The 64,282-nt window shown below is 46.9% G+C and overlaps 2 protein-coding genes and 1 pseudogene across 5 annotated transcripts; 1 reads left to right on the forward strand and 2 right to left on the reverse strand.

Annotated features, from left to right (window-relative positions):
• Nucleotides 1–634: 634 nt before the first annotated feature.
• LOC149856089 (uncharacterized) lies at nt 635–1,658 on the reverse strand (annotated as a pseudogene).
• Nucleotides 1,659–2,832: 1,174 nt separating this feature from the next.
• Nucleotides 2,833–45,464, reverse strand: ITK (IL2 inducible T cell kinase). 3 transcript variants are annotated; one of them, XM_090064474.1, is made up of 17 exons: nt 45,254–45,464; nt 26,687–26,791; nt 22,796–22,877; nt 21,264–21,392; nt 20,489–20,529; nt 19,565–19,716; nt 19,167–19,232; nt 17,949–18,003; nt 16,159–16,238; nt 14,809–14,945; nt 12,324–12,386; nt 11,588–11,759; nt 10,692–10,908; nt 8,787–8,851; nt 8,576–8,694; nt 5,106–5,263; nt 2,833–4,496 (listed from the first exon to the last, which is right to left on the reverse strand). In XM_090064474.1, the coding sequence occupies exons 1-17, from the start codon at nt 45,389–45,391 to the stop codon at nt 4,425–4,427; spliced, it is 1,851 nt and encodes a 616-aa protein (XP_089920600.1). In that variant the 5' UTR covers nt 45,392–45,464; the 3' UTR covers nt 2,833–4,424. The 3 variants fall into 3 exon arrangements, with proteins under 3 accessions (XP_089920600.1, XP_089920599.1, XP_089920601.1); XM_090064473.1 differs by having other exon boundaries at nt 12,312–12,386; XM_090064475.1 differs by lacking the exon at nt 5,106–5,263 and having other exon boundaries at nt 12,312–12,386.
• Nucleotides 45,465–56,397: 10,933 nt separating this feature from the next.
• Nucleotides 56,398–59,183, forward strand: MED7 (mediator complex subunit 7). 2 transcript variants are annotated; one of them, XM_090064750.1, is made up of 2 exons: nt 56,398–56,530; nt 58,090–59,183. In XM_090064750.1, exon 2 carries the CDS (start codon nt 58,106–58,108, stop codon nt 58,796–58,798), a length of 693 nt encoding a protein of 230 aa, XP_089920876.1. In that variant the 5' UTR covers nt 56,398–56,530; nt 58,090–58,105; the 3' UTR covers nt 58,799–59,183. The 2 variants fall into 2 exon arrangements, with proteins under 2 accessions (XP_089920876.1, XP_089920875.1); XM_090064749.1 differs by lacking the exon at nt 56,398–56,530 and adding an exon at nt 56,555–56,587.
• The last annotated feature ends 5,099 nt before the right edge of the window (nt 59,184–64,282 follow it).

Below are 64,282 nucleotides of genomic sequence, written 5' to 3' on the forward strand. Positions count from 1 at the left end.
GTCAGCGGTATGCCAATTAGCTTTGTTCCAGTTGTATACCCGATGTAGCAGAGCATTAGCACACAAGTTTGAATCCGTGTAAATCCATAGTTTCCCTTCAGGTGGGTTATGCTGTTCAAGGAGCTCCCTTATGGCTCTCACTTCAGTGGCTTGTGCTGAATACCCCGGTGGCCAGGGCCCCCCTGTCTGCCACACAACCCCACTGGCCAGATCCAGGATCCAGCCTTCCTGGTTGAACAAGGGGGCTCCCCGAATCAACTGTTCAGTGGAGCCATCTTGTTGAACTCCATCTATATTCATCTCTTGGGGTCCCTCTGGGAACCAGATACATGCAGTTACCCCCTTACACACAACCCTGGCTGTTTCCTGCCCTGTGAAGGACCGGAGTAGGAGTCGATTGGTTTCAAACTGCTTCAGGTCCCGTTTTCTTCCGGATACATTTAGTGCAGCTCTGGCATGCAGGAGTGCACTGCTTTGCCCTTGGGTTCCCACTGTAATGGGGACTCTGGATCTCCCTCCTGGATCCCAACTGAGGGTCCCCAACTTTTTCCAAGAGCCTGGGCTTTGTTCACAGGTCCTGCCATGGCTGTCATGTCAGTGCTCGCCAGGGACCAGTGCTGAGGCCGCAATTTTTTTAGATTGGGCAGGCGCTGCTCCTGCTGCGCTCAGCTCTGCCATCCTGATAAGCAGCTTGGCCAGAGGCTTCCCTTTCCACTTGTCTTTGGGTTCCCCGTGCTGCATTAAACGTTTCCACACTGCTGCCTGAATCCCATTGCCCCCCTCTCTTCCCCTTGTTACTCTTGAGTTAACCCAGTGCGGGCTGGGGGCATTGGTTTGGACTCCCACCCCTCCTGTCAGATTTGGGGTATGCGCTCTCATTAGTAAGTAACCACGTACCTCGGTGTGTCATTGGGCTTTTGTTTGAACTGGGTGGCTGCAATCGCCCCCCCTTGTCATCCAACTAATTGCTCTGTGTCCTGAACCCGGGCTAGGACTTCCCCCACAGCATAATTCTGGGCTTCTCAGGGTGGCCCCATGAGCCCAGTTATAGACTGGTGCACGCCCTCCTGCACCTCCTTCCAAAACCCCGGGCGGTAATCTATATCTCTTATATCATGTGTCCGGTTGCCTGCCTTGTTGAAGGGCAGCACTGACCCTGATAGCAGCCCCAGCAGGACTCACCAAATTACATAGTCCCTCAAAGGCTCCCCAGGGGTCTGATGACTTGCCCCAAATTGTCCCTTAAATGTTTTCCTCCCTAGATTAATTCCCAAATCCATTACACTCCAGGGAATAGTGTGTACCCCAAAGCCACTCTCAGGGCTCATTGCTGCCTGAGCCTCCGGGGTGGCACAAGCCCTTCATAGGCAGTGCCGTTCACGGGTACTCAGGGTTTCACACTCTGCTACGTTCAGGGATTTCTGCAACTACTGTCCCAAATTCCTAATGTTAGCAGGTCCCAGGGTCTTACCCAGGGCGGTTCGATCAGGTCCACTAAGGGGAACCGTCACTTGTGTGGTCTCCCTAGGGTTGCCCTGTGTGTCCCGAGTAACTGAGGTCTGCATGATTGAGCTCACCTCAGGTACTGGGGTGCTCTCTTTTTCAGACTTAGGGTCTTTAGAGGAGGGATCTGCTGTGTCCTCTGGGTCTTCCCACATCTCCCCACCCCAAATCTCTCCCAAATTGAAGGGGATGTCTGGATCCAGGCTTGGTCTCCCTGGATGACAGCTGCTACTTGCAGGCTGCGCTCCTGGAGCTCCTTTTTCAAGCAGCTAATGGTATTTAGACAGGGGCCATGGTTTGCCTTGGTTCCCTTCTCCGCTTGGTCTTTAGCCATTGTCTTCACCAATTTTTGCAAGGCTTCTCGGCTTGCTTTTTCTTGGTCCAGTAATTCCAGCTGTCAGGCATTGTCTGGGTCTATCTTTCTCAATTGCTCATTCTCATTTTTCATATTCTGGAACAACCCCTTTAGAGTCTGATTACTGGTTTCCAATTGGACACATTTATCTTTGAGAATTTGGATTTGCTCCTCCTTTTCCTCAACTTCAGAGACGCGCTGAGCTTTTTCCTCAACTGCTGTTTTTGCAGCATGCCACAGTAGCCAGACCAAGGCACCGTGTTGGCGTTGAGCCGGGGGTGTCTCAAAGAGACAGAACTTTTCAAATTGGTCCTCCATGTCCCCTGTGGAGAAGCCTGGGGGGCACACATCCACCCTCTGTGGGCTGGCTCCACCCTGCAGAATCTCCTTATGCAGGGGGAAATCTCCTCCCTCCGTACCACCTAGCCTCTTGGTCTTCCACTTTAGGGGCCTTTATCCTAAACAGGGACATTTTCCTCAACATACTTGAAGCCTTAGCCCCAAACAACAAAACAGAACAAACAACCAAGTCCGAGCCTTCCTGCTCCCCCGGGTTATTTCCAGACAATGACAACAAAATTAAACAATTCCCAAGAGTCCGTTTCCTTGAGCCCTCGTGCTCCCAGGTCTTCACAGGAACTCCCCCACCAATTCCCCCTCCCTCCCGGACGTGGCCCTCCCGTGTCCCGCAGGTCGGACGTGGGCTCTGTCTGTTTCTAAATCCCGAGTCCTGCCCTGCCCTGTCCTGCAGATTGGGCGTATAACCAAAGCCCACCCCCTTGGGTGGCTATAACCCAATGCCCACTCCTCTGCAATCGTGGGCTGTATCAGGAGACACTGTCTCCACAATTACCAATCCCCAATCACCACAATCTGTCAATAATCCCAGAATTTTGCCTGCGTTCTCCATAGGATAATGTTGGCTACAAAGCACCAACTCACAGGATCATCATACAATTCTAGTTTATTGGACGGATGCAAAAGTCAGAGCATAAATCTTGGTGCTGATCCCCTCAAACACACACACACACACACACACACACACACACACACACTCATGTGCCCGCGCACGCACACACACACACACACACACTCACAGTAGCTAGCTCTGAACACTAAGCACTGCTGTCAAGACCGTTGATGGCCAGCTGAGGCTTCTTTCAGTGCGATGTTGCTGCAGAAGGGGGTCGCCGGCTGGTCCTTCTGGCTGGACAGGCAGGGAGCTGGTCAGGTCAAACAGGGCACCATTGGGGGTCATTCTTCGCTGCCTTTTATCCCTCTCTGGCAGACTTTGGTGACTCCCCAATTCTTGGGCTTACCCAATCCCGGGGTCGTTGACCTCGAGGGGCGTCCCTCTTGGTAGCTGCTGGATGGCAGCTGTCAGCCGCAGGGGTCACGTCCACAGGTATGCGCAGTCTCAGGAGTCCGTTGATGAATTTTGATTGATTCACCAGTATAATGAATAGAGCTCTGGAAGTGGTTGATCAGGGGGTATTTCAGCCCCAAGGGTCTGTTTCCAGTGTTGATTAGTTCAAAAGGGGGCTTCGATACCTTTAACAATGAAGTTTCTGGGATTTCCTGGCTCTGTATCAATTCTTTCTTCTCCTTGGTCTCTGTTGTTTAGGTGTTAATTGCCACACATTAACATGCTTATCCAGACTAGCTACTGTGTTACACAATCAACCACGATTCATTCAGGGACCTGCTCCATACAGAGATTCCTGCTCTTGCTAACATTGTTACATGGTACAACTTACTTTTAAACTTAAAGCACATTTGTAAAAGCATCTACAAGCTTTATTTTCACTACAAGTACACTTTATATAAAAATAATAATAATATAATAAAAGAAAAAGAGAGAGGAAGGAAGAAAAGGCAGAAAAGAGAAAACATCCCCAAAAAGGGCAAATACTAAAAGAGGGGCTTTTGCCATATGGAGGAGTTCACATTAGAGGGGGTGGGGGGAGACAAAAGGGTTTCTTGCTACACTTCAGAGGAAATTATGCTAAGAGAAGGCAAAACAGTCTTAATAGTTACACCTAGCCAGGACTCCTGTCCCTTCATCTAGATCTCATTTCAGATCATCCATTTCTCCCTTTCGAGAAGATGAAGCTCCAAGACTGTCTGTGACTTATGGTGAATATGGAAGAACTTGAATGCTTCTCAGTGCAGGAAGACTTGACAGGGCTAGTGGAAGGTTTCCTTTCATTAGAGAGTTTCCAGGGTTGTAGCCAGATACCTTATGTCTGAGAACATGCACCCGTAGTTGTTGTCTTTGTGAAAAACTGAGCAGATAAGCTGTCTCTATAGGATCTCTGCTATTTAGCTGGGCCTGTTTGTGAGATCCATAAGCATATGCTCCCCAACCCAAGCAATTGCATTTGTCTTCGCAACCCCGAGCTCTTGAAGATGGCTGGCTTGGCTAGAAGTACAGATGCCTGCCTCCCCTGTCTGTCATCAGTGCTTCTGGTGGGAGGGCTTGTGCTAATGCTTTATGAAGGGAAAACTTTGTAGTCTGCACTCTCAGGTTTCTTGGTCAGCCCCATTCAATGGGCCAGTGCCCTGATCACAGGTCGAGTTCAGAGATTTCATTCAGCTGGTAGAGCAGGGTGGAGAAGCGGGGCCGGTCTTCTTTCTTCTGCAATGGGAAAAAAAGAAACTGTATTAAACTCTGTCTTGCAAAGCACGGCAGGGATAAGACCAAAATCCTCATGACTGGCCAGCTAGCAAAAATGTTAAGGGAGGGCTCATGAAAACGAAATCAGCTCTCATAGTGGAAAAAAGAAAGCAAAAGTGGGAGCAAAGCTGTTGTAGGAAGCCAGTGCTAGCATCTCTTTATTGCTGAACACAGGTTTGACCCCAAAACGGCCAACTTTCTCAGAAACCACTGGCTGTGACATCCTCTCTCTGCACTGGGATTCAGCTCCTTTGGGATGCAGCTTTGCTGGGAGAAAGGGCAAGTGCCTAATGCAAAATAGTCAAAGCAAGTAAAAATCCCAGGAAAGATGAGGCCATTGGGAGACTCCTTACGGGTTTGCAAGTCATATTAAAGGCTACAGGAAAGACTTAAGTCATAACTCAACCCCCTGACCCATGTGACAATTGCAGACCGCCTGGTTCCTTGGGTGCTACCCGGTAAGAGTGAACTTAGGTTAGCAGCACAGCTCTCTTCCTGGGGAAGATGAAGGAAAAAGGGAGAATATTGGCTGGCTGGTACAAACTAAGGTATGCTCACTGCAGCACTCACCATCTTCCAGCAGCAATTCATCAGTTCATAAATGGCCTTGGAAGCCAGCTTGGGCTTGTATAGCCGGAACCCAGCATTGATTTCCTCCACCACCTCCCCATTGCTCCGGTTCTCGTAAGGGATTTTGCCTTCGCTGAAGACCTCCCACATGAGCACTCCTAAAACCAAGGGGAAGCAGGAGGAGCAATTAACAGCAGCCATGAATTCCCTCATAGCAAGTGTCTAGCATCCTCTCCCCAACCCCCAGATCCTCTGTGTTTTCTTTGCACTCCTCACTCCCTCTAAAGACATAAGACTTGATGTGGTCCGGGCTGGTTAGCCACCCTATTATTAGTCTCTGCTATGGGAACTGTCTACCAGCAGCTTGTGTTGAACTGTAGTGAAGTCATGAGAAACAGCAATGGACTTTTGAAGGGATCACTGTACATATTTTGCCTCTTCATAAGCACCACACTAATTTACTTGGATTCCTGTCCAGAGTATTAAAGATCACTGGACCAGCAGATGCATCAGTCAACATTGGTAATGAGAAGCTAGAAAAAGTAACACACTTCGAATACTTGGAGCAGCCAGGTTGCTCCAAGTATTCAAAGTTTCACAACATCAGAAAAAGAAGTGAAAACAAGAATAGCCATTGGACAACTAGTAAAGCTGAAGAAAATCTGGAGTAGTAGAAACATCACAATGACAATGAAAGTCTACCTAATACGTGTTGTTGTCATTTCAACAATTCTCTATGGCTATGAGACCTGGACCTCATGAAGGTACTGGAAAAGTGAATTGAGACCTTTGAAACACGGTCCTTCAAAAGACTTCTACGCATGCCCTACAATGCACACAGAACAAACGAATCTGCGTAAGATGATATCAGACACAAAGTCAGCAAATTTGACCCCTTACTTGAAATCATAAGAAGAAAGATTCAGTGGTTTGGACATGTAGCAAGAAGGCCCAGCACCTTTGCCAACAGTATCCCGCAGGGTGCTGTGCATGGACGAAGAAGAGGAAGATCTAGGACAAGTTGAACCACCAACATCAAAGAGTGGATGGGATTAAAACAGATCGATTGTGCAAATATTGCAAAAGACTGGGAAGAAGGGAGAAACGTTATTGCTATATTAAAGGTGCACCATATATTCAGTGTGGCTTTGGGACTGACTGAACAGCAGAAATGATCCCTGGCAATGCACTGTCTTGTCATACCTGGAGAAAGACACAAGAATAAGCAAGCCCAGGGCTGCAGCGGCCCAGAAGAGAGAAAAGCATTGACATCTGACTACTGCATCTGCAGCAGTTGGCTACCAGATGGGAGAGCAAACATAATGAAAAATGTGGTTTGATTCTTGGTAGTTTTGATAGGTTTAGTTACCTGATATGGTTATTTTGGCAATACAAGTGTGAGTTTCATTTTATCCTGCCAAGAAAATTATTCAAGCGAGGGATGGCGATAGGCCCTGAAACAAATGCATGTCATTACACATTAAATTCTGCTAAACAAAGTTTAGTTCCCAGCTTCCAGTTCTTACATAGGCCGAAGGTCATTGGTATTTAAACCATTCTAAAGCATCTGGGATGCTGGTCCTGGCCTGTAACATTGGCTTTATTGCAGAATAAACTAAGTCTTTGAACTCCCCTGATGTGCAGATTCCTAGGGCTGGGAAGCCAGTTCCCACAACCAGTTTTTTCTCAGCCTGGTCACAGCAGGATGATTTCAATCCGAGCAGAGCAGACAAATGGGCCACAGCATAGCAGAGCAGAAAGACTCCCTGAGTCATGATGCCATGACAGTGCAGAAGTAATCCTCCTATGCAAACCCCACTGTAGGCAGGGATAATAAGTCAGACGGATGCACAACGCTGTCGTCTGCAGATTTCACAGAGGAGAGCTGAGCAATGCAAACAAGCCCCATAAAACATCTCGTTCTGTCCTGAAACAAGACTAAGTCAACACTACTCGACTGCGCTGTACAAGACGGTGCAGATAATGAAAGGTGATGTACAATTTTGAAGAGCAAATACAGCCATGAAACAGATAATATTATGTAGAAAATGATGTCATACTAATTTCTCAGCTGTGAAGTAGAAATCATAGACTCATGGAAAATGAGGGTTGAACCCCTGCTCAAAGCAGGACCAGCTCCAACTACATCATCCCAGCCAAGGCTTTGTCTACCCAGGTCTTAAACACCTCCAAGAATGGAGACTCTACCACCTCTCTGGGTAACCTGTTCCAGTGCTTCTCCAGCCTCCTAGTGAGAAAGTTTTTCCTAATATCCAACCTCAACTTCCCTTGCTGCAGCTTGAGCCCATTGCTCCTTGTCCTGTCATCTCCCCCACTGAGAACAGTCTAGCTCCATCCTCTTTGCAACCCTCCTGCAGGGAGTCGAAGGATGCTATTAGATCCCACTCAGTCTTCTCTTCTGCAGACTAAATATAGCTACACTCTTCCTTCAGAGCCCATTTCTTTGCAAGTTGCCGCTAGACTATGGCCAGGATGCTGTAGGGCACTGTGGCCAATTCCATGATCAATTGTTCTTCTTTTCTGTGTACTTGCTGAGTGCTAACAGGACGCTCACAGCACTGGCTGGAGAATCTCAGCCTTGGCTTTTCAGAGGAGTCTAAGAAATACAGGTACCGACTGCCTTTGGAGTTGCAATACATCCCTAATCAAGGTGCCTAAGCTAACAGGCTTCAAAGTACCTATCAGGACATTTTAAACTGATATGACAAAATAGTATCAGGCCCAGCACTTGGTGCTGTAAGCCAGCCCACTGAGGGCCGCCACGCACAGCACATTGCATTGATTCATTCAGCTGTGCTGCAACAACCCGGCTGGCTGGGTGTCCACCAAACACTTTCATAGGCAAGAGCAACAGGCCAGGGGATGAGCTCTGTTATGTCTGGGGCCATTGCTGTTGTTTCACTGGTGTGGGGAACTACAGCTGCTTTCCAGTGTGTGAGGGTGCAGATGGGAGAAGAAGGAGCAAATATGGGTCATGCAGCATTACGGAAAACCCGGTGACAGATGAACGTGAAAGGAGAAATGACATTTTCGAGGAACCCCAAATCAGTGGAGTCAGCAATGGGGCAGTGAGCTCTGAATGGCAATATCAGGGCTGCCTCAGCTTCTTGCCTTCCTCCCCTCAGGTACCTTGGTCAGGCACTGCTGCCCTGTTCTTGGATGCTGCTCCCACTGCTGTCTGTGCCTCCCGAGATAAAGACGTGGCCGCAAAGCTGCATGAGGCCTTGCTACAGCAATCAGAGGTGCTGTGTCCACAGCATCTCACCACGCCAGGGGAGTTTGCTGGTAGTTTCCCATGGCTGTGAGGATTAAGTTGCCTCTCTGTGAGCTCTTCTTCAAGCAAAAACCCATGAAACCCCATGAGCAATATGCCACGGGACTGAGCCTGGGAGGGTTTTATCTGAGCCGAAGCATCCTGCATTTCCCACATCCTGATAGGAGGGTCTTACCAAACGACCACACATCAGACTTGGTGCTGTAGTTGGAGTAGGAGAAGACTTCTGGGGCAGACCACTTGACGGGGAATTTGGTGCCGGTGGAGCTGGTGTACTGGTCATCGAGGACATACCTGGAGAAGGCAAACAAGGAAACATGCTCAGTGCCGCAAGCCATTTGGGGCTCCTATGCCACGCGACATGTATGTCCCCCGAGCAGCCTCACCTTGACATCCCAAAATCCGACACTTTGACCACTTGGGATTCTCCTACCAAGCAATTTCGAGCTGCCTGCGAGGGAGGGAGAGAAGAAGGAAGACAATTAACAGTGATGGCCTGGGCCTGCTCACACATTGCCCGCTCTTCTTGTAGGCCAGTCTTGTCCCACATATGGCCTGTGGGCTGCTGTGTGGCCCGCCAAGCCATTTTATCTGGCCCGAGGTGCCATTTATCCCCTCTGGGCCAGGCTCCTCCTGCCTCCCGCCCAGTCCGGCTCCGGCAACCGCGCGCCCCGCGGCACCCCCAGCTCCGCGCGGGAGCTTACGGCTGTCACTTCAGCCCCCTCCTCCCAAACTGCATTTCCCCCGTTGGTACTGCCCCCTCTCAGCAGCGGAGATGGGGCAGAGGGGCAAGCAGGCGTGGGGCTGGAAACAAGGCAGCATCGAGGGGCAGGGGGCTGTTGGGGAGATGCCCCGAATCGGAGGGAAGGAGGCAGTGGTGCTGGGGAAAGAACAGCAGCCAGGGCCGGGAACAGGCAGAGGAAGGGCTAGGATTAAGTGAAAGGCGAGATCCTCTCCCTGCCTGCGGGGAAGGGGGAGGTGGGAGCAGCAGGAGAGGACACACGGCCCACGGGGAATGGAAGAGGTGGAGGGGGCAGTGACTAAAGGGACACCCCCGCCTGCCTGCTCGGCTCCCTCCCTGCTCCCCTCTCGGCCCCTGGGGACCGGGTACTTAGGCGGGGGCTGGGGAAGGGAAGAGGGAAGTGTCCTTGGTGAGGAGGAGGAGACAGGCCGTTGGTTCGAATTTGGAGCCGGCATCTCCTCTAATCGGGAGATAAACTGAGCGCGCCGGACCGACATTACGGGCCGCAGGAACGGGGACACGAGGCGAGGGCCTCTCCCTGCCTCTGGGTGAAGCACTGAGGAACGAGGGCTCCCCGGGCCCCGTCCAGCCTGCGGCCCTGCGGCTGGGCTGGTGGGAGCCGAAACCAGTGACATCATGGTCCCTTCCTGCAACTTCCTGGGTGTCAAAGGTCACATGACATCACTTCCTGATGCGATGCCACTTCCCGTGAGGCCTTGGAATATGGCTTGCTGGCCCGCTGGGCGATAAAAAGTGCGTGATCCGGCCCCACATTCAAAAAGGTTGGACACCCCGGCCCGAGGCAGATGATATTCGGTGAGGGGTGCCCAGCTGAGCCACGTGGAGTGCCAGCACGGTGAGAGGGGGCCAGAATATGGAAACCCTCCCCTTCCCCATTGCTTTGATTTCCCCGTGTTTGTCTTCTTGTGGAGCACGTCCATGGGGGAAGCGTGACCTGTAAGCTGCTCATTCCTTGCCTTTTCCCATCCATGAAGGATGCAGAGTGCACCCACAGACCAAGAATAATCCAGTCCTCTGAAATCAGCAGCAATCAGGGTCATTCTGCCACCGTTTTTTTTTAAGGTCCAGGTAGACAAAGCCTTGGCTGGGAGGATGTGGTTGGGGCTGGTCCTGCTTGGAGCAGGGGTTGGACTAGATGTGACTCCTGAGGTCCCTTCCAAGCTGAATTTTCTGTGATGAAAATCTTCATCAAAAAGTCCCTGCTGGAACAGGCAACAGCAGCACGCAACTCTGTGGAAACTAAGTGATTTTAGGCAGCAGGAAGCTGCATTTGGCTGTGGGCACCATGGCGCAGTGTAAGGGATGATCGCAGAAGTGTGAGTGTGCACAGCCAGCATAGGCTGGAGGGCATCTCTGGCATCTTCACGGATCTGAGGCATGAATGGCCTCACAGTCATCGCCGCCAGCCGTGATGGGAGGGTGTTGTCCGGCAGCAGCTGCTCTTTCATTAGATGTGTGGGAAAAGGGAAAGCCCAAGGACTGAGTAAGCCCTGGCTGGCCCAGAGAACAAGAGGCTTTGTAGACATACCAGGTCCCTGTGAATGACACGGTTCTCCTCCAGATAAGCCATCCCTTCACACACGTCTTGGCACATGCCCAGGAGAGTCTCCTTGGAGAAGCTGCCTCGCTGGGTCCGGAGGTAATCGGACAGACTGCCGTGCTCCATGAACTCGAACACCAGGCACATGGGGGCCTGCTCCATGCACACCCCGAACAGCTGCACCAGCTTGGGATGAGACAGTTTCCTGCAGGAGAGGTGGGGGCAGAGGAGCGGAGACCAACATTATCCTTTGCTGTCCTTGGAGAAAGTGTCACGCAAACATGGCCTGGACAATACACAATTGCAGCCTTTGTTGGCACCACTGCCTCCCTCCTCTGCTGGCCTTTGGCATCTCTTGCTGGGAATGAGAGCCAAGCAGGAAAGCACAACAGAGGAAGTTTATGGGCTGGGGCCAACCTCATGCTAGTTTGCTGCAACTGATGCAGCAGCGACGGCTTCAATGGAGCTATTTTTGAGTCATGCTGCTGTACCAGGCCCTGGATCACAGTATCTCCAAGATTTGGTATGTTAAAAAGGGCAGCACAAAGGTCTTGCAGGGTTTGTCTATGCCACTATCCAGGAAGGAGCCAAACCCAGTGAAAGGCCTTGCTAAAAGCTTTTTCCCCCTTTGAAATATTATAGAAAAGCAAGGAGCTGGAAGAGCATTTGAGGTACTGGAATTCATATTAGCATTTGAATTCCCATCTCCAGGAACTGCTTGAGCTAACAACTTCATATTTTTCTAACCAGCAAGCCAACATGTGAAGCACGGTTTATTTAACAACTGCCATAAAGATTTCCTGCCCATCAAGGTGAACCCTGGGCACTTTTATTTTTTTTCTAAACCAGAGTGGGAACACGCCAGAATATACCAGCCTACATACATTGTGACCTGTGCCTCCTCGATGAAGTCCTCTTCGGACATTGCTCCTTCACGAATGGTTTTGATGGCTACTTTAGTCTTCTCAATCCAGTAGCCAAGATGGACCACCCCAAACTGGCCACTGCCGATCTCCTGGATGAATGTGAGCTCATAAGGATTTATGACCCATTTTCCTGTGGATAGGCAGACGAGAAAGAGAAGTAAAGAACTGTACCTAGGCAGGCCTTGCGGCTGAGATCAGAGCTTGGATTTAGATCCAGCACTGAGTTACGTCTCTATCTCCAACCTTTTGTGTGATCTTGGACAAGTCGACTAAACTGAAGTAAGTTGTTGCTTATACAAGCGTATGTCTCTCTGCATTAATTAGAGTGTAATTAGAGTGTAAAATCTGCAGGGCAGTGACTGTGTCTTACTCAGACCCTGGTACGGTAGACCTCTGACCTTGGCTGGAACCTTTAGGGGTTACAATAGCCATGGCCATTAACATCACTATCATCTGCTATATAGGAAACAGTAAACAGCAGTAGAAAGTCTACATGCAGCCATAGACTCTCAGCAACATCAGCACCATGGGTCCCTTGGGAACCCAAAAGGCTTCATGTAGTATTCACTTTAAAACTCAGTATTGACTTGTTTTTGTCTGGAGATACAGGCCCACAGAGCGAAGCTCCTTACTGTGGGATGAACATGGTAACTCAGGAGTCAGAGAATGAATAAGCATGTACCATAGCTCAAACCTGCAGTGATAGGGGCCTTTTCTCTCCAGGAACAAACTGGATACCTCAGGCGAGTGACAAGACCTGGATTGTGGGGAAAAGAGGGGTCAAAGTTATAGCCAGTGATGAAAAAGTGGCAGTGGCAGACTGCTGTCGCAGCACCTATTTTTTGGAGCCAGGGAAATAAGCCAATGAAAGTAGGTGTCCAGTGGCCCGTGGGAGAGCTATCATTGCAATATGATTGGAGTGGATGTCTGGCGGCAGCCTGGGCTTCATGGGTAGGAGCGTTTCCAGCAGATCAAGGGCAGTGATTCTTCCCCTCTATTCAGCATTGGGGAGGACACATCTGGAGTCCTGTGTCCAGCTGTGGGCCCCCCACTACAGAAAGGATGTGGACACATTGGAGAGATTCCAGTGGAGGGCAGTGAAAATAGTTTGGGGACTGAGGGGCATGACTTGTGAGGAGAGACTGAGGAAGCTTATTTAGTCTAAAAAGGAGACCGAGGGGGGATTGAATAGCAGCCTTCAGCTCCCTGCAGGGGGGTTGCAAAGAGGTTGAAGCTGGGCTGTTCTCAGTGGTAGATGACAGAACAAGGAGCAATGGGCTCAAGTTGCAGCAAGGGAAGTTGAGGTTGAATATTAGGAAAAACTGTCTCACTAGGAGGGTGGTGAAACACTAGAACAGGTTACCCTGAGAGGTGGTGGAGTCTCCATCCTTGGAGGGTTGTAAGACCTGAGCAGACAAAGCCTTGTCTGGGATGATGTAGTTGGGGCTGGTCCTGCTTTGAGCAGCGGGTTGGACTAGATGTGACCTTCTGAGGTCCCTTCCACCCTTATCTTTTATGATTGTATGATTAGTTATTGTATCTTTGGCAACATCGGTTGAATCCTTGAACATGCATATGATCTACTATGGCAAAACTTGGAAGGTTTGGGATTTTATCTGTTACTGAGGACACAGGGAAATTATCTAATTAACAAGAGCATCCATGAAAACAAGAGCCTCAAGAAGTATCCAGTGGACTTCACGGTAGTTAGGTGAGACAGGAGTTTTTGTAAGACATTAGTAGGAAACGAGGTACCTATGATGAGTGATCAGGCAGAAAGCAGGCAGAGTGACCCTGCTGGACTTCATTCCTAACCCCGGGAATCCTGATCCTACTTGTGGCCTCACTTGAGACACTCAGTGCAAAGGACCACGAGGCAGCATTGGTGCATTGCCCTGATAACTAAGCCCATGTGGTTACATCCTGCTCGGGCCCAGGGCGGTGACTTCCTGTCGGCTCAGAGGAAGTTGATACCAAATGACGTCAGCTGTTAACCTCATTTCTGCTCAGTCACCACACAGGAGCACCAAAAATGATAAGTCCTCCTTATCTAATGTTTAATACCTGCTGCAAAAGCATGTCACAGCACATCCTGAAAGAGCAGCTCTCACACACAGATGGTGCTGTAATCTTGATAAATCATCGTTTGTCAAATGAGGGCACTGGGGGGAGGGGATGAGACAAACTTCTAGAGGGGACTTTAGAGAGAGAAAAAATGGAAAGGGGAAATGGGAAAGGGAGAAAAAGAAAAACAGCTCTACATTGTCATGGAGGCTGTGTGAGAGGGGATAGTGTGGTGGTAGCAACATATAGTGCTGGGTTTTTTTAATGATTATTACCGGGGTGCAAATTATGAGGGAGCTCAGCCCCACACCCTGAGATGAGAGCCCCCCTGTAAGCTTTGAAAATAATGACTTGGGGGGGGGGTGGTCTCCAATTGGATTGCTTCTTCCAATGAACCAGTTTAATTTTTTTCCAGCCCCTCCCCCCCCGCAAGAGTCAAAGTTTAATTTGAACCTTAATTATTACCCGTGATGTGAATGAAGTGCAGCAGTAAAACAAATGAGGAAAGGTGGTATGTCCCCCCCCATCCCCAGAAAGTGGTAGAGCCACCGGTGCAAGGTAAAGGGGCAGATATAGGTAATGCGGTCACAAGCTGGCGGAGGGTAGGTTTAGATTAGATATTAGGAGGCGCTACTTCACAGTCAGGGCGGCTAGGGCCTGGAACCGGCTTCCAGGGGAAGTGGTGCAGGCTCCTAGCCTGGGGATTTTTAAAAGGAAGTTAGATGAGCACCTTGCCGGGGTCATCTGACCCCGGTGCTCTTTCCTGCCAAGGCAGGGGGTCGGACTAGATGATCTACCTAGGTCCCTTCCGACTCTAGCTACTATGAAACTATGAAATGCGGGGTGCCATTAAGAAATCTCCAGTAGATGACACAAGACCTTGGACACCAGCATCGAGAGTTCGCGGTGGGGGTTGCTCTGCAGTTACGACTTTACTATCACCAAAGGGTGCCATGAGATCTGTGGCTTCCAGCTAAACAGCCAGGAGAGCGGGGGAAAAAAGGCATCCCCACTTCATGGGGTTTTTTTAAGGGCAAGTGTTCTTGAAAGCCTTCCCCGCTTCCAGACAAAGTCCAGAAGACAGCCCACATCCTGGCCTGGCCTCCTCCACTCACCTCCCGCATTGTGCTGATGGTAGTTGATGAGTTCAGGGATAGAGTCGAACACGTGCTCTATTGCCAAGAAATACCGCTTGGGGAGATCACTTGTCTCTTTGATGTGATAATGCTTTATCACGGGGCTGTTTTCATTGCTGAAAAGGAAGAGTCTTTCGTTAGGAAAAATAGACTCTAGCAAAAACCCAGGAATCAGTGGAAGGGAAGAGGAGAGGGCAGCCTCAGGTTGCTTGGGGATTTTCCTAACTGGTCCCTCACTGGGTTTCTGCAATGTTTGATGGCACATGGAAGTGAAAAACCTCCATGGAATAGCATGGGTCAATTTGAGTTTTCCCTCTGCCAGGCACAGGACATGCCATGTGTTGTTTAAACATCAGCATCAAAATCTAGCAGCTTGGAAGAGAAGATTTGCTATTGTTAAGTGTTATGGCCTGTTACTCCTCTGAGCAGGGAGGTCTGCAGTTTGAGAGCAGGAGGAAGAGGCCAGATTTAAAAAGTGAAATAGAAAGGAAATTGGGAGTTCACAAATGACAAGGCATGGAGGAACATTGCCTATGGATCCAGCTCCCAGGCAAGGCTAATTTTTAGACTCCCCAGTATGGCAGGAACATGGGGGTGACCTGCAGTCACTTCATAGCCAAAGCCCTGTGGCTGGTCCTTCCCACCCTCTCATTTCTGAGGTAGCATCATCTCTAGAGAGGACAAGGTGCCCATGAACCCTCACCGAGAATGGGCAGCAAACACCACTGGGTATCACTGTCTTTTCCTTCTGAAATTGTGCTGCCTGGTTATCGAAACCTTTTCACTGGTTTCTAGTCGTGTCTTCTCTCTGATCCGTTCACAAGCCTTCAGTCTGAAAAGGCTTACAAATATGAGCAATTTTCTTCATACATGTAGTTTTATCAAGGGCAGAGGGACAATTACATTCATAAGTGCTTGCTAGGTCATGTGCCTATTGGGTTTTATCTACTGTGGGCACATCTACACATGCATTAATACATTAATGTGCATGAAAGTTAATGCACATTAAATCTAGTCCAAACGCAATAATGTGCATGAAGGTTAATGCACATTAAATCTAGCCCAAATGCATTCATGTGTGTGAAAGTTAATGCGCATTAAATCTAGTACCTCCATGTATCTTGCTTTGCTTTGCACAGGGCAGTTTCCATACCACTTTCAGCCATCAATAGCAATGCAGGTGTTACACAATCCTTTGTTTTCACAAGCATTGCCATTCACCTTCCCTCCTCCCTTTACAACAGGTAGCAACAACAGAGGCTGAAACCTCCCATGAGTTACTTGGTGCAGTCAGTCAAGCGATGCAGACACCACCAAGCTCAGTCTTACCTTAATGCTTTGGTGAAAATGGAGACTGTGTACATGCCAGGCTGCCTTGAATCTACCACCATGAAGGCACCTTCCTTACCCTGGAACAGGAGCAAAGGGGAGGTTACAAAGGTGATGGGAGGTGAAACAGGCTGGCAGCATGGCTCTGGTGCCCTGAGCTTTGTCATGGGGACACAACGGTGTAGGAAGAGAATGCGCAAGCACCCAATTAGTTGTGACTACTGGATACCACTGACACCTCTTTAAACATATGCTCCAGAATATCCTTTTGGCTGTCAGTCTGCTGCCATTTCCAAATACACCCCGGGCGGACTGGTGGAATAGAATGGGTCCTCTGGCCTCTTACCTAATTTTGTTCTACTGGTTTCCTTTAGGGTTTTTTTTCTTATTCATCTGAGTGCTCAAACACATGTGAAATATGTGAAATTACTCTGAAGTGATCAGGGATAATATAAAGCAAACCCTGCTCCATTTTATTTCGGTATTGATCTCTGTTCCTTCATTGATACTAAGGTGATTCCCTCTAGTTGCAGCTTGCCTTGCTTTGTCTCCAGAAGGAGCCCAAATGGGGTGGTGGTTTTGTTCCCTATTTTGCCTGCGGCAATGAGATTTTTCATTTCTATTTATTCTCTCTTGATTTTAACAACATAAAAATATTTAACTCCTTCACCTTCACCTGCTCTCCACCTCCGGATCAGGGCCCTGGGTAATAAACAGTCCAGCAAGGGGGCTGTATCTTTACTACGTACATCTCTGGTCCTGACTGTGGATGCCTATGGATGCTACTGAAGTATATATGCAAAGTGAGAGTCCTTTTGGTCAAGGCCGCGCTGAGACACAGAGCACAGCCTTGGGTTACTTTGAACGTCGTTCCTGCCTCTCCTTGCATTATGTGACAGGAAACGCTGGCCAGGGATCGCCCGCAGACCTAGCCACATCTGCTGAAGATGCTGGTGGGGTCAAATAGGTTCGGTAGCCACAATGGCAGAATCAGCACAATCACAGAGTAGGGACCGAGAGGAGAAACCACCTCACTCAGAAGTCTGTGGACGCATCCCGTAGGAGTTTAGAGGAAATTTTGTTCCTTTTTAAGAGGTGGCTTTACTTCCATAGACATGCCCCTGTTCTAAGAAGCAGCACCTCAGCCAGACCCACTCGCTTTGCTACTGTTAAAGCTGGTGAGAAAAAAGGGCTTGGTTTCTTTGGATAATGCCGGCGAAAGAGGATTGTGGGGTTTTTTTTCCTACTTCCTTGAAATTTGCAGAGGAAAATCCTAACGGCTGAAGCTGCTAAACCCAGACAAGGGGTTGGCTTTGCTGCCACAATATTTCAGTTTTAGGGGGGCTTCTTTTTCAGCACAGTATTGACATCTTCAGCAGAGGGAAGACAATTTAAAAAAAAAAAAGCAATGGGGCTTTGTGGGAGGGGGTTACTCCAGGAACAAGCTTGCAGGCTTGGGGCAGCAGAGGCGGCAGGACCCGTGGCATCCTTTTAGCAGAGCTCTGCCAAAGCACCTCAATGCAGGCTTTAATTCAGAGCACCACATAAAGCAGAGCTGCCAAACCAGCAAAGTGACGGGTGTTATCCACCGATAAAGGTTTTGGAAAGGTGAGAACCAGCCCCGCAAGCTCTTTTCCACTGGTGGAACCAGCTGCCAGGGGAGAAAACCCAATCCATTAACCAGATGCATTCCCCAGCATCTGCCCTCATCTGCAACCGCTTCCAGCAAAACCATTGAAAAACCCTCTTTCCACCCCACCCTGAGTCAATAAAAAGTCATGCCACGTTACCTCCTGCCTCAGCAGCGCTTCTGCTTTGTTTCTGTTGATGTTCTTATTGTACCATCTGAAAACACCAGAACAGTGTAGTCAGCACCCCAGGTTATTATGGTTACAGATAAACCCTGCTCCAGCGGCTTTGGACTGATGATAATTACAGATAGCTATGTTTTGCTCACAAAACAAAGCTCTTTAGAAAGCCAGTGAGTAACTTGAAGGCAGTAGTAAAGAAAATACGTGATGGAACGGGCAATATTCATTCTGGCTGGTATGAAAAAACAAAGGCAGACTGAATACAGACTAGTCTCATGTTGGAGCCAGGCTTGCCAACCCTCCAGGATTGCTCTGGAGTCTCATGGAGGTGGATATAAATTTCCAGGAGACTGCTGAGAGTCACCCGGGAGAGAAATGACAGGGCATTCTTTAAAATAAATATTAAATGTTGAATCCGAGTTATACAATAATCCAGTGGGTTTTTAAAATGTATTAGTCGTGTGGATTTGCCTGTAAAGTCTAGGCACCGTACAGTAGATTAGTTATTCATGTCATTATGTCATGTGATAAAACCTCCCAGCAGAATTGGCAATCCTAGTTGGAGCAATGGTCTCCAGTTGCAGCAAGGGAAGTTTTAAGTTAGATATTAGGAGAAATTTTCTCATGAGGAGAGTCATGAAGCACTGGAACAGGATACCCACAAAGGTGGTGGACTCCATCCTTGGAGGTTTTTAAGACAAAGATTTACCCGGGAGGACCCCCACTGGCCATGACAAATTGATGGTCTGTCTACACTAGACTTATCTTCACTTTCAAGATCTTTCATGGCCTATTCCCATCCTCCCTCTCACCTCTCCTTCAGTATTAAGGTTGAAATATCCCAACTTCACCTGGACAAAAGTATTTCCAAGGACAAGAATGTATGTGTTTGACCCTGGTTTTATGAGTAGTAGGACTTGTAGACTCGAGCCATAATTGTCACATCATCGGAAGTACAAAGTGCCCAGGAATAATGGCATGGCCAGAACGTGCTGCTTCGTCTTTTGTGGAATGACTTCAGGGAAGTTTGATTCCAGTTGCTTGCTACCTAGCACCGTCCTACGCTATGCACAAAACACTGTGGCTCTAAAACACAAATGCCCACAATGCGAATGACTGCACAAAGTCAACCCAGTGTCCTGTCACAGCTTCTGTGCTGACACTCAAAAGACCAAGAAGTAAACTGAAGCAACTTACTCATATATGTGAAGGTTGTCTGGTGATTTTTCTACCAGGTAACTGCTTGGTACGTAGCCTTCATGCCTGTTAAAAGAAGATCGGGGTGTTAGCACAGGGAAACTGCCCCTATTGCTGTCTGTTGTGTGTCAGATATATGACTCCGCTGTCTGAAAGCCAGTTGCTGTCGCAGCTGTTATAATGGGGTAGCCAGAAAAAATTAATAATCTTAATATGTGTTGGCGGGTATCCTACTCTATTATTCGTTTGGGTGATGGCAGTGGGACAACAGTTGCCCAAGATGCTACTCGAAGTGAGGGAAAGAAGCAGCATCTGAGTCTTGGTCATGATTTACTTAGCACCATTTGGACTGGGAAGAGGAAGCAGGTTGCCAGAAGGGCTGTGGAAAAGGGACCTACCCGTTCTTATCCTGAACCATCCACCAGCGCTCCTCCGAGTTGTCAATGATGTAGTACTCTTCATTGCGCCGTAACGTCAGCTCCTGGGGACTCTGGGCCGTGTAGTCATAGATGGCTATCATTAAAGCTTCCTTGGGGTCCAGCAATAACCTCTACGCAAAAGAAAACCCATAACCTGATCAGACGCAGAGCAGTTAGCTGCTAGCCTCTAACAAGATGGTTCACAGGCAGCTGCGAAGTGAAAGGTGTAGCAGAACTACACTGGAAAATGATGAGAAATGTCAGTGGAGGATGCTGGCAACAGGAATTTTCCAACCCTTCTGAATAACAGTAACCTCAGTCTACGGGAGAGGATTACAGACTAGTTAACAGTGGGCCTGTGCTTGCTCACCCATGTCTTGAAAACTAAGTTTGAAGGGGCCCAGTGAAGTGGAGACTTAGCGGAGCAACAGGCCTTAAAATAACAGAATTACAGATATTGAGGGTTGAAGGGAGCTCAGGAGGTCCCATCTAGTCCAACCCTCTGCTCTAAGCAGGACCAGGTCCAACTCCATCATCCCAGCCAGGGCTTTGTCTACCTGGGTCTTAAGAACCTGCAAGGATGGAAACTCCACACCTTTCTGGGTAACCTGCTCCAGCGCTTCACCACCCTTCTCGTGATAAAGTTTTTCCTAATATCCAACCTCAACATCCCTTGCTGCAACTTTAGACCACTGCTGTATGACAAAGCTGATGAGCCCACCTACTTCCCAGAGGTGCCGCTTATGTGCAACTTAAGAAGACATGTGAGAGAGCAAGAGAAGACACCCCAAAGGCATGGGTATCTCAGGAAACCACATCATCCACTGGAAAGTCTTAAAAGGGACTTTTTCACCAGCACAACCTCACTGGATGCTCAGGTGTGACCTGCCGTGCTGCACTCACCCAGTTGTCTTCAGGAGTAGGAGGGAGAGGCTTCTTGGAAGCTGAAATGAAATCAAGAAAATGAAGTTGAAACAGAAGTGGACCAAACTAGACGTTCAGGGAGACACGGCTCTAAGGGAAAGAGAAGACAGCATAAACCATGCAAAACAAGTAACAGTTCCTTTTGCTTCTAGATCAGTAAGTTGGAAACAAAACCCTCACATTTATGGAGAATCCTTCAACCATAAGACCTGGACATGCCTTGCAGATTGTATGGGGAGTTGCGCAGATGGTATAGGAGAAAAGCCTTGGGAGGAATGCTTAAACACATTTCCCACTAGTAGCAACATACAGACAATTCAGTGGTTGTCTGTAAGCAAATATTGGAAGTGAAGATTACTTTTTCCACTTGAAAGGACGGGGGAGGATAGGTAAAATAAAACCAGAATGATTGGTTATGCATAGCCATGAAACAGGGGCATCCAGGTTTGTCTGGAGCAAATTACCATTGGTATTTACTGACCAGAATAGGTCAGACCCTTGGTTTTACACCTCTCTTTCATTTTATAGCACTGAACACCACAGTGAGCTCCATGTTGATTCAAAGGGAACTACACCATCTAAAATGGGAGACGGGAAGATGAAGCTAAGGAGTATTTGGGAAGGGACAACAGCTGCCTTTACTGGAAGTTTAGCATAATGTTCTTTAACGCCACCTTTGAGTTGCATTGAATCTTTTATCCCTGCTTAGCATGGCCACTTGAAGAGGTGCAGATGCTCCCGATGAAGCCCTTACCATTCTTAGTTGGGTCGTATATGATGCAGCCAGCTGCCAGCTTTTCTGTCTGCTCACAGCATCTCCATTTCCCATTTATCCAAAAGTTGGGGTGATACTTCGGCACCAAGTTGTTGTTGTTCTTGGTTTCTGAAAAGTTTGGGGGACAATTGAGATGTATTTACATTGCAAGACAATTGACAATGCACAGGCGTAAGGTTGGTCACAGCTATATGGAGCCATGTAGAAATCACCCACATTTCAGTGCAAATCATTTCCCCCTCACTCAGAGGGTCTGCCCACTTATGGCAAATGTGTTTTGGTGGATCTCTTCCACCAGCTGTGTTAAATACTTTACTTGTATACATAAAAGAGTATATTCTACCCTTCCTGACAACAAATAACCCTGATTAACGCTATTGAAGGTCTGCACTTGCGCTGAAGAAGAACAGCATCCTAGCAGAGTGCTGGACTTTTAAAATTTTTAGCACTGAACCGCAGAGGAAGTACTTGTAAAAGAGAAAAAAGCCTGGCATATTGTGTAGCAAAGAGTTATAAGAGACCACAAACATATAGCACGTGTCACACCCAGTGGCTTACTATTATTGGCTCTGTTTTCAGAAGTGACCGTACTAGGTGTATGGATCAAAACTAGCAGTGAATGTTCCACATCGACATGCAATACCAACCCCCGTGAGGGATTAAATCTCCCACGTTTGAAATTTGGGTTCTCTAGACAGCAAACTTGCTCCTACAACCCCCCCCCCCCAACGTCTATTTCTGCTGACTTGTGTCACCCAGACCTGTTTGAGTCGCCCCAGTGAAGGTGCAGGTACACCATGTCTAAAGGCAGAGCGACTGGAAAGGCAGCCTCTTGCGAAGTTAATAACCCACTGCAGAGTAAACGCACGAACAGTGCAAGTGGTAGCAAGGCCGAGCGTCTCTAGGAGAAATGAAACACTCCACGCTCTGTGCAGAACCTCCCATTACAACCGCCCGTATTGTAACCCAGACACAGGCTCGAGGGAGGCCTGGTGTCATTCATGTTCCCAAACAAAAGCTCCCTTATTGCAAGCACTGTGCTTCATTTCTGTTTGCGGTGCTCGTGCTTTCACTGCAAAATCACAACGATGCTCTGCAAATGTAATCCAAGAGCTGGAGAGGGAAATGAAAGCCACCCAGAAATGTAAGCCCTGGTAAAGATGATCCTTTAGGAAGGTTGTTATCCAAACAAAGACTCTCTTAACTGCGGATGAAAAACCAAGAACTGCTTTGTATTAAAAGAATTAGGCAAGTAAAAAAAGTCTCGAGCAAACAGAGACTAAGGGTGAAGGAGGCAGTGATCCCAGGGGAGTGGGCCACATTTTCCAAGGGCCACTGAAAATTTACCCACAAAATTTACAAACATATTTGACCTTGTAGCCTCCTATACAAGCACCCCATGGTATGCTCAATGTAAGGCATTCAACTCCCTTTGACTCCTGTGATTTCTTTCTCTTTTACAGCAAATGAGAAAGGAGGGTTGGAGCAAATGATCTCAGTGATCCGGTTACCTTCTTTCAGAGTAAAGACCCATCTCTGGCGGCTCTCTCTGTCCGGGGCAAACACGTACAGCAGGTAGTTGTCGTGAACAATCTGGAGGAGGACCAGAGAAACAAGCCAGTGACTAGGAACAGTTCTCAGGAACTGAGAGCAGCTTTGATTCCTTAGCAAACTCAAGGTCACTTAATATACCCTAAAGAATGATAGATTAATATAGAGCGCTCCACTTGTAAGCTTAGTGGGTAAATGCATACTTCACTTAACTGGATAACACGAGGCCACTTCCAACTAGTTACTTATTGCTTACCTGTGCATGAGCTAAGTGCATAAAGCACATCATTGCATAGCATCATTCTACCTCCACGACCAATTTCCATTTTTAATTGTCTGCTGAATCCAATTGGAAGCCACCAATTTCAAGGCTTTGAAAGCAGCCCTGCACTGACTGGATCCTGCTAGTTTCACAGCTGAACATGGAGGCATAAGACGTCTCCAAAGCCAAGGAAGGAGCTTTAATGAAGTGCAGAAAGCTTAGGGCAGACTTGTCTTGAAGCTAGTGTTGTTACATGGAGTCGGGGCAGCAGCATTCTCTGGGGCTTTTTGCAGTCTTGAGGAAAGCCCCACCAAAATAGCCAAGGAAAATTTTTCAAGTATTTTGTGAAATGTGGCAGGATTATTAAGTATATTAGGTGACAGTGACTTTGAAGCCTTTTTAACCAGTCATGATGCCTTAACATTGCAAGAAACTTGGTGTAAGGACCCCTTTTTTCTAATGGCACTATTCGTGCTTTAGTCTCCCTGGCAAAGCAGGCAAAAAGGGGGGGACACCCCAGGCTAGGTCTTTTGACAATGCCGGCAAACAATCCAGGATGGATTGGAAAACAATTAGGCACTTGCCTTGATATTTGTCTGTTAATTACATTTATTATTCCCAGGACAGGTTCTTGGATTATTGCTAATATTTATATGCCCCCACCACTGGGAAGAGAAAAAGTTAATGATAAATAGGGGTCTTGAGGTCGGGCACTTCAAAGGAGCCCAGGGCTGTGCAATTATTAGGCAGGTAGCTGCAACACTCAAAGTGCACTCTGACTACGGACAGAAGTTGCACAGAAGTCGGTATAAGTGATTGGAAATCGTTTCACATCTATAACACAACAGAAGTTCAGTGCACATAAACCACTTTCAAAATGACCAAAACCAGTTAAAGGTAAACCTGGATGAATGTAGCATCAGACTGAACTGATTTAGGTTAATTCATAGATTCGTAGATTGTCAGGGGCTGGAAGGGACCTTGCAGATCATCAGGTCTAGGCCCCCACTCTAGGCAGGAAGACAACTGGGGTCAAGTGACTCTAGGGAGGTGACCGTCCAGTCTCCTCTCGAAAACTTCCAGGGTAGGTTAAATCAGTTTATTGAACTTCTGTTTCAGATCCCCTCCAGATTCAAGGTCACTCACAGTCCTCCAGCATCCCAGGATGCTTTGCATCTCCCCTGCAAGCCCCCCCAGCTTCTGGCCTGGGCCACTGCAGGCATGGGGCTGCATTTCCAGAATCAAAAGTGAATGTCTGTGCACTTGTTTATCAGTTCAATCTATGCAGCTTAGACTAACCTGCAAAGATTGACTTGATTCAGCCCTGGGCTTTTTGACTGTCTGTACTTAGCCAGGAAGAGCTCATAGCCCCAGTTTAAAACTGAGAGGGCCCGCAGCTCAAGACCGCTCAACCATTTATTTTAAGCCAAGTTTTTTGCTGCCAGAAAAACAACACTGAGATCAATGGAGATGTGGCTATTTCCATTAGCAGAGAATTTGGCTTATTTCACTTCTACGACTAAGAACATCTATATGGAAACAGCATCCCTGCCTCATCACAGGGCACGTATTTCTGCAGCTTGTCTTCACATGAAATCCTAGAGCCAAATTCTGGCCTCTCTTGTGCCAGGGAAATCCTGATTGACCCCATGGAAATGAATGGGCTTACATAAGATTGGCTCCAACGTCAGAGAAGAGAATCTGGCTCTGGGATTAAGATGGGAAATAAGCTGCTACAACAGACGAGCTGCTGAGAAACAAAGACTTTATGCTCATCGAAACTGCACTACTAATGAACAAATGTGGGAAGAGAAACGCAGCTCAGTCGTGGCAGCGACACAAATGAGGGGAATCTTGTAACATGCCGTCATGACTGAGAGGGCCCAAGGCGAGGTCTTTCTTCTTGCCAGGATTTCCTTCTAAATGAGACCGGGGGCCCTCCTAAAATATTGATGTGCTTCTGTAAATGTTGTGCACGCTCGTATGTCTTTTTCAATGTTTCTTTCTAGACTCGAGGATTTCAGTCTGACTTCCAAGATCATGGGCTCTTTGGAAGTTTTCCCCCCGTCGTTTTTAAAGAGAGATTTCTGTGAGATATCAGTGGTCCTTAAACAACATCTCCCGAGCAGAGTGTTGTGAGACTTCATGTACAGTCTGCTGATCCCTTTCTCCCGAAACTTTTTAGCGCTGTGCTGCAATTCTGCAGAAAGCCTGAATCAACCCTTTTGCAAGCGTCATATCAATCAGCCATGCCCTTTCTTACAAGAAACAGAAACAAGGGAGGAATGTTTCCTGCTTGCTCTGAGCTGCTTGTTGATATTGCTGATAGGTCTCACCATTTCTCTTGACATGCGAAGTCGCTTCGCAAAGCCTGCAGCAAGCAAGCAATGAATCAGCTTGCAAAAGCCTCCCTGCACGTTGCTACCTTACAGGGAGCCACATGAAGAAGCAAAACCATCAGTGGTTCCACACCAGAGCTTCAGCAGAAGGGAGCAGCCTATTTATTTTTAATAACCCCTTACAAAGCACCGTGTGACTGTCTCCCGGGGCAGAATTCAGACTTGCCACCCTGCTGTGTCATGATCTTGCATAAAAAGTGTGGGCAATTTCTTTGCTAAGAGAATCCATCTGGCTTCTGCTGCTTTGTCTTCCTTTTCAAGCAACATTGCGACGTGCAAGAAGCCGGATCTGAGGGTTTGTTCCTTTATTAACTACTGTTGTATCCAAGGAAACTAGGTTCATTCTTGGCCACGCTCCATTAAAGCAAAGAGATTGGTGTGCCGGTGGTTGGCCCTAGGTTTCATTTGCGTGTGTCAGTCTCTAGCTGGCACCAAGCCTTTGTTAAGAGCTGCACACTGAATGCCATTTCACTGCTCCTGGAAAATATCTGAGCATGGCTGCGTCACTCCCGTCCCCTGGCAGCCTCGTTGCTGACTAATTAACCGCAAGCAGGATGACATCGTTCTGGTACAGTGCTCTCGTAACAGCGTGCTCTTACATCGGTGCCTCTTCTCCAACAGTTGCAACCCAGGGAGCTTGCTGGACATGAGGGCAACTCAGCATTTCAGGGGTATCTTGTTTTTTGGGGGGGCACTGATGTCACCATTGGGTTCCCATGACAGCTGCAGATGCTTTGGCCCTAAGGTTGGGCACACCGCAGCGAACTGAAAGGGAGTAGGGAACATGCGGTAACTGTGCGTCTGTCCACTCCTACCCCACAGCACGTGAAAGATAAGCAGGGGCAACACCAAAGTGGCCTTTGGTCACTGTCTGGACTGTGATCCTTTGGTCCAACAAAGCATATTGGGCTCAGGACAGGAGCAACTGGATTAAATTTGACAGCCTGTGGAATCCAGGAGGTCACATTACATGATGGTGTCCTCTGGCCATAAACTTTCTGGGGAGTAGAGAGACAGATGCTGCCTCCAATGCTCCAGTTCATTTTAGTCTTAGTCTAATCCCATGTTTTGCACCCATAATTTATTTCCCTGTTATTATGTAGCACTGTAGCTAGTTAAGGAGTGCATGTGTTTTGACACAGTGGAAGACAAGGGATGTTGTGACTGGTATCACCATTACAAAGACGTACCTGGAAAGGGTATTTATAGTGGCAGGGGATGATAATGTCACTTTTCACAATTTCCACACATTTGATTCTGGACAGTTCAATGGACCCCTTCAATGTTCGCTTTTTCTAAAAGACAAAGAAAAGCATTCAGTTAGTGATTTCAGTCGGACTTGTGATCATGGTCAATTGACTAAGACAAGAGCCAGCTGTGAACTTCGTGGGAGATATGTTATTGCCTTTCATCAGCCCTGTCTCCTTGAAAAGCACGTTGTGAATTTAAAAGGCTATGCACTCGTCTAGCAACTTCCCATTGTGTTTGCTGTAGACTTGCTCAAACATTTGGTTAAACATTTCCCCTCCCCTCAACAGAACAAAATGACTTTTTCATCGAATCCAAAATATTTCCAGGAAAATGATTTGTTTGGTTAAAGTGTTTGGCTTTGATGCTGAAAAAGTATAGACTGAGAAATGGTCCTAATTTGGGTAAGTGTTTTGGATTTGGTAGGTTAGGTTTATGGGGGTGCAGGTGTAAGATCCAGGACCAGTGATGGTTTTGGCATGAGGTGTAGGTATTATGGGGGTGGTGGATTTATGTTGGCAAGTTTTACATTTCTTGTCATGACATGGTCTGGATTTACCCAAAGAACCTGGTCTGCCTTCAATCTGGTAAATAGCTGGGGAGGGAAGTTGCTTTTCAGACACTGAGGGGAGTTCAAGAAGGGTGGTTGCTCTTCAAGGGAGTGATCCTCAATGCACAAGCTAATTCGATTCCATCTTGGAGGAAAGGCAGCAAGAGGGCACAGCAGCCCCCCTGGCTCTCCAGGGATCTAGCAGACCTCCTGAGGCTAAAAAGAAAGGCCTACAAAGGATGGAGGATGGGATTCACCTCCAAAGAGGATTACTCTGCCCTGGTCCGGTCCTGCAAGGAGCAAACCAGGAAAGCCAAGGCTGCAACTGAACTCCAACTAGCTTCAAGCATCAAGGGCAACAAAAAGTCCTTTTTCAGATATGTGGGGAGCTGGAGGAAAAGCAAGGGCAATGTTGGACCCCTGCTGAACCAGATGAAGCAACTGACAACTGACACCCAGGAAAAAGCCAACCTATTAAATGGGTGCTTTGCATCGGTCTTTCATCAGTCCCATGGGACGCCCATGCCTGCTACGGGACAGGGCGGTCCAGGTGAGGGAGATCCCCTACCCTCCATCAATGCTGACTTGGTGAAGGAACACCTTGAGAAGCTGGAGACCTTCAAGTCAGCTGGCCCTGACAATCTGCACCCCAGGGTACTCAAGGAGCTGGCGAGCGTCGTAGCCCAGCCCCTGGCACGGGTCTTTGAAAACTCCTGGTGCTCTGGTGTAGTGCCCGAAGACTGGAAGAAGGCCAATGTGGTGCCGATCTTCAAGAAAGGGAGGAAAGTGGATCCGGCTAACTATAGACCCATCAGCCTGACTTCCATCCCGGGGAAGATCTTATAAAAGTTTATTAAAGAGACCATCCTTAATGGACTGGCCGAGGCCAACATCCTAAGGGACAGCCAGCACGGGTTTGTTGTGGGTAGGTCTTGCTTGACCAATCTCATTTCCTTTTATGACCAGGTGACCTATCACCCGGACCAGGGAGAAGAGATTGATGTCATATATCTCGACTTCAAAAAAGCCTTTGATCTGGTATCCCATGATCACCTCTTGGTGAAACTGGCCAATTGTGGCTTTGGGTCACGATCCGCTGGCTGGGGAATTGGCTCTGTGGTCAGACCCAGAGGGTTGTAATGGATGGCAGTCACTCATCATGGTGTCTTGTGACCTGTGGGGTCTCCCAAGGCTCTGTCCTTGGACCCATATTGTTCAACATCTTCATTAACGATGTGGACATTGGAGTCAGAAGCGGACTGGCCAAGTTCACCGATGACACCAAACTTTGGGGTAAAGCATCCACACCAGAAGATAGGCGGGTGATCCAGGCTGACCTGGACATGCTCAGCAAATGGGCAGACGAGAACCTGATGGTGTTTAACACCGAAAAATGCAAGGTTCTCCACCTTGGGAGGAAAAACCTGCAGCACCCTTATAGGCTCGGCAGTGCTACGTTGGTTAGCACTACAGAAGAAAAAGACTTGGGGGTCATCATTGACCACAAGATGAACATGAGCCTGCAATGCGATGCTGCAGCTAGTAAAGCGACCAAAATGCTGGCGTGCATCCATAGATGCTTCTTGAGCAAATCCCGGGACGTCATTCTCCCCTTGTACTCGGCCTTGGTGAGGCCGCAGCTGGAGTCCTACGTCCAGTTTTGGGCTCCACAATTCAAAAAGGATGTGGAGAAGCTTGAGAGAGTCCAGAGGAGAGCCACGCGCATGATCAGAGGTCAGGAAAACACGTTACGATGACAGGCTGAGAGCCATGGGACTCTTTAGCCTGGAAAAGCGCAGGCTCGGGGTGATCTGATGGCCACCTATAAGTTTATCAGGGGTGACCACCAGGATCTGGGGGAACGTCTGTTCACCAGAGCGCCCCAAGGGATGATGAGGTCAAATGGTCACAAACTACTATAGGACCATTTCAGGCTGGACATAAGGAAAAATTTCTTTACTGTTCGAGCCCCCAAGGTCTGGAACAGCCTGCCATCGGAGGTGGTTCAAGCACCTACACTGAACACCTTCAAAAGCAAATTGGATGCTTATCTTGCTGGGATCCTGTGACCCCAGCTGACTTCCTGCTCTTCGGGCAGGGGCTGGACTCGATGATCTTCCAAGGTCCCTTCCAGCCCTGATGTCTATGAAATCTATGAAACTTTTACCAAAAACAAAATGTTTTTATTGAAATACATTTTAAAAAAAAGAACAAGGAGGTGGGAAGGTTTTGGCTTTAGCTTTTTGTGTAAGAAGCAAAAAATATATAGCAAGGAATTTTGAAATATCCCCCCCCTCCCCGAAACAGGCCACAGGAAGGTTTTCCTGGCCAGTTCCAGCATGCAATATCATCCAGAAACACCAGGTAGATTGCCTTCAATAAGGGAAACCAATGAGTCTTCAAGAATATACTGGAACCCCTTGAAAGCAAAAATGGCTGCATTTTAGCAGCAATCCCATCATTAAACCACACTCCCTATCCGGGGCCTAACTGCAGGCACCACCCCTAATGCATCCGATCAGAAACCCATCGGCGTGCGCTGGGCAGGACCCACGCAGAGGCCTGTTATCTAGCGCTGCCTTTTGTAGGGCTTGCTGCAAATGCACTCTTGCTCTTGGAGGCCAATTCGTTTCCTGTTTTGATTCTTCTTCAGCGGGGATTAAACACTGTCGCTTTCTCCCAGCTCTGCTCTGTGCCAAGATGACTTCAAAGACAGCGATGTTGTAATAAGTAACACCCAAGGTGCAAAAGACTCTTATCTTTCAAAAGCAGCACACGGCCCCTGTCGCCTTCTTGGCATACAGACCTGAAGACTCTTTGTACTTCTGTCCCTTTCTATCTCTTCCTCATGCTGTTGGCTTTCACCCACTGACCTGGTCTAATTACCTGGAGCTGAGACTGCAGCTAATCACAAAGGGTGACTTGGTCCCTGTGAACAAGGCCATGACGTCAAAGGATATGTCTTCAAGACAATGGGATTTAAGAGACGCGTAGGCCTTACTCTGGTCTCACTGCCCGGGAATAAGTTCTGTTGATGTCCTGAGGTTAGAAACAGCATAGCATCATTCTCTGTAGGCTTTGCTTGGCCAAAGCTGGTCAAGCTTGGTCAAGGTTGGTCAAGGTTGGCAGAACTAGCAGAGACACCACCAACTGTATCACCCAGATATGTCTATTCTAGGGGGATTTTCCCTGCCTAGCTCTCTTGGTCAGGGTTTTGACTTGGAGTGATTTTCTGAACCCAGTCAAGCCAGCCCAAAGTCCTTAGATTGCAAACAGTCATACTAACAAACCTAAGCTTTTTCTGGCAAACTTTACGATGCTTGGGGGGGCGGCGGGGGGGATGCATAGCAAGGCATTACAAAGCCAGTATCGCTCTGTCCTGATTACAGCACTTTTTGGGTATAACTGCCGCAGCGCGGCACTGCTGGGTGCCCAGAACCTCGCTCACCAGTGCGGTAACGCCACACCTCACACATATCCTTCAAATCACGTTGATCTCCTGTCTATATTATTCCACGTCCCCCCATTTCCTGCCCAGCCCTGCCCGCGGCTGCCTCCATCTCTCTCTGCAGCTGCCTCTTTCATTTGTGCTGCCCCAGGGCCTTTCTCCCCTTTCCAGGAGAAACTCAGTCAGGGATTTCCTGTAAAAACCTTCAATTTTGCTGACACAAAACCCTCCTTCATCTTATCCCTTTGAAGTCCCAAGCCATAACCACAAGTGACCTTTCCTTCAGCCTTTCACAATGTTCCTCTTCGCTCTTCGGTTTGGGTCGATTTCTCAGAAAAGGCGACTTCTGCCTTTGCAAGGAGCTGCAGCCCACTTTTCTCTCATCCTTATCACCCACCATGTCACTTTACTGGCATCACTTTTCAACAAGCCAAGCCCTCGTTTTACAGCTGACCTCCCATCAGCATGCTGTCATTGGCACGCTGGCTCCTTGCAACCAGAGAAGGCAATTACAGCCCTGCAACAGCATAAGCAGCTGGAAACTACCACCTGCAAACCAGGCATTATCAAGCAATGGGGCGGGAAGCTAAATGCAGCCCTGGCTGTGTGATGCCTGAATGCACTCTAATCTCACAAATGCAGCTGTGCCATTTTGGGGTGGGAAAAAACCCTCTCTCAAGTGGCTCAGAAAACCTCAGAGACTCCTCCCCAGAAAAGGGCCAGGCAGCTAGAGATAAGCAATGCCACAGCACTCTGTTTGCTATTCTCAGTCTGCTGACTTTGTAATTAAAGGCTTCGGAAGCATCTTTTATGGTCATCTGGTTTTGGTTTTGTGTTTGGTTTTTTTTTGTCTCTCTCCCTCTACTTGAACTGGTTTGTTCTAACTAGTTCGGTGTCTTTGCTGAACTCAGCCCATGATGTCTTTTGAAACGTCTAGCCAAGAGAAGCTACACTCTGGCCCTGTACATAGGTGAAATCTATCCCTTTGCAGCTGGATATGCCCAGATTTATTTCTCTGGTTTTGTTCCTTGATAGCCAAATGGGAACTGTGGCTGTAAGGGATGGATCAAGCCGAACTGAATCAAGATGAGTCCAGGGACCTAATCCATCACAATCCTAATCTACAATATTCCAGCTACCCCACAGCAGGTTCTCCTGCCTCTGCACAGCTCTGGCCATTGATTAATTGATTCGTTCTTCCCCGGCAGACACGTGATGGAAGAGATGCTCAGTCACGCCCGTGCCCTTAGGGTCAATGAGACTATGGGATTTCATGGGATCCAACATTGAGTTTCCAGGGGAGAGGAGATATTTGTTGAGTTTTAATTCCCTCTTTGGCATTTCCACCAGTGGGCCCCAATTTGCTGAAGCACTGGCTTAACTTTTAGCAGAAGGACATAAGAATTGCCTTTGCTGGGCCAGACCATAGTCCCTTTTGCCCAGTCTCCTGGTGTCACTCAGGGGCAGAGGGCACATGCTGCAAGGCAGAGTGACTAGCATCTAACCAGGGTTTCTTCCCACTGCTCCTCTCCCCCTTGCAGCCTCCAGCATTTGAGGTCTAGGAATTTCTGATTCGGAGGCCATACCCCTCACTCCTATGTGTTAGGGGGAACTTTTACCCCGTGTATAAATCTCATAAGGATTTTTACAACCCTGGGAAACCAGGGTCCTTCTGCAACAGGCCAAGAGAGAGCCAGGACCTGTGATTTGGTTTGGGGTTTCATTTCCAAACCAGGAGAATCTGTCCTTTTCATGGACAGACAAGGTTCTTTGGGTAAATGTGATATCTTTTATTAGACCCACTAAAATGGTTGGAAAAATATGTCTTGGCAAGCTTTACAAGCACCCTCCAGACTGCAGACGCTTCCTCTGCCTGAAGAAGGGTATTTGTGCCCGAAAGCTTGCGAGGAAGAATTTTTCCAACTATTTGAGTGGGTCTAATAAAATATATCACATCTACCCAAAGAACCTTGTCTGTCCATGTCCTTAGACCAACATGGCTACAACAAACACCCCTTTCATGGGCACTTTTCCCTTCAGCAGGGAAGGCCAAATAGCATTCGGCAATCATTATTGCACCCATCCCCACTGCATGGCACTTTGGGAACCATCTCTCCCACTTCAACATCTTTTAGGAGCCTCTACTTCATGGTTTCATCCCAGGACCAGAGCACACTCTTGTTGAAGCTGGAAGAGTGTCCTCCTAAGTATCTGGTGAGGCTGAGAAAAACCCTACCAGATTGTTATTTAGTCTAAAGACTCATTGGTCTCACTGAGCAGCGCTAGAGATGGGATTCCTGGTGCTTGCAGCTGAAGAATGGAAAGCACAGGGCTGAAAAATAAGTCTGAGATTGGGGAGAAGAAAGCCTCTTGCATAGCTCCCCCCAGGAAAGAGGCAGTGGGGAAGAGGAGGTCACTACAAAGATTTGGGCAGTGCTAAATGGCCATAGAAGCTGGAGGGAAAATGGAGACAGGCAGGGGATGGGGGGCTGCAGGGATGAATATTTCAAGCTAACACAAGACAGGGACCCATGTGGACTCATCCTAAGTAGTGAAGACCACTGAAGCTGAGGTGCTGGGGGCACTGTCGGGTGTTTCATGCATCCTACCAGACTCAAAGATGGGTGGCAGTAACACCCTTGGCCCCGAGCTGATGGTTTTGGCAACCTGGGACTGGGGGGAGGTGGTGGGTGAACAGGAGTGGTAAGATTCGCCAAAGCACCTGAGAACCGAAAGGGGTGAGGCTCAGCCACCCGCCTCTCCTGCCATGCTGTTTTTAAGGAGATGAGTTTAAATCTCAGAGAGTGTCGTAAAGGGTCACTGGGTCCAAATACGTCACCTTTAATTAGCCTTTCTGGTGAATTAGGGTTCTCCACTGTGCCAGGGCCCTGTGCTGGTCCAGGCATCCATGTCTCTCGTCCCTTCTTTCAGCAACAGCTGCTCTGCTTGCACACAGCAGCTGCTGCAGAAGCAAGGGGCTTTTGCACTGTGGGTTTCTAGTGGTGAAACCAAGGTAGCTTGTATTTTATTTATTTATTTATTTTCTGAAATGCAGCAGGCAGTCGCTGGGAGCCCAGAAAGGCAAAACCCTGACACTTTGCACCCTTGCTCCAAGAGCACAGAGCGTGTGTGACCTGCGAGAACCTGACATAGTTTTACAGCAGACATGGGAATGCACTGGGTATTTAGCAACAGCAGCAGGCAGCAACACTTCCAACAGCTGCAGAGGAAGCAGTCTCCACCTGCTTTCCTCTCCTCTCCAAAATGCAGCGTAAGTGGAGGAGGTCTGCCAGCTTCACTTCCAGGGGCAGCTCTCATCAGAGATAATGTTCGTTGCACACATGCCGCAAAGACAGAGCAGAGCCCCATGTGACGTGCCCCATTTATATAATGTAGTGTTATTTATCATCAAAACAGCCAACCCTTATATATTAGATGTGACATAGTGCTTTAGGTGTTGAACTGTAAGCCCCAAAAGTCTGTGAAACATTAACTAGAGCAAGTGCCAGCGCTCAACGGATTTTTACCTAGTTGGAAAGAATGAATTAAATTAATTAACTGGCATTTCTGGAGTGACACCTGCACATCAGTGAAATCATTGAGGTGCCCTCTAAGTGTCTGCTCCAGGGCTGTCTTGCCATTGACTTGAATAAAGCAAGAACTTTACCCGTGCTATGTAGGTGCTTCTCTGCTACGATGCTCTTCTACCCCAGAAAGGCCACTGAAACGTAACTGTGGGTACCACATCTATTGTTTCCCAGGGCATTTTGCTTTTGAGCATGAAGGTGCATGCTCTCAGTGCCAAGGCTGCCAACTCAGTTGGGGCCCTTCAAGACAAGCTGAAGTGATGTGTAGTCACAGTTCTGCCAGCCAGACTATTTTGCGTTACACCTACGTAACCCCAGGATGAAAGCAACGGCACCTGGCAAACAGCCCTGTGTATCATGCATGTAGAAAGACTGGAAGTCAGCTCCTTCTTGCTTAGCTGAGTTGGCACTGCCAGGCTGACGGGAGTCAGGACCAGAAAACAGTGACATTTGCTACCCAAGGAAGCAACTGCAAGGGTGAAGGCACGTGCGGAGCGGATCTCAGGAGTTAGGTGGTGCCGGCTTAACGCAGTCGCCTTGCAGAGCTCAGCCGCACTTCGCATTGTGTTTGATTCCTGTGCATCAAGGTTAGGCAGCCACAACAGCAAGGCGGCAAGTGCTGTTCTGGGGACTGTGCATGCTCTGTGAGAGCAGCAGAGCAGTAAATAAAGGCTGAGGTTGTTTTGTTTTTTTAAAGCCTTTTTTTTCCAGCTAGATCCATGCCAGGTTTGAAAACTCTTGCAAGGAGAGCCAGCTCTCTCTCACAGTGCTCTCTTAATCCTCAGAAGAAAAAGAGCTCAGACTCCCCTCTTAGAAAAATTCAGAAATGTGTCGTCTATACTTACTTTCCTTGTTCTTCTTTCTTCTTGTTGTCATGGTATATTCAGATGCTTAAGCCCATGAGAAATAATATTTTCTCTTAATATTATTCATTAATATTTTCTATGGTCATATAATAGTATGAAGCTCTAATACAGAGGGGTAGAGAGAGACTAATCTGTGGCAGTGCTTTCAAGACCTAAGGCAGACGAGGTTCTTCGGGGAAATCTAATGTCTTTTACTAGACCAACTTAAATCGTTGGAAAAATTCTTCTTTGCATGTTTTCAGGTACAAGTACCCTTCATCAGTTGGTGTGTGCTCTTCCGGGATGGAGTGAATAGGCTGAGTTTTGCTTGCTTGGAGATTTCTTGAGTGAGATGACAACTAAGGGGCAGCTGGAAACCCCCCAGGTCTAACACCTTTGAAAGAAGAGGCAGAACCAGAGAGGAGCCCAGAAACTGCCCTACGAGGGGTAATATTTGCAAGGACTCTCCTCGCCTTTCTTGGAATTTTGTTAGGAATTAGGAGCCTGTGAAGAGCTGAATGTGACCGGGTTGGAGGAGGAAGTCCCGTGGGATAAATGGAGAACACACAGCAAAAGAAAAATGATTTTGTGTGCTAACGAAGATCAGAAAGTAGCTGAGACGGGAGACTGTGATTCTGTGGACTCCAAACCACCAAACGGCCCTTTAAATGATGGAGCAAGGAGGGAGCGAGGGGGACGGCTGCAACACTGCGTCAGAAATCCTTCCCTGCGTCCTTCTTGTTACACCTAGTACATGCCAGTTCGGACACAGGCCAGGAGGGGAAATCCATGTTCAGGTTACTTTAGTTTAAGGGAGCTTTTCTAGGGACCATCGTAGTCAAGGACAAACTTATGAATGCTGATCCAGGTACCAGAGTCATGCACAATAGTTCAAGACTTTTTTTGTTCTTTCAAATACATTTCTTCTCTCTTGGCAAACCAAGTGGATGACAAAATGCCAGGCAATGTCACTGGAAAAGGTCCAACCCACAAAAGTCAGACCTGGAGCTGGACTTTCTCAGAAAGAAGGGGTGTTCAGAGCTGGGGTTTGGTTTTGGGCTTCTCTTGGGTTAAAATTAGCTGTAGGATAATGCTCTAGTGAAAGCCAAAGGCAACTAGGGCTTGCATTTATCAGCCCCTTGAACTGAACGAAGGAGCAGCTCTGGTGCATAGGAATTATGACTGGTTTGCATTGCACATCATGGAAAAGGCAGAGAGAAGAAAACAGATGAAAGGCTGCAGTTTGGCCAGGCAGATAAACTTGCAGCTAATTTCATATGTGCGAGTGGCTCTATTCATCTCAGCAGGACTGTTTAGGCAGTTGTTAAGGATGCATTTAAGCACCTTAATCAGTCAGGACATTGAAGGGAGACAGAGAAAAAATGGTAGGAGAAAGAAAAAAAGCCTCCAATTGCCTTAAGCTTGCTTGGTGAACATGGCATCCGTTCATTACTGAAGCATCACTGCCCTCGGATGTCATGTCCTTTGGGTCTAATCCAGCTCCTGCCACAGTCAATGGGCCGACTTCCACTGACCTCATTTGGAGCCAAGCGTCTGCATACAAACCGACGGCACCTTATGGTCCCTTGCTGCTAGCTTCTGCTTGCCTGGACCTCCTCCATCTGAGCCATGTAGCATTACGACGGAGACGGACAACGATCGGTCGCTGCAGTGATTCAGTCATGACAAAGCTTGTTTCATCTATTCTGCTTCCCAGGGTTTCTGATCAAATCCACGTCCTTGAACATTGCATTGAGATGGGCACGTCCCATCTATTACCGCTGCTCTCGGTGGGCTCTTACTGCTATCAGAGGATTAAAAACCAGTGACAGCTGAATTGATAGAAACCCTGCTGGTATTCGCCCTGGCTTGAATGTTTTGCCACGCTTTGGAAATGAGCTTTCCTATTAGGAACATACACATTACCCATGCTGGCTAATACCCTGTCTCCAAGAACGGCCAGTACCCAGAGCTTCAAAGAAAGGTGGAAGAAATACCATTGATAGTACTGGGATTTCTCATTGGACTCTGGTTACTCTGCCTTTAATTTCCATCTTATGCTTTCACTTTTTAATCCGTGTGCGTGACTGCTTATTTTACACCTGAAGGGAGAACGGAGAGGGCTCACACTTCTGTATGTGTCGCGTGCAATCATCCAGAGAAAAGAATTTGGAGTAAACCCCAGGACGTGTCAGGGCTACTTATATTAGGATTATGATTTCAGCTGCTGTTCTGTCCCCTTCTGTATTTGCTATACTCTTGCCCAGTCTTTATATCTTAAAGCATGTAGTGGGGCATGGGACTTGGGCATGTTCTATCCACAGGTTGTTTAAATTGTGAAGCAAGTGGCTGCAAATGACTTGATGCTGATGTTTCTTCTGGTCCTGGAAATAGGAAGGGATGGGGAGACTGATTGGGACAACTGGGGCATAACATGGGAGTGTTGCTAATGCTGCCTTATCCCTGCTTCTCCCAGCATCCTGGAAGCCCCTCGGCCGGGAAAGCCCCTGGAGTCCCCTTCAGCAAGCACTGAGCTCTGTAACCATGATAGGAGGGTGGCAGACAGCAGGTGCTCTTTGCTATATTGTCCCTTCAGGACTCTGCAGCACCCTCCAAACCCTCCTGGATGCTTGGTTTGGTTTGGTTGGGAAGACACATAAGCACTTGACTGAAGTGTAGAAGGTGAATCAATAATAGGCTATGCTGGAACGTGACTCTTTCGGCTGAATGGGAGATGACAATGTAGTTAATAATAGGGTGGGGGTCCTCATGTGCTGCACAATACATATTTTATTTGCCAATCCTCTGTGCCCTCAGTATTTGTGCCATTGCCCTTCTGCTACCAGATCTCCCATTTGTTGCAAACGTGGTGGGTGAAATTCCTACAAGGGATTAATGGCGTGGCATTGCTGGGGTCACACCCCAGACGTCCTCCGTACTTGAACCTCCCTTAACTGGTGTTATTGCTCCACTGAATTTGCATCAAAGAGGGAAAACATCCTCCAAAGTAGGGTCAGCGCAGCTGTGAGACCTACTCTGAGCTGTGCACGCTCACCCAGGAACGAGTTGATGTGCTGCTGCGCTGCTGTAGGTTTGTAAGTCTTTGGGGATAACAGGTTCACAATGCAAGTAAATCAGGCCCAGAGCTTTCAGTGCTAAGGTGTTGGCTTTTGAGGTTAAAAGGAAGCATTCAGAGAAAAAACAGGCTTCATACCAGAGACGTTCTTTTCCTTTCTCTTGTACCTTTCCCTGCGATGTACCGTTTTGTGCACTGCACGGCATCCCGTAAAAGAGAATAACCACTGACCTGCATACAACAGACCATTGCAAATAGTAGAAAACGAGGGCTGGAAGGGACCTCAGGAGGTCACATCTAGTCCAGCTCCCTGCTCCAAGCAGGACCAGCCCCGACTGCATCATCCCAGACAAGGCTTTGTGTAGCCAGGTCTTCAAAACCTCCAAGGATGGAGACTGCCCCCCCTCTTTGGTAACAGTGATTCACCACCCTTCTAATCCTCTTTTTAGAAAGTGATGGCCCCCCGCAATGCTACCAAACACCTGCATTTAGCTGCCACAACTACTACTGATAGAGGCATCCTTTCAGATCATGCCCATGATAACATGCAATAGTTATGCAAGTATAGGTTCCTGTATATATGTATAAATTGGTTGTTAAGAAAATAAGTGATCATATCAGCAAAGTTTGCAAATGTTGGGTCTAGGCTTTCATGCGAGCTTTCTAGTTGGTGGAAACAGTCTGAAGTGATATTGGAAACAGCTAGAAACAGGCTATTAATAGAGCAGAGAGAATACTTGGCTTTTGCAAAGTTAGGGTTTTATGGGTATTGTAGAAAGAAAGAAAGCTGGCTACATTAAGTCTACACTATGCTGTAAGGCCACAGGAAAGTATTTGTTAAAGAGGTTTATAAGGATAAAGCACTAAAACATCAGCCACAAAGAGGAGAAGAGCATAGATAGATAGATGGGCATTGGAAGCAGAAAGGGCAGCAGTGACAGGAGAATGATTTCTCAAACCACTTTACGGTGGTTTTCATCACAGCTGGGAAAGTCCAATAAGAGATGAGCAAGGGAAAATCCTTGCCACCTTGGGGGAGTGAAAAGAAAGATTGGCAGAACATATCAGTGACATCTTTAATAAATCTCTCTAAGGATCAGCTTTAACTTTGATAAGGTGGGGATGATAGCACAGCATGGGCGTTTCCTGCAAATTCATTACTGGATGAACTTAAAGCAGTGATTGGAAGATGACAGAGCAACAACTGACCCAGTGAAGATCCCGTCAGTGCAGAACTGCTCAAGGCAAATTGAGAGGGCAATGAAATGGGAATATAGTGTGATTTCCCCCGCAAAAAGTGATCCCAAGAACTGACACAAAGCTGGTTTATTCCATCCCAGGGAAATCCTTCCATGACTCATCTTACATAGATTTAGAAATTGCAGGGAGAACAAGCCTATGACCACCAGTTCGCTTTTGCTGAAATCAAGCCTTTGCCGACCTGATTTTCATCTATCATCACAGAAAAAAGCAATGTATGCCAATGGCCTGCTGATCTGCATGTTGTGGATTTCCAAAGTTCCCTGGCTAGAAAATCAATGCAGCCAATAATAGGAGTTCATATCATCCAAATAATTAGAATTTTGGGTCAAAATGCATAACCTTCAGTAAAGCTAACGCAGGAGCTAGCAGTCTTGTTTAATGTGACCATCCATGCCAGGCAAGGCCACGGCTTGTCCCCATCTTATTTGAAGGTGTATGGATTTTGGTAGGCCACAGATTGGCCGAATGGAAGTGGTAGATGGTGGGTTCGGAGATGGAGTTGAGGACGGACAGTGGAAAACACGGTCTTTCACAATTTGCCAGACAATGCTGACTCATTCACTCTTCAAAGACAAAAGTCTTGAGCCTCTTTTGTCTCCCAATAAACTTATTTATTTCCTTCAAAGCTACTAATAAAAGTCACTTGTCTGGATTGTATCATTCCTAACACCGATGCTTGCGTATTTGTTGTGAGCTGCGAGAAAGGCAAGAACTGTAATTCAAAAAACCCGAATATGGTATGGACAGCCAATGGGATTAGCCAGGACACCAAAATGGGAGTCTCAAAGCTACATCTTAAGGTCCCTAGGAAAAAACAAGTCCCCAGAATGCAATCTGAACAGCTTTCAATGTGCAGATGTCTGGGTGCAGATATTCAAGGTAATGTGCCCTCATAGAATAAGCAATTAAGAGCTCCAACTATCTACAGTACTACAAGCATTACTGGAAGAGAGAGAGATGGATTTGGGACATGGAGAATTTGGAAAATAGGCTACCCGAACCAGCCTTTCTTAGCAACCCTACAGCAAAGGATAGATGCTGAAAGTATTCGGGGCAAGCTTCCTGGTGTGGTGCTGGCTGAAGTGGCATTATTACAACTGAATAGAAAAGGGCTTGGAAAAATGAGCCCAGGAAAGGGACAACTGGTGCCATTTGGCTTCTGAGAGGTGTGGAGAGTTGACGATGACGATGCAGTTGAGGCAGGGATCTCAAATCTTCCCTGCTAGGTCGGTATTGTTTTAATAGCTGGGGTGATACCAGGACCATCAATGAACGAAACAAAATCCTTGCAAAAATAATATAAGGGGCAGAGCAACTTGCTCAGTTTAAAGCATTTCTCCCTGGAACACCATGGGAGGCAGTCCCATCCCCAGGTGAGGCTTGGAGACTAAACTACTTCCCCAAGACCATTCATAAAGTACAGGAATGTGAACCCAGGCCTAGGCTGACATGCTAGCAACTGGGCCATTGCTCTTCCCACATAGCAAGGCTCTTCATGGGACCCAAACCTCCCACATCTATTTAGGAGCTTAACTCCATCCCCTCTGCAGGAATTGAATGCAGCTGTCTAGGTGCTTTTGAACCCAGGCAGCCACCTCTCAGTATTTATAAATGTCTAAATGCCTTTGAAAATGCAGTCCTAAGGAACCATTTCCCAAGACCTTTGCTTCCTTCTCAATAATGCAAACTTCAGGTCTCAGCCCTGCAGACGTTTGCTCACATCAGCAGGATCCTGGTTTTCTCTGATAAAAAAAAATCCCCAATTTTCAGATTGAAAAAGTAACCCCAAATCCAAATTTTTCTGTGATTAAAATGAAACACCACTAATATATAGATATAGATATCGCTATATATATCTATATCTATCTAAATAGATATAGATATATTTAGATAGATAGATAGATATAGCTATCTATCTATCTATCTATGTATCTAGTGCTGTTTCATTTTGATCATGGAACAATATGGATTTGGATTTGGGGTTACATTTTTCCATGATTAAAATGAAACCACTAATATATAGGGGTGTGTGTGTGTGTGTGTGTGTATAATATATATATACATGCGCGCACACACTCGCGCGCGCACACACACACACACATATAGAGGTGTTTCATTTTGGTCACAGGAAAATGTGGATTTAATCTGAAAATTGGGGGGGGGGGGGGGGTTATCAGAGAAAACCAGGATTCCTGCACATCAGTAAGCTTAACCGTGGGTATAGTCCCATCACATGTGAGAGGACTAGAGTAGCTCGTGTGTGTGTGTTCGCATGGTTGGTCTCTAGGTGGGAACAACTTAGCTCAGCGACGTAGCTCCAAGGAACCAGCAGGATGACTTGCATGTGCACGCTTACTCGCATGCACAGACAGCTGGAAGATCAGCCCTTAGCAACAAAGAAAGTTGCCTGTGGAAGCGATTTGCATGTTGTAATAAAGAAGCTTATGATGTACTTCAGTAGGGTTGGGGGCTGAACACATGCCTATTATCAGGGCTCTGCTTTATGCTAAGACAGCCTGGCATTGTGCACTGTATAATGAATTGCGGCAAATACAGCTGCTTATTGTTGCTAGTGATTTTTGGGTTCATTCTCCTAATGATGTATGTAAATATCTGCCATTAGCGTTAATGTCAATTGCGCTTTTGGACCAATGAAAGAATAGAGCTTTCTGTCCCTGCAATGGAAATGTCATGACAATTATTTTAAAAATTTGCCTTTGTGACACTAGCTGCTTTGTTAGCATTGATATAGTTTGCAGACGTCTCCCCAAATGGTACTTTGACGTGGGTCTTCACCTCCATGCAAGTGGCACAACTTTAATTGGTCTTTGGAAGGTCCTTTTACACCACAATATATGCAAAAAAGGCTAGGCATTGATTAACCTTAAGCATAAGTGCTCCATTGAAACCAATGGGGCAACATACATGTTCGGTGGAAAGGGGGACTGAAGTGTTTTGCCTGAAGCTAAGCGCGTGCTTATGTTCTTGGTTGGACTTCTTGGCACTTTGAGTCCTGCCTTAGGCTGAGATATAGCAAACCGTCAAGCCCAGTAACCAGTCTCTAAAGTGCTTGAAAATCGGCCAAGATTAGACAAGGATGACAGTGAACCTCAACCTCTACCAGATGCTCCCTATCTTGGGGTCGCAACCCTATTTGGGGTCACAACGATAAAAAATAGGGTTGCAAAGACGCTTGACAGTGTCAACCTATGATGATAAATATGGTTCCTGTTTATAAATAAAAAAAGAAATAAATACGTTATAAATATAAACAGGAGTAAATATAAGCAGGTTTGTTTAATGGTAGGGCACCACAGTAAATATAATCCATAGTTAAAGCAATTGAAATAAACATCAACTAAATGCACTTAATAGCTTATTAAGACTTTGTTTTCATTGTTGCTTTTTAAATCTAAAAAAGAAGTTGAAATGATTTTAAATGTTGTATATGAAAAATATGAAGATCATAAAGATTGTAATGCCATCTTCATGACTTGTGGAGCTTGTCTGCATCATTTTGGAGTTGCAAAAAATTTCCAAGGTTTAAATGGGGTAATGCTGAGAAAAAAGTCAGGAAGCCCTGACCTAGGGTTTTCTATTAACGCTTTGGACCTAATTAAACATTTCTCACTGGCATAAAAGCAAGGAATCACTGGGGACCATCACGCCCTGTCTTGACAGTATACTCACACAGACATTCACACATGTTCCTGTGTATCTTGCATAGACCTCCCTGCAGTACGCAAGGCTACACATGCAGTATGTCCAACTCTAACTGGTCTAATGCAGCACAGGTGAATTGTCTTATGAGAATTTATCTGAGCTGAATGTTTGGCCTGGTATATTTATATTCGAGGGACTGCCTTGTCACAGCAAGCACCTAAGCTATTGGCACGAGAGGTGAGCAGAAGAAGAAACGCATCCTTGTGAGCACAGTCCATTTTGCACGTGCAGACAGGGTGGGTATTATGACACATTTTAAACTGTTTTCATAAACATTTTATTTCTGGGGAGCTTTTGAGTTGTCCCCCTTTTGCCTACTGTGAGCTTGGGATAATGCTTCCAACAATTCCGAAGCAATTACAAAACCTATGATCCAGTGAAAGTCAGTCCTCAGATTCCCAAGGGAATTATAGGTGCCAAAATATATTCAGTGGGATTTTCAAAAAGTGATTAGCCATATTAAGTGTCCACCTCCCCATGCGTCCATTAGGATTTTGGCACCTAATCTGCTTCGGCATTTTCCAAAATCCCAACTAAGTAATTCTCTGCAACTTTAGGCAGCTTAAGTCACTTTACTTAGGCTGCTTTTGAAAATGTTACTGAGAATCATCCACTAAATAGCTGTAACAACACCCCAAGCCTTCAAATGACAGCATTTGGAGAACAGCAGGGCCAGTCTCAAAGTAACTTGATAAAACACATATTAGAGACAATATTTTTACAATGTAAATGAATTTTGGATGCATAAAACATTGTCTACATTTTTGCCCCCAAACACCCAAAATACATACTGCAAGGCAACAGAGTGAAATGATGTATAAGCAGCCATAAATGTTAACCCTTCAAGCACTCCACTGTGGATGACTCCTGACAGATGTGATGAAAAAGCTTGCAATAGCTAGTGAAATTTAACAGTCTACCATGAATACCAACAGGAGAAGCAGCAGACTTTTGGACTTGGTAAAAACTCTTAACTACACTGGCAAACACATAGTTGCTTTTAATTTTTGTTATACATAGAAAATGAAGTAGGGGAAACAAGACTTCATGTGAGACTTTATCTGGGCAATAGAAAACATAACGGCACCTGGTAAAAAGCCTGAGAGTGGGATTTTTTAACTTTCAATATTATAAATATGATGCCACATCCCCGTAGCCCACAACATAGTGTTGTAGACAATCACTGAGCAGCTAAAGATGTTGCCTTCAGTTTCCAAATGAAGCAGGTGTGTATAACAGAGCCGCTTTGATTTTTCTCCCTAACTGTGAACGTGGCAGCAGTCCACAGCGACACCAGTCCAGAGGAGAGCCACGCGCATGATCAGAGGTCAGGAAAACAGATCTTACGGTGACAGGCTGAGAGACATGGGGCTCCTTAGCCTGGAAAAGCGCAGGCTCAGGGGTGATCTGATGGCCACCTACAAGTTTCTCAGGGGTGACCACCAGGATCTGGGGGAACATCTGTTCACCAGAGCGCCCCAAGAGATGACGAGGTCGAACGGCCACAAACTCCTGCAAGACCGTTTCAGGCTGGACATAAGGAAGACTTTCTTTACTGTCCGAGCCCCCAAGGTCTGGAACAGCCTGCCAGCGGAGGTGGTTCAAGCACCTACACTGAACACCTTCAAGAGTAAACTGGATGCTTATCTTGCTGGGATCCTATGACCCCAGCTGACTGCCTGCCCTTTGGGCGGGGGGCTGGACTCGATGACCTCCCAAGGTCCCTTCCAGCCCTGATGTCTATGAAATCTATGAAATCAGTCTAGCCATGCACAGGATGCTAATTAATACCTAGGTTTTATGTCCAGTAAGCTGATGTATTTTTTTATTGTCCTTGGGCATAGTTGCTGTTACCACGCTGCAAAAGCCGGGTTTGACATTTAGCTCAGTGCCAGTGTGACAGATGCTGCTGTAGCAAGGACTCGAGGAGCTGAACAAGGCAGGGAGGAGCCCCCTTCCTTACATCCCTCTTAAATCAGAAGCAGAGTAAAACAAGAGAGAAAAATGGCTGACTTACCCCATGGCGATGCTCGAAGTAAGCTAACTTGGACTTGGTTAAGACGAAGAAGCGCACTTTGAAGTTGGAGGGAGATGTTCTCCTTTTCTGCTGGGACTTCTTGATCAGCTGCTCCTCCAGGAGGATGCAGTTATTCATGGTTTGGTAGCGAACGGTCCTGGCCCAGGACAGAGAGCTTCTGCCGCTGCCGGCACACCACGCGCGCCCCAAGAGAGACACGAGAAGGGAGACAGTTAATTTCTCACCAAAAGGTGTTCAAAAGGCAGCGTAGGTGCTCTGAGCTTTGTCTTTCCGTCTGTCATCTAGGCAACGCTGTCAGGCTTCCTTTCTGTCAAAACCATAACCACATCCTCTCCAGTCATGAAACGAACAGCACATGCTGAGAAATGCTCCAAGGTAAATGTTGTGGAAAAAAGTCACCTTTGGAGGGCACTCAGACAGGGGGACTTCAAGGATCAGGGATCAACAGGGCAGGACAAAGGGACAGCCTGTGCAGTACCCGGTCCAAAGAGCTCAGGCTGAATTTGGACCAAAGGGAATAGCATCTTCCTTGTCCGCTTAGAAGTAGGTCATGAATCCAAGCCCCTTTCACAGACACCTGGTGTTGTCGTACCCCCCGCACGTTTATCAGTTCAGGACTTTACTTAATGCCTTACATTTAAAACTTCTTTTCAAAGAAGTTGTCTCTATAACCATCAAATCTCTGACATGGGAGTAGAAGCAAGTTGCAGATTAAACATTGGGGACATATGGCAATGATGTAGAAATAGAGATTTCCATTTTTTAAATATCATCCATGAATCTCTTGCCTGTCACTGAATTTTCCAGATGTGCTTGGAGGAAGACAATTAATCCCTGCTGTGTGTCCCAGGAAAATCTCGATGCAACATGTTCTCAGTACATACAGCTCGGGGTGATATAGTCTGTAGCAGTGGGGTCTATATACTGTACCAGGAGTTAATGGTTTCCTTAGCTTTCCAGTGCAGCAGACCAGAAAGTCTGCAACAGCTTCAGGAGAAATAAAAACCAGAGAATGTTTTAGATGAATTCATTTGTTGTTTTATCTGATATCAATTGGGATTAATTGTGCTTCACCTCTATGTGCCAACAGATCATAGCCTTTGTATTGATGCAGTATAACTACATGGTAGAAGCTGTTGGGTAATGGAAAAGGGGACAATGAGAAGGAAACAAATGGAGTTTGAGCAAAGACAAGCAGGTAAATGGGCCTGTCACCAAACAACATTAGCTGGGTCTTTCTGAGTGTGTCTACACATGTACTTTAATGTGCATTAGCCTATTTTAATGCACATTGTCATAAAAATTATGCGCTTTCACTAATATATGTTAAAATAGGTTAATATGCCTTTTTCGAGTACTTCAGAATGGAGGCACTAAATTTAATGTGCGTTAGCAAAAGCGCATTAATGAACACGTAGACGTGCCCTCTGACAACTATTCCACTGTAGCATTATTGCAAGCAGTCGCCTTTTCAAATAGCACCCTGGATGTCAGGGTTCGTAGCATACTAAAATGAATGGAGACAGTTTGCACCTCTCTTCAATTCATTCTTTTTTGAGGACGTCTGCCAACTCCAGAGAAAGCGCTGTATTGGCCTGAAATTAGCACACGTAGAGAAAGTTGTCTTCTCAAGCAGAAGTTGGACGCTTTTAAAAATAAAGACTTTTTTTTAGATGTTAGAGCCTAGTTCTGTTTCTGGGGCCATTCTGCAACACATTCGATGAACTCACAAAACTTTTGGGGTTTGGGAGCAATATTTTTCAACATGGGTTTGCTATGCAAAGATCCCTGCAGAATATACCTGCTGCGCTGCTGCTTGTTGCATTAAGTTCAGGTACAGCCTTCCAGGAGCGTCTTAATCAGTCATCATGGGGGTCTTCTGCTAAAGTCCTGTAGAGATTCTGCATTTGCCCTAAGAGCAGAATTTCCCAGTTGAGACCTGCCATTTAAATCAGGAGGGGAATTTTGCAAAAAATATCATGAAAAATGGAAGAATAGGAGACTGTTAAAGAAGAGTTGTACAAATTAGGCCTGAGTTACCCATGTGTCTCTCTTGCAGAAGTGATACAGTACTTCTAAACATAGGCAGAAGTATGGTGTGCTAAACCAGAAGGGCTGCCTGCCGTCTCTGTACCTCCTTGACCAATTGATAATTAGCTCCAGGGAATCCTTACAGTTCTGCAGGGGAGCTGATTGTAGTTGATCTCAATGCAATTTCTCCTGATTTCACTGCTGTGGATGATTTTGGGATCAGGCCTCAGAGGTTCACACAACATAACCTACTTAGTCACGATCACGTTATATTCGTCTCTCATTATTTTATGGTTACACTGTGTGCTCCGGGCATTGCAGAAAGGCAGGTTTGGACAAGCTGTGCCCAGGCAAACTCCACCAGCTAGTGACAGACTACCTGGGAGAGCAGCCAGTGGTTTTCAGCCTTTTTGCATTTAAAGACCCCTAAAAATTTTTGAATGGAGGTGTGGCATGCCCTATGAATTGTAATTTTTTTGATTGATCCTTGGCATCTTTTGCAGCCCCCTCAGACATAGCCTGCAGACTATAGGGACCACAGGATGAAAACCACTCGTTTAAGCCATGTGTAGTGGGTTCATTTGGCAGCCAGGAAATAGAGGCGTGCAGTGGTCAGTGAACCCTAAAAACCTGCGACAGGGATGAGACGCTAACAGACAGGCAGCTGAGGGTGGTAACACTGGGCTAGTCGAGCAGGGAGGATGTGGGGAGTAAAGAGATGCTTGACAGGGGTGGTAGGCAGGGAGGGGCAGCAGGAGCGATGACAAGAAGTGTGATTATCTCAGTGTGATAAGCGCTGGAGAGTCCATGGAGGGATTTGCAGAGAGCACGACTTGATCAAGCATAGAAGCTGGGGGGCCAGCAGCTGCAATTAAGCAGGAAATTATCCACATGCTCGTTAGCAGCCAGAAAGAAAGACAGTGCAATAGTCACAGTCAGCTAAAAGCACGGGCCAAACATGTGGTTGGACTACATGGATGGAGGAAGAAGGCAGGACTTCAGAGATGATGAGAAAGAACAAAATGATATGGTTTCAGCTGGGATGTGGAAAAACAGAAGTAAAAAATGCTTCGTGATGCCGGCTCTAAGGGACAGGGAGTACAATAGATGGGTCAAGACTAGGAGAGAAGGCCCAAACTCACAAGGACTTGGGAAGAAAGATTAATAGTTTGGTTTTATCCAGGTGAAGGTTAAGGTGATGATAAAGCATCTTAAAATATCAGACAGCCAGGGCCAAATGTGGGATCAAATGAAGGCAGGAGACAAAGGAGTGGAGACTGTGTTAAATTTGTGAGACTTGAGGTGGCTGCAGGGAGCTGAGGATTTCTCCTGACTTTGGAAACCCAATCCCATTATTTAGGTTGCTACATATGGGCCCTCCACTTAGGTACCTGTTTTGGCCATATCAATCTACTTCAAACTTTCTTTACTTGTAAGGCGCCAACCACTTTCATTAGCAGGGATGGTAGAAATTTAATTTACTGCTATTCATACGTTTCCCACCCCCATGTCACTTAGTCTGGGCAGTGAAACTAGATGGGCTGGCTTCAGAGTCTGTTTTCACGCTCCTGTTGCCTGAGCTTCCTAAACGATGGGGAAGTACATCTATCAAATACGTACCCTTGCAATGTTATTTTTTAATGAACAAGACCCAAAATGTGGCCATAAATGACATTCCCAGTTCATCATGACTACAACATCACCCCAATTCCATAGCAATACAGGTAACATTTCTATAACTCTCTAAATGCTAAGAGCAAAGAATTATTTTTACAACAACTAAATACAGTAAGAGCTTGAGTTTTATTGAAAGTCATGACATGGGCACATGACAATTACTACGGAGGAACTTAACCCCATATTTTTCTCCATGGTAAGGAACAGACTTCCAAGCAGCTCCCCCAACTAGCTGGGCTCTATAACACTGACCTTAAGGAGGCAGAGGCTACCCCAGGGATGAAGATTATTAGGGGAGTAATATACCATGTGTCTGCACCCATAGCAGGAGTTACACCTTGTAAGGGCCAGATTTACAGTGTTATTTAGGCACTTAAATAAATTGAGCCTGGTGGGATTTACATAAGCAAGGTAGACACCTCTCTGGGAGTCAGGCACCTAATCCTTTTAGGCATCCCATCAGACAACAGGCCCATCGCTGTAGGTGGCTGCGTGCCTTTGCAAATCTGCTCTGAAGTGGTTGTCGCTTTTCAAAAGTGGACTCAGCTTTCTCCTGCACTTTGGGAAATGTCCCCCGAGTCCCTTCAGTACTGCATGCTTCGGCACTGACTTGAATACAAATAAAGTGTTTAAAAGCAACAAGCGTCGTCATTCGGTGCCGGGCGGCGAACACAGATCTCTTATCAGTTTATCTTAGTACCTATGGCCCCGACTCCATTACTCGTGCTTCCTTTTTCTCTCACCTTCCTCCACTCCTCGCCACTTCTTGCACCCTACCCGCTTTCAATCTTGAAAAAAAACCTTTGTTTTATGGATTGGAGTTTTCTTAGGGGATTTACCCAGAGATTATGCAGTTCGCACATTTATTACTGTAGACTGTGGAAATCTCCCCACCCGCACATCCTGCTCTGATACCAGCACTGGTATCCTGAAGGCGGCAGAGAAATTTATAAAGTTATATATAGCAGTTTTTGTTTTCTTAAAAAAAAAAAGAGAAGAAAAAGACAGCAAATGCATCGGCACTCTCAGTTGGATACCTGGCAATTTTCAACCTAGGTTTCCTGTATCTGCTTGGGGTGACCTTTCTTTAAGGAGCAGTCCTGTGGTCAGATGCAACTCTCCAAGTCAGGAGCTTGCCGTCAGATGTCCAGTGCTCTCTCTGGGTATATTATGGTCAGTGGAGTAATTTTGTGATGGATTCCCTGACATGAATGAAAGACCCTCAGCTGACACATCACTGGCAGCTCTACAGAAAGTATTTGGAGGCAGCTTTGCCCTTCCCACTGCCTCTTCGACCTGCCAGTAATCACTGCAGGGCTTTGTCATTAGCCAGGTGTGCTCATGTCATTTTAAAGGGGGCTGTGAGAGCCCCTCTGTGTCTCTTGCTGAGCTGGCTGCCTTCTCCCAGGATCACTTCTTCAGTGCATGAGAAAAGAAAGGCGGAGGGAAGGAGGCAGAAGGCCTGTCACATAGGAAGGAAGGAAGGAGTCTGGCCCAGATGAACCCCTGGCATCTCATGCTCTCTGTCAGGCTCTCACCATCTCCTCTGAGCACACTCATGCTCCTCTCATCACCAGGGAAAGGTGCTCCCCTAGATCCAAAGGCAGGACTTGTGCCCTGAATATTTCTGGGATCTTGGCAAAGTTGGATGCACAGATCAAAGCCTGGAAAGTACAGTAAATTACCTGTGAGCCCGGAGCAGATCACCCCAGGGCTCCCTGCCCTTGGCAGTGGTACAGGGGACATAATTTTCACAAGGATGAACTGCACAGGAACAGCATGCATTGCAGTGAGAACAAACGGGCCTTCCCCCAGCAGCTTGCAACAGCACCCCTTCCATTTATGGCTGTTTTCTCTCTTCCACAAAAATACCACAAGGAAAAACTAGTGGTCTGAAAGCCCTGTCCAGAAAGGGTTGTGCTGTGCTGTACTAGTTCTCAGTGCCCAGGCCCCAGCAGCGCCGTGTCGCACTGACCCCAATGGAAGATAAGCAAGGCCACTGGGTATAGCGCTGAAGCAACCTTGATGCACTGAACTGCTGCAAATCAAAGACAGTAGAGATTTAGACTCTCTGCACTACTTATTTGAATTTGTGTGGGTTGCTGGCCACTTACCTGTGCTTTGTGCATACAGACCTGGATTCCTTTGCATCTCACCCTTAAGAGCAAAGGATAAAGGGGTAAGGCAGATGAAATGAAGAGGGCAGGCTAAGATTTTCACTATAGGGCAAAATGTGCCTGTGTTTAGTGTCTTCCCTTGTCAGTTCTGAGTCATTTATCTCATATTTGCTATCAGGTGAAGATCCAGCATTGACCTACCTGCTTGATAATTAAGTAGGGTCCTTGACTCCAGATGTCAGCAGACAGGAGTCTGGCCCAAAGCAAGCCCTGAATGACCACCTGGGAATCCAAATAGCCTCTGGTCGCTACCAAAGGGTGCAGACACCTTCTCCGCAGCAAGTAAGTGTTTAATGTGTGTGCAAACCAGAAGCACCTGGAAATGAGAAACAAGCACAGCACCAAAAATTCACTCTAAGCAGCAAGGTCTAATGCTGGACCAAATGCACCCAAGAGAGTCAGCTTCTGCTGCACACTGGTACTTTTTCTCCCTTTTTTTGGTCCGTTCACTTAAAAAGAGGTGTATAGCTGCTCTTTATTTTCCGGATGGCAGGAGCCCTCCAAATGTAACGTGTTGTGAAACAGAGGAAGAGACTGTCATGCTCCGAAGGACAGACGTTCCCAAAGAGCTGGAAGAAAATGGGTCTGCGTTTCTCTAGGGCTGGAGGAGGTGCTACTTGTTTGACGGAGCCCATAGCCATTACCTTAACAACACCCGAATGGTATGTGTGGCATTAACAGTGAGAGCCTAATTCTGCTCAAGTAGAAGACAACAGCAATGATGCAAATTTGCCTGGTAGCCATGCTAAAGAATCACTGAGTATATTTTACTAAAAGAGAGAAACTGAGGACCTGGGCTTAGGGCTGGGGTGGGCAATTGTTTCACCTGGAGGGCCACTTAATGAGTTTGGGTGAACCGTCAAGGGCCGCACACAGAAAACCTTTCAGAAGATATCATTTGAACAAATTCTAGATAAACAACAAAGCGTCTATTAAAAACCAAACATCTCCTATAACATATTTGAAGTTTATTTTAAAACAGATTTTAGTCCTGATTTTTGTTTTTTTGAGTAGTGTGTATAGAAGCGATTGCCTAGCAGCTTGAAATAAAAGTCTTACGCCTGTACATTACTTGTGGGAGGTGTTGTGGCGTGGCTGGTGTGCAGCAGAGCTTACCTGGGCAGTGTGGTGCAGATGGAGTCTGCCCCCCACCCTATCCAGCCCGCGGTTGCCCCTGTGGGTCTCTGCATGGGGCCAAGCCTGCTTCTGCACTGGGCAACCCCCTCCTGGCTGGGTCCAAGGCTGTGCTGGGTGGGTGCAGGATGGAGCATGGCGTGGGCTGCCCCAGGTGAGGCTCGGCCCCATGCGGATTGCCACAGGGGCAGCCACAGCCCAGATACAATCACCTGACAGGCTGGATCCAGCCTGCAGACCGTATTTTGCCCACCCCTGGCTTAGGAGGAGCCCACCCCTTTCCTTCTGCATCGATCTAGCATCTTGCATTAAGGGACCCTGGCAGAGAAAGGGTCTGCATAGACAGATGCTGTGAGCTGAGAGGAGGCAAGGACTTACTGTGCCTCAGCTGCTCCACTGCCATGGTCCACGTGCATGCTCTTAACCTGCTGTTAGTAAAGGCTAACCCGGCGTAGCTTTTCGCTTTTAATTTTGCAGGGCTAAGTCTGTGCCCATGGGCAGGTACCACAAAGCAGCTGAGGAGTGGTGAGTCCTCACTGGCTGTCATTTGTCCACCCCAAGGCTCATGGGTGCTATATTAATGCAATGGCTAATAAGACCGAGCTTCCAGTGGGGAATGTACAAACCCAGAGCGGGAGCTTGAATGCATGGGAGAAGTGAACACTTCTCTTGGCTCCCAAGATGACATTTATCCCTGGTGCCTCTAGATAAGGGTTAGCTGCTTCTTTGGAAACCCTGCAGAAAGCATATGCTTTGTGCAGTCAGAGCATTTGACAGCTCTGCCAAGAGGCTGTAGGAGACTCTCAATACAAGGCAGTGTAGAATCAAACCCAACTTGTGTTGCAGTGGTGCAAAACCAGAAAGTCCCAAGGGATACCAACAGCTTGCATGGTGCTGTTGGTATCCCTTGGCAGGTCACTGGGAAAGATATATTTATTTCCCCTTCTTTCAACTTAAGATTTAGAAACAGTCTTCCTATCTCTGTGCTCTTAGGTGAGACAATGTGGTTTTTGACCATGAAGTATTTTGCAATGGGCCAACTTTTTTCTGCGTGAAAGCTATTACTTATTTGCACTGAAGTTGCACTCAGGGGCCCTCAGAGAGATGGGGTAAACCATAGTGACTGTCTGGATGGCCGGCAGTACGTGCACATAAAAGCTGTTCAGGGCAGGGACTGCTGCTTGTTGAGATGGTGAGAGACAAGAAATGGTTACCGATAAGAGACGGTGAGAGAAGGGAAGCATTATTATCTGCATTTTACAAATGAGGCAAAAGACCTCAGGAATCTTTCTGCTGATCCTGATGGCCCTGGAGCTAATTTGGAAAGAGTAAAGGTGAAATCCTTTTCCACCTTCACATGCCAAAATGGCACTTAGGTAGCTGCATCTGCCACTTTTGGTGCATGTGCACACTTTGGATAGCACACGCCTCTGCTCTCCCTGCATTTCCCTTCTGCGTGTGCTCGGCAGGCTACACTGTGTGGGCATATGTGTACTGCTGTGCAAGTACTGAAAATTGAGTGGTGGAAAACCCTGGGGGAAGGCAGATCCTCCCACCTTTGGGCTCAGTGGCATTATAGTCAGAACCCTTGCCTAAGGAACGTGATATCCGGGAACTAGACCCTCTGCACACAACAGGGTTGGCATCTTCAGGTCCTGCTTTCTAGCAAAGTGCTCTTACCCCCAGGCCATGGGCAAGGCAAGGCCTTGAGCCTTCTCCAACCCCCCTCTCGAAACTGGTCCACTGGGAGCCAGGAGCAGAAGGTCATAGGGCAGGAACAGGGAAACAAACCAGAGGATCGGACTCAATGAGACGAATGCCATGCTGAATAGTAGCATGCCCTGGATTCTGCGATTACCCAATGACTATTAAATACAAGGGCTGATGAGCCAACTTCAAGAGGCAGTGGGTAATGCCTTGTCTGTAGTCCAGGACCTTTGCTGAAGGCCTGTGGCAGAGCTGAGCATGGACCCCCTATCTCTTGGCACCAGGCTGGTGTGTTATCCCCAGGACTGTGCTTCTTCGCATTGCAACCCCACATTTCTCCTAACCCATAATAACCCAAACTCTTTTAATCTGCTGGATTCTTTCTACACTGGTATTAAACTTGTTTTAGTGGTCCTGATACATAGGCATGCGGTGGTGACTCTGGGCCGTTTATGCTCCACGACTTCTGGTTTTATCGGAATTCACATGTGAAAACTCTTACTTAAAAATAATGTCCTACATGACGCCTACACCTCAAAGATGAGTGCAGGGCACAGTGAGCAGCAAGGCGGGGAAATGCTTGAAAAAACACTGTCAAACCACCCTTATCCTGTCACATGCTTTTTTCCTGCATCAGGTTGCCCACCGTGGCTGCCCATAAAAATTCTTGTGTGCAGAGAATAACTTTCTGTACCCGGCTGCCTGGAGTCTGAACCTCCTGTCTGGCACTGATACCATCAGTGACGTTACATTGTCACTTGGGCAGTGGTTTTGTACGAGGAAGACTGGATTAACTCACATTGCTGGATGTCAAAACATTCAGCATGGCTGGTCCTCTCTCCAGTGTTGCCAGTATTGGTATCAGCACCAGGCAAGAGAATGTGAAAAAATGTCATCGAGATAGACACCAGACTTTGCTCCTTTGAAACTGGACACAATTAATCACCAGCTGTCTTTGGGACAAAATAACTGTGATTTGGAGCTTGGTGTCTTACCAAAGAAAGGGAACCTTCAAGCCCAGATGTGAAAAAAGGGCACGTAATTTAAACATTCAAGCAGTGCTGCCAGGACAAGTCTTTACTGGCAATATATTGCTGGGAAATGAGTGGTGGCTGGACAGGAACCGCAGATGAAGCAGACAACGTGATTGCCATTACTACTGTATATGGTGGCAGCAGCACTTGAAGCACTGAATGATGACAGAAAACAAGGGCACAGCCCGTAGTGACAACACGCACTTCCTTGGAAACGTCTCTGAAGCTCAAAGGCTGCGCCGTCTTCGTTTTCATGGTTCCTGGGCTCTTACAGTGCCCGTCGTGGCATGATCTGAGTACCTGCAGTCACAAAGCCAAGCTTTAAAAAGTATCCCCAGGCTCCAAGGAGAAATGGATCACAGTTCAAGCTGCCGGCACTGTATTATGATCACTGCTACTCTTGCCTCTGCATTCAGTCTGGAGGATATCAGCATTCGTTATACTGTGACTGGATGGGAAAAAACATTTTTATGCGAAATTAATCCCTATTTTATTTTTCATCTGTTGCAACTGAAATAATTAACATTTACAAACACCATTGCTGCCTGTGCCAACTTTTCCAAATATTTTTTAGAAAGGGGCAGCCAGTTAAACAGGCTGTAGTTGGGAGAAGCCCCCCTGCCCTGCCAACATCTGCAGAGTCAAGTCCCCCTACACCTACACCTCAGTTACCAACTCTTCCCCCCACCCCAACATCTGGATGACCAACCCCCCTGCTCTCACGAACATCTGGACGACCAACTTCCCCCTGCCCTGGCTAACATCTGGATGACCAACTATTCCCCCCCTCACCCACATCTGGATGATGAATGTCCCCCTGAACATCTGGAGGACCAACTACGGGTCCAATTAAAGACACAACCCTAACTGATTCTGGTCAAACCAAAGCCGCTGCTGCCCTCTGCTGCCATGAGAGAGAACGTGCCATAGAGAGGCCCGGGTGGCAGCAAGCAGGTGCTGGCACTCAGAGGCCAGGGGTACATCCTAGAGGTGCCCTCCATGCCCCCAGGACCCAGGGGGGTCCCTGATGACCCCTGGCAGGCTGGGCTGCACGTCTCTGAGCCGCCACTCTGCCCTGGGTAAAGAGCTGTGGTCCGCAGCCTGACTGCAGAGATGCTAAGGGACGTGCCCAAGGTCACACGGGGAGTCAGTGGCAGAGGGGTGCTCAGGGACGTGCCCAGGGTCACGCGAGGAGTCAGTAGTGGTCAGGGGTCGCCCCGCCGGGCATCACAAGCTGGGGGCGGAGTACGGAGCAACCGCTCAGAGGCACTGCACACCCCCCATCAGCCCACTGCGCATGAGCCGCACGCCCGGAACCTGTTGTCCTGCGCGCTCCGGAAGCGGCGCGAGGGGGTGGGAACAGCGGTGAGTGACGTGGGGGGCCGCCAATGGAACGGCCGGCCCTGAGCCTCCTCAGCCAATTGGGGCGGAGCGGAAGTGTGCTCCGCCGCGGTCTGAGGTGTGTGGAGCGGGTGCCGGGGGCGGAGTAGCGCCAGGTGAGGGCGGCCTGAGGCCGGGACTGGACCGGCCCCGGCGCTGGGCGGGCCCCACATGTTGGTAGCGGCAAAGAGGGGGAGTTGGTCCCCCAGATGTCGGGGGTTGGTCCTCCAGATGTTGGCATGGGTGCCCCAGATGTCTGTGGTGGTGGTGGTGCCTCTGATGCTGGGGGGGGGTTGGTCCCCCAGATGTTGGTAGGGGGGTTGATGCCTCTGATTTTGGTGTGGGTTGTGATGCCTCTGATGTTGGGAGGGGAGTTGGTGTCCCAGATGTCAGGGGTTGGTCCTCCAGGTGTTGGGGGGGGGGTTGGTGCCTCTGATGTTCGTGGGCCAGAGTTGGCCCCCCAGATGTCAGTGTGGGAGGTTGGTCTCCCAGATGTTGGGGGTTGGTTCTCCAGATGTTGGCTGGGGTGGGGGTGCCTCTGATATTTTGGGGTTGGTGCCCCACATGTTGCCAGGGGGGTTGGAGTCTCTGATTTTGGTGGGGGGGAGTTGGTGCCCCAGAAGTTGTGGGGGTTGGTGCCCCAGAAGTTGAGGGGGGGTTGGTGCCTCTGATGTTGGGGTGGGGGGAGTTGGTGTCCTAGATGTGGGGGTTGGTCCTCCAGATGGTGGTGGTGGGTGCCTCTGTTGGTAGGGGGATTGGTCTCCCAGATGTTGGCTGGGGGGGGTCCCCTAGATGGCATGGGGGTTTGTCCCCCAGATGTTGGCAGGGGTGGTAGTGCCTCTGATGTTAGGGGGGGTTGGTCCTCCAGTTGTTGGCAGTGAGTGCCTCTGATGTTGGTGGGGGGGGATCGGTCCCCCAAATGGTGGGAGGGTTGGTCCCCCAGAAGTTGGCGGGGGTTGGTTTGCCAGATGTCAGTGGGGGTGGTGGTACCTTTGATGTTGGGGAGGTTGGTGCCCCAGAAGTTGGGGGGGTTGGTGCCCCAGAAGTTGGGGGTTCATCTCCCAGGTGTTGGCTGTGGGGGGGTGGTCCCCCAGATGTTGCTTTCCTTCTGAGCGGGTCTGTTCCCCTCAGTATACATGTTCCCCGATTTTCCTGCCCCCCCTTGGGAACACAGGGGCTTGGTTTGATCAGGATCCTGCCCCCCTCACCCCCCCGAGCCTCGCCCCTGTCCCTATTTTTGCATGACTTGTACCAAGAGTGGTTGCTGCACATTTAATAAAACCCTGTAAAAACAGATTGAGATGCGGCAGTTTCCACCCAGGTGCTGTCCCAGCTCTGTGTGTACATCAAACAGTGCCCCCGCCCCTCACTTGATGCATATTATTTATGTTTGTTGGTTTCTTCCAGTTCTTCAAGAATAAGGAAATGTCATTATTTATTTGTTTTTAAAGAACTAGCAGAGTAAGAAAAGTGCATGCACGTGAGAAGTAAATATCCCCTCCTTTCAACCGCTGAAAGGTTGTGTTAATCTCTATGCCCCGCGTCCTGGAGTATTTGACTTCCTAGAGGTTGCATTACATCCTGCTTGGTCACAGGGGTGTCGTCAGGTTTGTGAACTCCTTTTTTTCCAGTTAGTCTAAGCGGTGTTTTACGGGCTGTTTTTTTTACACCCCAGGCACTTCTCTGCCACCATGGGGGAACCGCAGCAAGTGAGTGCTCTGCCTCCACCTCCGATGCAATATATAAAGGAATATACAGATGAAAACATTCGCAAGGGGCTGGCCCCGAAGCCCCCGCCACCGGTGAAAGACAGCTACATGATGTTTGGTAACCAGTTCCAATGTGACGATCTCATTATCCGCCCCTTGGAAAGCCAAGGGATCGAACGGTTGCATCCCATGCAGTTTGATCACAAGAAGGAGCTCAGGAAACTCAATATGTCCATCCTGGTCAACTTCTTGGACCTCCTGGATATCTTGATAAGGAGCCCAGGCAGTATAAAACGAGAGGAGAAGCTGGAAGACTTGAAGCTGCTTTTTGTCCACGTCCATCATCTTATAAATGAATATCGTCCACACCAGGCCAGAGAGACGCTGCGGGTCATGATGGAAGTGCAGAAGCGTCAGCGTCTCGAGACAGCTGAGAGGTTTCAGAAGCATTTGGAGCGGGTTGTAGAAATGATCCAGAATTGCCTGGCCTCCTTGCCTGATGACCTACCTCATTCTGAGGGAGGTTTGGGGATAAAAACTGAACCCATGGATACGGATGATGGCAGCAGTTGCATTGGGCAGAATGAACAGCAGAGAGCGGGCTCTGTCTGTAAGAAAGATCAGGTTTTAGACAAAGATGCTGCGATGTGTAGCATTATTGATGAAATGACATGAAAGGATGCTTTTTGTAGTGGCGTGCAGGTCTTGGGGTGAGAAGTGGGATTAATATTGAAGCTTGTATAATGTACTTTTTGTTGCCTTTATCTGGACCAGTAAAAACAATTGTGAAACTTAAGTGTGTGTGTGTATGTATAAATGTCTAAACTCATGTCTTTTTTTGTAGGTTTTTTTTGCAGGTGTTCAAGCAGATGGAGTTTGCTTGTATTGTAGGTGTTATTTGCATGTGGTCGTAAGAACAGAAAAGTAAAAATTTCTATAATGTTTCTTGTTGATGTGGGGGGGAATGTGCATCATAACAGTTCAATGAAGTGAGGCTCATGTGATGGCTTTGTTTTACTTCTGAATAAATAGTTTTGATTGAAAGATGAAAGTATCTTGTGAATTTCTATAAAATGTAGGAACAGGAAAGATGGAGAAATTACTGAATGCTCCAGATTCTGACCCGTTTCAAAAATGTTGAAGGTACTTTACTTGCATTTTCACAACTTCTATTAAATGTTATATTCTGTTATAAACAATAGTTGATTACTGTTGGATCTATTAATAGTGGCTGCAAAAATCACTTTTTTTCTCACATTGTAAAACATTAATATCTTAAATTTTATTCATCAGGAACTGATGTTAGACTACTGTCTCTCCTAAGTAAGCCTACGATAACATCTGTATAGAAGAGAATGGCATTGCCAAAATATGCTTGTATTTTCCTAGATGCAATAAACACTAGTCTCTCAAATACACAAAACTCCCCACAAAGCACAAACCCTAAATATTTCTTATTACTGTAAAGCAGGGGATATCTACTTTCATGCTAATTACTGGCACGTACCTTTGCAGAATGAAAATACCTGAAAGGGAGAGCATTTGGTGCTTACCATTTAGGCACCTGAAGGCAGAGAGTCAAACCTGGCATAAAGGCAGGCAGATTTAGTGCGGTCATTAGCACTTTTCAACTTAAAAAGTTTAACTTGTGCAGATTCTTACAGGGTCCCTTGATTTAAGGGCTAATCAAATGTTTCAGTATCTTAAATCCATGGCAGAGGCTTAATTTACCTATAAAATCCAGTTATATCAGTTCAGTAATGGAACTGAAAATTCTTTGGGATAAAAGGTAAATGGGAGAGAGTGAATTTTTATTGCTTACCTTAAGACATTTTTATTGCCTTTTATAAAAGAGTCATGCCAGTTACTGACCCTGTGAAGAGAGGCACCAAAGGAAAGCTGCCCCTTCCTTCTGTTCCCCAGCTCTAGATTGGGAAAACAAAACATGGGCCGTATCTTCAAAGGTATGTAAAAGCTCACAAATGTGCCCATAAGCATCCTGTTGGATTTCCAAAGGGACTTAAGCAAATTAGGTACCTCAGTTGTTTGAAATATATTTTGAGAATAATCAAGCATACTTGGTATTCTACAACATTTTTGGAAGCTTTCTAAATACCATTTAATATAACAAGCCGCTATAGCAATTCTTGTCTACCCATATTAGGTTCACATTTCTACTTCCTCAGTTGCTTAAACTATCAAGCTCAGTTGTATTGCCTATGCTTGAGAATTTAAGCATAAATGCTGAGGTTAGCCAGAAACATAAATAAGACCAAACCTCAGATCTCATTTCTGCTTCAGATAGAGCAGTCTTTGTATGTTCTTTCAGCCACGGTTTTTTACCATTAAAGTTAGTACTACACAGTAGGTCGCTTCCCCACACTTGTCAGGACTATTGAAACAATGAATTTGGTACAGGAAAAGTCAGCCTCAATTGGGAGCAGGTGTAAGTATGACTGAGCTGTGCTGTTGCAACAGCTGTTACAATGCTATTAAGGAATGGCATTTAAAAAACTAAGAAATGAATGCTTGCTTTTTTTTAAAGTTGTCTTGTGAAGCCTGAACACAGAATTTCTCTGCTTTCTTTCAGTTGTCATCCTGTGTCCTTTCTTCTTGCTGAAGTGGATTATATCGGTCCTATTTGCAGGTAACTAAAGGAAAGTAAGAGTGACCAGTAGCGGATGGAGCTTTTATAACTAATGCCTAAGTTTCCCAAGTTTACTGCAGGGACGTTAAGTATAGACTAAATACAGTGTCTTCTAAAAAGAGGAGTCGTGTTAGTGTTCTAGTTTGTCATGGAATCTGCAATTTACCATCATGGCTATTAACTATTTTTTCCATAAAAATAAATGAAAGGCTGTGTTTCAAATGTGAGCTTTTACCAGCACGGTCTATAATTCTTAGTTATAAATAAAGTTCCTGCCTACAATTGTTATGTAAAGACGATTGAGAACTATGTAGTTTAGAACTGTATTTAACACAAGACCTCATTCTTTTATAAGAGCTTTATTCATTTATTTATATTCTGGATTTTTCCTTATTTGGATACAATTTAATGTTTTGGTACATTCTTTAAAAACAAATATGCTCATCCATTAGAGAGGTCTTTTGCTGTGATCTTCAGTGTTTTCAACCCAAACGGTAACTTTTTCCATTCCTGGCATGAGCAAAGTTATGCATTTTCAAAATTGACATTGAGAGAGAACGAAATATACTCAGAAGAACTAAAGATGTGGAAATAATGGACAGTGTTCAGTCATCAGTTCTCTAAAATCTGCCTAAAAATACAACTGTCAAATACAATCTAGGAAGTGAAATTATGCATTTTATTCATTCCAAATAAAAGATTAAACTGAAAGCTATGTTGTTACTGCTAAGTATTAATTCGGTATATTTTCAGAACAGATTATTTCATGTGTTACCATTGCTTTGTCACAGTATAAACCAAATTTATTAGCGAAAGTGTGTCTTATTTAGCCAGACTTCAATCTTGGAGCGGAATCCCTTTGTGAATGTGGCTCAGCCTCTACATGTCAGTCTGTGCCTTGGACACTGTCTTCTATTGTGTCAGCTTTCACTAAAGTGAGCCTTTAAATGTAACCTCCTGAAAGGTTGTTAGTGGATCCACTGACTTCAGCAAGGATAAGGAGATGAAAAAATCCACCCGTTGGTCCATTAAAAGAAAACAACCACCAAAATCTTCGCCTCTGCCTTTAAACTCTGAGAGAGAGGGAAGAAGGAGCTGCTGCTCGCATTGGCTGTTATAAATGCAACTGCTAATCAAGTGAAATGAATTAGCTAAGTTGCTGTAGCTTTATTTCCATCAAGATTAAGTTGAAACCATTTTTGCTATATATAGGTTGCTAAAGAAATAGCTAACATAAGTGGCATTGTTTACATCGGTATCATTTGATGTTGCTGCAGTTGCTATATTTGTCTATGCTTTATCTGCCCATTAATCAAAGATAGGCTTGCTTACACTAGCAAATGCCCTACAACATACCAGCAGAAAATCATAGAAAATGTGTCATTATTGTCATTGATATGAAATGGGTAGTAGTTGTGACCTCTAGGTGGAGTGGGTGAGTGTGTTGAAGCTAACTCTTAAGGGGAAACACAGGAATGTGACTCCTGGGTCTATGGGAGATTTCCACAACACTTCTAAAGTAAGTTCTGCATTTTATCTGTTATATTATTTCATGATGTATGTACTGATGCAACAAATGAACAAGGAAAGAGAAACCTAGCACTGCTGGGAAGAACTGTATATGTTCACAGGCTTGGTGTCACTAAGCCAGCCTCTTGCCCTGAAACAATGTTTGCAGGCATTTTGCAAGGAAGGTGCAACTGAATGTGCTGGATAAATCCCTACCCTGTATCCTGTATGCCTCTTAAATGAGATGAAGGTTAATAAACAAGCAGAATGTGAGTGATATGTAAGTCTTTGGCTCACCTTGTAGCTGTAGCTCAAAAAATCTGCCCACTAGGTAATATTAAACACAACTGTTGAACAAAAGGGAATTCAACCCCGAACTCTATATCATTATTTGCTTCTAGTTATTCCCTTTTCCAGAAGACTGGTTGATGCCTGTTTCCCTTATAACCTCCACACTATCCTATCCCCTTTCTCAACTCCAGTTGTCTCCTTGTCTGCAGGTTTCTTGGTCTCAGGATCTCCAGTGAAAGGCGTGGTGGGTCAGGATGTCACTTTGTCCTGCCGCTACAGTGTTAGAACAGACAGCGATCTCACCACGATGTGCTGGGGCCGGGGCCCCTGTCCTACTTCTCAGTGTTCAGACCTAATTCTCTGGACAAACGGCAGGAGGGTGACACAGCAGCAGGACAACAGATACCAGTTACGTGGGAACCTGCTGAGAGGGGATGTGTCCCTCACCATCCTGAAAGCAAGGGAAGCAGACGCAGGGACATACTGCTGCCGTGTGGAAATCCATGGCTGGTTTAATGATCAGAAAACCAACGTGGACGTTGTGATTGAGAGAGGTGGGCACAGCTCTTGTTTGTACGAGCGTTCCGCAGGATCAACCTCCCAGCAGCTGATAACATCACACCGATTGTGACAAATACTAGGATTACTTTTTGCAATGTGAATCACAGGGACTTTGGAGGTACAGCTGTAACTGCCTATATGAAGTTGTGTTGCTACTGTAATGCCAGAAGAAGCAATGTTTAGTAATGGTGATTTTCCTTAGGTGCTATGAGACAAAGCTCTTATAAGCATTCTCAACGGGCATGTCTACATGTTCATTAATCCACCATAGTTATGGCATATTAAGTTTAGCACTTGAATAAGTGCTAAATGTGCAGTAACTCATGTTACTATGCAGTAGCACCAGCACACAGGTTTTTACTGATGCTTACTGTGCAGTAGTGTAGTAGCATGGGTTTTGCCCAGCATGCTGCTGCGCAGTGTTATTAGGTTACTGTGCAGTAAGTGTCTCACATAGACATATCTAGTATGTGGTTATAGTTTCACAGTTGTTAGGGTTGGAAGGGACCTCACTGAGTCTGACTCCCTGTCCTGGGTAGGAAAGAGTGCTGGGGTCAGATGTCTGTCCAATCTCCTTTTAAACACCTCTCTTGGACAGCATAGTCCGTATTTTGGCAACCCTCACTGTAAAGAATTTTTTCCCGATGTCCAGTCCGAATTTACTTTCTTCCAGTTTGTGGCCATTATTTCTGGTTACCCCAATGGGCGCCCTGGTAAACATTGTATCCCCTATTTCTTGCTGGCCCCCCCCCCCCGATGAGTTTGTAGGTGGCCACGAGATCACCTCTCAGCCTCCTCTTGCATGTCTCCCAGTTGGTCCACACAGCCTGTGGTTAGGTGAACAAATCATGCAGAGCTGGAGGTGGGGGTGGAATTTACCATGCATCAGCTGTTTGACAGCAGTCTTTTTGTCTATCCACTCCTGTGCTTTGGTTGGGAAAGCTAAAGCGGAGCAGAATGAAATGTGACTGAGTTACCATGATTTAGCTCATGTCTCTTGTAATATGTGTGGGTTTTGTTTTGGTCTTTAGCATCAACCCCAATGTCCACTGCAGGCCTTTCAACTCACAGCTCCAAGGGACACCTCAGGTAATGATCAGTAGATGATTTCACATCTTTAATGTCTGTAAACTGCTTTGCAATGGGATTCA

Source organism: Crocodylus siamensis, chromosome 10 (genome assembly GCF_052110815.1).
Source record: "Crocodylus siamensis isolate JL-2025a chromosome 10, ASM5211081v1, whole genome shotgun sequence".
Classification (NCBI taxonomy): domain Eukaryota; kingdom Metazoa; phylum Chordata; order Crocodylia; family Crocodylidae; genus Crocodylus; species Crocodylus siamensis.

Coding starts and splice junctions, on each gene's coding strand:
- ITK (XM_090064473.1), bottom strand. CDS start 45,391: ATGAATAACTGCATCCTCCTGGAGGAGCAGCTGATCAAGAAGTCCCAG. Junction 16,239..17,948: donor AAGCGCTGCTGAGGCAGGAG/GTAACGTGGCAT, acceptor CTCCTGTTCCAG/GGTAAGGAAGGTGCCTTCAT. Junction 4,497..5,105: donor TGAATTGCTGCTGGAAGATG/GTGAGTGCTGCA, acceptor TTCCCATTGCAG/AAGAAAGAAGACCGGCCCCG.